Consider the following 72,089-nt stretch of genomic DNA (forward strand, 5'->3'; position numbering starts at 1 on the left):
CTGAGGTCAGGAGTTTGAGACCAGCCTGACCAATATGGTGAAAGCTGTCTCTACTAAAAATACAAAAATTAGCCGGGTGTGGTGGTGTGCACCTGTAGTCCCAGCTACTTGGGAGGCTGAGACAGGACAATTGCTTGAAACCAGGAGGCAGAGGTTGCAGTGAGCCAAGATCTTGCCACTGGACCCCAGCCTGGGTGACAGAGTGAGACTTTGTCTCAGAAAAGAAAAAAAAGAATGGACAGATGGGCTATAAAAACTCTGAATTACCTTTGCAGTTTTTCTGAAAATCTAAGACTGCAAGCATAAAACTATTTATGAAGTTTAAAGTTTATTAAAAATTCTGGAGGTAAGCAGATAGACATTTCATAGTGTAGAACAATTATGAATTTGTTTCATTAGAAACAACAGAAGGCACAAAAAATGGAATGATGTCTTTTAAGTGATAGAAACAAAATATGCTAATCTTGATGTCCACATATGATGAAAATATTCTTTAAAACTAAAGGCAGAATAAAGCTATTTTCAGATGATCAAAAGCGAAAGAATGTGTTGGCAAATTTACCACACTAGAATTGCTAAAGAAGGTTTTTCAGTCTGAAGGGAAATGGAAATTTTGATTTATAAAACTGTTCGAAATTGTAAAAATCTGGATCAGTATAAGTGAGTTTTTTTAACTAAATATCTTTAAAAGCTAACTAATTCTTTAAAGTAATATAATGCATAGTAGGACCTATAATGTATGTTGATTTAAGAGATATAATCTACAGTAACACAAAGGTTGAAAGGAGATAAATGGCATTTTACCATTGGAAGGATTTTACATTATACACAAAGCGATAGATTAGTTCAAGTAAATTTTATTAAATTAGCGATGCATATTTATAAACCCTATAGTAATATTAAAATATAATGTAAAGAGTTATAGTTATACAAACACAGTAGAGGTGTAAATCAAAAAATCCTAAGGCCCCACCAACAATCTGAATGGACTTCCTTCTCAGCCAGGGCACTCTTTTTTTTGAGACAGAGTCTTGCTTTCCTCACCCTGGCTGGAGTCCAATGGCACAATCTTGGCTCACTGCAACCTCCACCTCCTGGGTTCAAGTGATTATCCTGCCTCAGTTTCCCAAGTAGCTGGAACTACAGGCACTTGCCACCATTCCCGGCTATTTTTTGTATTTTTAGTAGAGATGGGGTTTCACCATGTTGGCCAGGCTGGTCTTGAACTCCTGACCTCAGGTGATCTGCCCGCCTCGGCCCCCCAAAGTGCTGGGATTACAGGCATGAGCCACTGTGCTCTCAGCCAGGGCATTCTTAAAATTTAACCTGAAAGGCCAATTCAGGGAAGTGGGGGTCAGACAGCCCTCACTGTACTTCTCTGGCGTTAATGCTGCCGTCTTGCCAATGCACCACAACGTTTCAGTCTTGTTGTCTGAGGTAGTTCTTTGTCTCCTGACCAAGAAAATTAAGGAGCATGGACACAAGGGTGATGTTGGAGAGAAATTTCAATAAGTGAATGAAGAAAGTTCTCCACAGCAGAGAGGGGGCCCGAAAGAGGATTGCTGTTTTTACAGATGAATCCAAAAGCATTTCTAAGAAAAAGCTGCCCTCATCTCTGTAGCTGTTTATGTAACTTCCCTTGTCCGTGCAGTGGTTGTCCACATAACTCTCTTTATCCGTGCAGCTGCGGGTGTGTCTTAGGTAAGCACAAAGTGCAGCTTCTCTTGTTTGTGGAACTGCAAGTATGTTTTAGGTAAGCCCTCCTCCCTGTGCAAGTTCCCATGGACCCCACCATGCACATGCCTGAAAAGGGGAGGAAACTTTCCCAGGAGCCTGTGGATTACCCAAACAACAAAGGCTTCTGTGCTGGGCTTTGCTCCATTATCTGTGCAGCTGCAGCCCAAGTTCTCCCCATGCTGCTCTCTCTGTGCCTGTAGCCGTGCTTTTTCAGCCTGCCTTTCTGTTTGAAACAATTTTACCAGAGACCAGATTTAGCTGTCTGCTTAATTAATTTTTCCTTTTCTCCTCCCTCATTAACATCAACACAGATAAAACACATTTTACAACCTATTCTCTCTGAAGCCTCCCACCCGAAGTCTTCCTTTGCAAATAAGAACTTTGGTTTCCACAATCCTTTATCTTTACCCAGGCATTCCTTTCTATTGAACCTAGGTCTTTAGATAAACTCAACCAATTGTTAACCAGAACATTTTTAAATCTACCTATAAGCTAGAAGCCCCCCTTTAAGTTGTCCCACCTTTCTGGACCAAACCAACGTATTCGAAGTCTTGTGTCTCCCTAAAATGTATAAAACCAAGCTGTACCCCAACCACCTTGGGCACATGTTCTCAGGACCTCCTGAGGGTCATGGGTCATGGTTACTCATATTTGGCCCAGAATAAATATCTTCAAATATTTTACAGAGTTTGGCTCTTCCTTGACAGAGGAGTTAAAATGAAATCTTAAAAAAAAAAAAAAAATCTTAATCCAAAGTAAGACAAAAAAAAAGGAAGCAAGAATAAAAGAACAGAAGATATGGTAGCAGATGATACAAAGACAGTAGACAGAGGAGAGGAATGTGAGGATGGTGAAGGAAGAACGGTGCAGCAGGAGAAAGGTGGCTGCCAAGGAGAAGAGTTTGTAGTAAGAACCATGGACACACAAAAAACATCGAAGTTTGCATTTTTCTTTGTTAGCAAGATAGAGAGGTGCAAAAACCATCCCTGATGCCCACCATCCTTCCTAGACATCCCCCAAGTGGTGCAGCATTCTCAGTTATTAACCCACCAGTTATTTGAAGAAATTGCTCAGATCTCAATGGAAGAATTTCCAGTTAAGGAACAAGAGGAGCGAGACGTTATTTTTAGTAATCATTGGTTTTCAGTTGGCTCAACTGCACCAAGTTCCTATGAGACGTAATCTCTTAGGTCATGAATTGAAACACTGTTTGCAAGCAAGTGAAGCACATGGTCTCAGTTCCCTCATTGAATATAAAAATTCTCAGGCAAGCCATTTGACGTAAAAATAATGACTATTCCAAAAGGCTATTCTTATAAGCTGTAAGACATTTATGACTAAGCTATGTGTGAAAAGATTTCAACTTGAACACAGAGTAAGTGGAATGTGCTATTTCTATCAAGGTATTTTAAGCTGTAGTCATGTTTGACTTAATCATTTTTACATGTTCCATGGCTTTCCAGGGACGCTGCGAGTTCCCCGGGCTGTCTTCTGCATCAATATGCTCAGGATAAAAGTGATTGTGTAGCTTTCCTCAAACAAGCAGAAATAAAAGTAAAAGTTGTCAAAGGCTTAAAGATAACATGCTACCTTTGGAGGTAACTGAAGTTCTTTTGGTTCTAAGGAATTCCTTCCAAACGAGATAAACGAACCCAAAGTTCATGGTGACCCATGTGATTCCCCACTAACTACCTTCACCACGATTGGAACCACTCACACATGTTGAGTCAAAGTTTGATCCCAGAAAGCGTGAGCATAAGGAGCCCCAAGCAGACAATCTTGCTGTACGTCCTCTCACTGGCAACTTGACGCCATGGAAACAGCAAGGATTTGGGAATCACAGATGTGGGTTTCAACCCAGGTCACCTCATGTGTGAAGTTGGGATAATAATGGCCTTAGCAGAAGAATGTGGAGATGAAATGACAGCAACCTTCTAGCACAGGCCTGCTCTGGCAGGTAGCAGTGAATATTGGTTTTGTTGATAAGAGTCAAACTCTGTAAAATATTGGAAGAGATTTATTCTGAGCCAAAGATGAGTGATTGTGGCCTGTGACACAGCCCCTAGGAGGTCCTGAGAACATGTCCCCAAGGTGGTTGGGCACAGCCTAGTTTTATACATTTTAGAAAGACATGAGACTTCAACCAAATACATTTTAAAAATGCATTGGTTCAGTTCAGAAGCATGGGATAGGTTATAGGTAGGTTTTAAAATTTTCTGGTTAACAATTGGTTGAGTTTACTTAAAGACCTGAGATCAATAGAAAGGAAATGTCTGGATTGCCATAAGAGGTGGGGGAGACCAAAGCGTTTTCCTGCAGACAGGCCTCCAGGTAGCAGGTGTCCTGGAGAATGGATTGTAAGTGTTTCTCATTAGACTTTAAGGTCTGTGTTGATGTTAATGCTGGAGGGTTTAAGGAGGCCTGCCTGGCCCCACTTCCCTTCATGGGCTGAACCAGTCTTCCAGGTTACATTTTAGAGCACCCTGGCTGAGGAGGAAGTCCATTGAGATGATTGAGGGACCTTCAAGTTTTATTTTTGGTTTACAGTTTCTTTCTTCTTTCTTCAGCGACTTTGACCATATTTGGACTTACTGAAACTATTCTGAAACATGGATTCTCTCTTGAACCCCAGAGATGTTTTATTAATTTTCTGCTGTGAAAACCAGTTTTCTTAGTGGCTGAGTTCCCAATTCCTAACCACCACAATACCCATGATCCATATTCTGTAACCAGAACTAGACTTCCCATATGCCCAATGACCACGTAGTTATTCAAAGCTTTATTCTTACCTGCAAGCAGAAATTTGAAGATTAAAAAAAAACTTTCAGGTTATCACCCTTTTTTCAGTCATGTAGGATTTTAGGGTTTGGGTAGGGGTCGTCCTCAAAATGTTATTAAAGACAATAAACACACCTTGTGTTTTCCTTCCTTTTTTTTTTCAGTTCTCTGGAATTCAATTTGTTGTTTTGTAAAAATATCTGCTGGAGGCAATTCAAGATGCCTTTTAACTGATAAAGAGGGGACTTTCAAATGCAGATCTTAAAGTCCTGAGTAAATATACAAGACAATAAACTATTATTTGATATTTTTCTCTTCCTTGTTTAGCATAGTTATTTAGGCTTTTCTGGTAAAAATAAATGGATATTTTTGGTAACTACTTATATGTACTTTCCATGCTGGATATACTATAGCCCTTAAATGAATGTTTTAGCCAGCTTTCATTTTGGGTGTAGATGGTAATCAATCTTTCTGATAGCAAAACAGAAAGAAAACAATAAAATCAGATTCAAATGACACATTTCCAAAACAATAAATTTCCCTGGTTATTGCTACAGAATCTGATAAATTTGGTGAGTTAAAACAGTAATTGGAACAAAAGTTCTGTATCTAAGTTTCACTTCATTTGATATTTATCAAGTTTATAAAGTTAATTAGTATATATACTCTTCAGCCTATAGCTTCCCTTGGATGAGGTATAGTTACAATGCCTTCTTCAGTGAGTATTTTATTATAATTAAATGATATGTTGCCATTTTTGTGGAATAAATCTTTTGAAGGAAATAGATATTAAATCACCTTAAGAAGACTGAGGGGTGAAAATATCACTGTGTAACAATTTTCATGTCTTTAAGTGATAATATGGGTAAAATGCCACTTATTTTACCCAATCAAAGTATTACTGTTTAATTTACTATAGATCACATTATAAGTAGAAAAAGCAAAGCTAATTAGCCTTGGATAATGTCACCTCCATACGTAGAGTGGCATGGAACAAGGACAGCTGGTTCGGCATGGGGAGCTGCCGCTATGTCCACGTAATTCCGGCTGGTGGAAGAAGTTAGAGAGAAGGAGAAAACCCTTACTGTTGGGAACCCTGAAAATCTGAGACAGGTCTCAGTTAATTTAGAAAGTTTATTTTACCCAGGTTGAGGATGCACACCCATGACACAGCCTCAGGAGGTCCCAACAGCATGTGCCCAAGGTGGTCAGGTTGCTTTTACGCATTTTAGGGAGACATGAAACATCAATCAACATATGTAAGATGAATACTGCTTCGGTCCAGAAAAGTGGGACAACTCAAAGCAGAGGGAGAACGAAGCAGGGAGGGGGCTTCCAGTCACGGTGGAAAAGAGACAAATGGTTGCATTGTTTTGAGTTTCTGAGTAGCCTCTCCAAAGGAGACAATCAGATATGCATTTATCTCAGTGAGCAGAGGGATGACTTTGAATAGAATGGGAGGCAGGTTGGCCCTAAGCAGTTCCCAGCTTAACTTTTCTCTTTAGCTTAGTGATGTGGGGGCCCCAAGATGTATTTTCCTTTATTTAACCCTGTGGATACCACAGGACTGCAGTGTCACCAACAGTTTTGCTTCCTCAGGGTACCTTATTGTACCTACCATCATCTTCCCCCTAAGCCAGGTGTGTTTCTATTTTTTAAAGTAACTATTGAAGTCTAATTCACGAATAATAAAATATACTTCGTTTATACTTCAGCGAATTCTGGCCAATATAAACTGGTACAGTTGTGACCAGATGGAGGGTCCTGATGATGAGTCGTCTAGGTTCTTGGCACATTGAACAAAGACTTGAACAGCACACATGAACAACGAAAGCATAGATTTACTAAAGCAAAAGACAACAGAAGCATAGACTTAAAAAGGCCAAAGTACACTCCACAGGATCGGGGGTGCTCAAGCAAGGGCACAAGAGCTCTGGTTACAAAATTCTCTGGGGTTTAAGTGCCCTCTAGAGGTTTTCCATTGGGTAAATTTTATGTAAATGAGGGATTGAAGTGAAGGTTTGGCTCATGGCCAATCAGAGGCTGAAATAGATTGGAGCCTTATGCAAATGAAGGATTAGCCCACTCTTGGCCTGTGGCCAATCAGAGGTCAAAGTGAATTGGTACATTATGCAAATGAAGGATTGACCCATGCTTGACCTGTGGCCAATCAGAGGCACTTTCCATTTTTCAGCAGAAGGGGTTGATATAGAGGGAGTAGCCTCTGATCCTTTGTCATTTGGGCATGAAGAGGCGGGGTTTTCCTTTTGATCCAGTTCTAAGAAGTCAGTGCAAATCGGCCTCAGGTTCCCGGCCTCCAGACCCTATTCTTCTGCCTCATAGTCACTACACCAAGACACAGCAGAGTCCCATCCTCCCAGTGGCCTCTTCCCAGTCACCCCCTGTACCAAGCCTGGCCCAAGGCAACCACTTTCTATTACTATAGATTTGGTAAGTCTTTCCTAGATTTCATATAAATTGAAATATACATTATTGCAATTTTTTTGTCTGGCTTCTTTTGCTCAGCACAATGTTTTTGAGCTAACCCACCCTTTTGTTGATATCAATTATTTCTGAATTTTAATTGCTGCCCCATATTGCGTCGTATGGTCACACGGCGCCTTGTGCGTTCATTCACAGTTGATGGGCATAGGGATCATTTCCAGCTGTTGGCCGTTATCAATAAAACCTCCATGATCATCCACATTCACGTCTTTTGTGAGCAGACATTCTCACTTATTTTTTGTAAATACCTAGTTGTGGAATTTCTGGGTCATAAGGAAAGTGCATGTTTAACCCTGAAATCCTGCTCAATTGCTTTTCAAAGTGGTTGTATCATTTCACATCCCCAACAGCAAAGTGTAGGCCTTTCAGCTGCCTAGGATCATATTCAGCGTTGAAAGACTGTTAGCAGCCGCTTAAATTTAGGCCATTTTAATACGCATATTTTGGTCATTATGACTCCAACTTTTATTCATTGATGACTTCAGATGTTCAACATCTTTTCATGTGCTTATGACAGTTTGTCCTGCTGGAAAGTATGTTTTTGAAAATTTTCCTCATTTTTCATGCTTTGTTTATCTCATTGAATTACAAGTGTTCTCTACATGTCTGGACACAGGCTATTGATTTATGTGGCTTGCCTTTTCTTCCTTTTCGTTTTTTCAAGAGCAGAATTTTTTAGTTCTGATAAAGTCCAATTTATCAAATTTTTCTTCTATGATACATTTATATTGTTTTCTATCTAAGAGATAACCACAAAGTCTCAAATATTGTTTTCTACAATTCCCTCAAAAGTTCTTAGTTTGAGCTTTTATGCTTAGGTCTAAAATACATTTTTTTTTTTTTTTTGAGACAGCCTTGATCTGTCACCCAGGCTGGAGTACAGTGGCATGATCTCAGCTCACTGCAATCTCTGCTCCTGGGTTCAAGTGATTCTTGTGCCTCAGTCTCTCGAGTAGCTGGGATTATAGGCGGGTGCCACCATGCCGGGCTATCTTTTTCCATGTTTAGTAGAGACTGGGTTTCACTGTGTTGGCCAGGTTGGTCTTGAACTCCTGGGCTCAAGTGATCCACTCACTTCAGCCTCCCAAAGTGCTGGGATTACAGGCGTGAGCCATAGCATCCAGCCAACAATGTATTTTTAATTAATATTTGTCACTGGTGTGATGTAAGTGTCCAGGTGTTTTTTCCTTGCATTTTAATTCAGTTGTTCCAATATCATTTGTTAGAAACACTGTCATTTCTCGCATTGATTTGTATTGCCAAACTCATCAAAAACTCAATGGCCATATGCGTGTAAGTCCGCTTCTGAATGCTCTGTTGTGTGCTATTGATCAATATGTCTATCTTGCCATATTCCACTCTCTTCATTTTGGTGTCTTTATGCAATTTTTGAAATCGGATTGTGAGACACAATTTTTTAAAGTTGCTTTTGACACTTTAGATCCTTTATATTCCCATGTAATTTTACAATCAGCTTGTCGATTTGAAAAAAAAAAGACTCTTGGGAATGTTGAATAAAATTGTTTCGAGTTTGTCAATATCAAATTGGGCAAAGCTGGCACTATAATAACATTGAGTCTTTTGCTTTATGAACAACATCTATCTCTCCATTTATTCAGGTCTTCGTTAATTTAATTCTGTCAGCAGTGTTTTTGGATGTCAATTTATACATCTTGTTCATATTTTAGGCTTAACTTTAAGTATGTCATATTTTGATGCTGTTGTAAATGGGACTTCAACTATAAACTTCCATTTTTTGATAGTATGTAGGAATAAGTGATATTTAGTTTTTGTTTTTATTTTGAAATGGAGTCTAGCTCTGTTTGCCCAGGCTGGAGTACAGTGGCGCCATCTTGGCTCACTGCAACTGCCCCTCCTGGGTTCAAGCACTTCTCCTGCCTCAGCCTCCTGAGTAGCTGGGACTACAGGCATGTGCCACTGCGCGCAGCCGATATTTACATTTTTATTTGATGCTCAGAAACCTTGCAGAGTACACTAGTTAGTTCTAGTCTCTATTTTGTAGATTCTTTAGGATTTTCCATGTTCATGATCATGCCATTTGTGAATAAAGACAGTTTCACTACTTCTTTTCCAACGTATATGCCCTTTATCCTTTGTTTTTGCCTTATTACATGGGCTACAAGCTGGAATTTTTGGTTAAAAATTTTCCATTTTTTTCTAATATATAAAAGATTTATTAGGTCTTCTATTTTTTCTTAAGACAGCTCTGGCAATTTGTGTCTTTTGAGGAATTTATCCATTTTATTTAACATCAAATTTGTTAGTGTGAAATTTCACATAAAATTTCTTAATTATTCTCTTAAATCTGTAGAATCTTAAGAAAGTGTACCTTTCACTTACCATCTTAGTAGAGTGATTCTTCTCTCATTTACTATTATTCAATCTGGCTGGAGTTTTAGAGATTTTATTGATCTTTTCAAAGGACCAATTTTGGTTCTATTGATTTTTTTCTCTTTCTTTGTCTATTTTCATTTTAATGATTTGTATTGTCTTCCTTTTTTCTTTAATTTTATTTACTTCATTTTCTTTGATCATCCTTTTCAGGTTCTTGAAGACATTTGCATCATTGACCTCCACATGAGCACTTCAAGCACGATAGTATCCTCTAAGCATTTGTTTAATTATATTGCAAATTGTTTGAATTTTGTTTTATTTTTATTAGTTTTTAAAATGTGTTCTAGTTTCCCCTGTGGTTTATTTATTTATTTTTTTTGTCCCATGGGTTACTTTGAAAATTTATAAGATTATTTCCAAATATTTAATGATTTTTCAGATATTTCTGTGATTGATTTCTAATTAATAGCATTATGGTGAATAAATGTACTCTGTACAATTTTAAGCATTTAAAACATGTTTTGAGATTTGTTTTGTGGCTAAAATATATGGCCTTTCCTTTTTTTAAAAAAATAGTGGTATAATATATTATTTTATTTTATTCTTCTTTTTTAAACTTTTATTTCAGGCTCAGGGGTACATGTGCAGATTTGTTATAAGGGAAATTGCTTGTCACAAGGGTTTGGTGTACAGACTGTTTTGTCAGCCAGGTAATGAGCATGGTACCCAATAGGGAGTGTTTTGATCCTCGTATTCCTCTCGGCCTCCACCCTCAAGTAGGCCCCAGTGCCTGTGAGCCCTTCTTTGTGTCTGCATGTACTCAAAGTTTAGTTCCCATTTATGAGTGAGAACATGTGATATTTGGTTTTCTGTTTCTGCATTAATTGGCTTAGAATAATGGCCTCCAGCTTCATCCATGTTGCTGCAAAAACTGTGATCTCATTCTTTTCATGGCTGCATAGTATTCCATGGTGTATATGTATGACATTTTTAAAAATCCAGTCTACCATTGATGGGCATTTGGGTTGATTCCATGTCTGCTATTATGAATAGTGCTGTAATGAACATATGGGTGCATGTGTCTTTGCGGTAGAACGATTTGTATTCCTTTGAGTATATGCTCAATAATGGGATTGCTAGGTGAAATGGTAGTTCTGTTTTAAGTTCTTTGAGAAATCCCCAAACTGCTTTCCACAATGGCTAAACTAATTTACATTTCCAACAGCAGTGTATAAGTGTTCTCTTTTCTCCACAACCTCAGCAGGATCTGTTATTTTTTGGCTTTTTAATAATAGCCATTCTGGCTGGTGTGAGATGGAGTCTCACTGTGGCTTGATTTGCATTGCAGTAATGATTAGTGATATTGAGCATTTTTTCATACACTTATTGGCCCCATATATATGTTCTTTGGAAAAGTGTCTGTTCATGTTATTTGCCCACTTTTTCACAAGCAAAAAACAACCCCATGAAAAAGTTTAATAATAGTCATTCTGGCTGGTGTGATTTTGAATATTAGACTTTTGTCAGATACACAGCTTACAAATATTTTCTCCCATTCTATAGGTTGTCTGTTTACTCTGTTTATAGTTTATTTTGCTGTATGGAAGTTCTTTCATTAGATCCCATTTGTCAATTTTTGTTTTTGTTGCAATTGCCTTTGGCATCTTCATCGTAAACTCTTTGCAAGTCCTATGTCCAGAATGGTATTTCATAGGTTATCTTCCAGGGTTTTTATAGTTTTAGGTTCCATCTTTAAGTCTTTAATCCATCTTGAGTTTATTTTTGTATATGGTGTAAGGAAGGGGTCCAGTTTCAATCTTCTGCATATGGTTAGCCAGTTATTCCAGCACTGTCTATTGAATAGGGAGTTCTTTCCCCATTGCTTGTTTTTGTTTATTTTGTCAGAGGTCAGATGGTTGTAGGTATGTAGCATTATTTCTGGGCTCTCTATTCCATTCCATTGGTCTCTGTGTCTGTTTTTATACCAGTACCCTGTTGCTTTGATCACTATAGCCTTGTAGTATAATTTGAAGTTGGGTAATGTGAAGCCTTCAGTTTTGTTCTTTTTGCTAAGAATTGTCTTGGCTATTCAGGTTCCTATTTGGTTCCATATAAATTTTAAACTAGTTTTTTTTTTCTAATTCCATGAAGAACGCCATTGAAAGTTTGATAGGAATAACATTGACTCTGTAAATTGATTTGGGTGGTATGCCCATTTTATTGATATTGATTCTCCCTATCCTTGAGCTTGGGATGTTTTTCCATTTGTTTGTGTCCTTTCTGATTTCTTTGAGTAGTGTTTTGTAGTTCCCCTTGTAGAGCTCTTTGACCTCCTTGCTTAGCTATATTTCTAATATTTTTATATTTTAATATTTTTGTGTCTATTTTGAATGGGATTGTGTTCTTGATTTGGCTCTCAGCTTGGATGTTGTTGGTGTACAGGAATGCTACTGATTTTTTGTACATTGAATTTTTATCCTGAAACTTTGATCAAGTTATCAGATCCAGGAACTTTTAGGAAGAGATTACAAGGTTTTCTAGGTATAAAATCATGTCATCTGAAAACAGGAACAGTTTGACTTCCCCTCTTCCTATTTGGATGCTTTTTGTTTCTTTCTTTCTCTTGCTTGATTGCTCTAGCTAGGACTTCCAGTACTATGTTGAATAGATGTGGTTTTCCTTGTCTTGTTTCAATTTTCAAGAGGAATGCCTCCAGCTTTTGCCTATTCAGTATGATGTTGGCTGTGGGTTTTTGATAGATGGTGACATGATTTGGCTGTGTCCCTGCCCAAATCTCATCTTGAATTGTAGTTCCCATAATCCCCATGTGTCATGGGAGGGACCCGGTGGGAAGTAATTGAATCATGTGGGCAGTTACCCCCACGCTGTTTTCATGATAGTGAGTGAGTTCTCACAAGATCTGATGGTTTTATAAGGGGCTTTTCCCCCTTTGCTTGGCACTTCTCTCTTCTGCTGCCATGTGAAGAAGGATGTGTTTGCTTCCCCTTCTGCTATGATTGTACGTCTCCTGAGGCCTCCGCAGTCATGCAGAACTGTGAGTGAATTAAACCTCTTTCCTTTATAAATAACCCTGTCTCAGTATGACTTTATTAGCAATGTAAGAATGGACTAATACAGATGGCTTTTATTTTTTTGAGGCATGTTTCTTTAATGCCTAGTTTGTTGAAGGTTTTTTTACATGAAGGGATGTTGAATTTTTCCCAAGGCTTTTTATGCATCCATTGAGAGGATGATGTGGTTTTTGTTCTTAGTTCTTTGTATGTGGTGAATCACATGTATTGATTTGTGTATGTTGAAGCAGCCTTTCTTTTGCATCCCCAGGATAAAGCCTACTTGATTGTGGTGGATTAGCTTTTTGATGTGCTGCTGTATTTGGTTTGCTAGTATTTTGTTTTGCATCTATGTTCATCAAGGATGTTGGCTGAAGTTTTCTTTTTTGGTTGTGTCTCTGCCAGGTTTTGGTATCTGATGCTGGCTTCATAGAATGAGTTAGGGAGGAGTCCCTCCTCCTTGATTTTAAAAAATAATTTGAGTTGGAATCATATTAGCTCTTCCTTATACATCTGGAAAATTTGGCTGTGAATCCACCTGGTCCTGGGATTTTTCTGGTTGGTAGGCTTTTTATTACCGATTCAATTTTAGAACTCATTATTGGTCTCTTTAGGGATTCAATTTTTCTTTGGTTCAATCGTGGGAGGTTGCATGTTTCATGGAATTTATCCATTTCTTCTAGGTTTTCGGCTTGTGGGCATAGAGGTGTTCATAATAGTTTCTGAGGCTTTTTTCTATTTCTGTGGGGTCAATGATAATGTCCCTTTTGTCATTTCTGATTGTGTTTATTTGCATTTCCTCTCTGTTTTTCTTCATTAGTTTAGCTAGTGGTCGATCTTACTAATTCTAAGAAGCAGCACTTGGATTCAATGATCTTTCGTATTTTTTTTTTGCATCTCTATTTTCTTCAGTTCAGCTTTTATTTATTTCTTGTCTTCTTCTATCTTTGGAGTTGGCTTGCTCCTGTTTCTCTAGTTCCAGCATTTATGATGTCAGGTTATTAATTTGAGATCTTTCTAATTTTTGATTTGGGTGTTTAGTGCTATAAACTTTCTTCTTAACACTGCTTTGGCTGCGTCCCAGAAATTCTGGTATGCTGTATCTTTTTTTCTCATTAGTTTCAAAGAATTCCTTGGTTTCTACCTTAATTTCATTATCTATGCAGAAGTCATTCAGGAGCAGGTTGTTTAATTTCCATGTAATTGTATAGTTTTAAGTGATTTTCTTGCATTGATTTTTATTTTTATTGCACTGTGGCCTGAAAGTGTGGTTGGTATGAGTTTAATTTTTTTTAATTTGCTGAGGATTGTTTTATGCCTGGTTGTATGGTTGATTTTAGAATATGTTTTATGTGCAGATGAGAAAAAGGTATATTGTGTTGTTTTTGGGTGGAGAGTTCTGTAGATGTCTATCAGGTCTATTTGGTCAAGTGTTGAGTTCAGATCCCAAATATCTTTGTTAGTTTTCTGCCTTGATTATCTGTTTAATACTGTCAGTGGGGTGTTGAAGTCTCCCACTATTATTGTGTGCATATCTAAGTCTCTTTGTAGGTCTCTAAGAACTTGTTTTATAAAGCTGGGTGCTCTTGTGTTGGGTGCATATATATTTAGGATAGTTAGGTCCTCTTTTTGAATTGGGCCCTTTACCATTATGTAATGCTCCTCTTTGTCTTTTTTGATTTTTGTTGGTTTAAAGTCTGTTTTTGTCTGAAATTAGAATAGCAATCCCTGCCTCTTTATGTTTTCTGTTTGCTTCATAGATTTTTCTCCATCCCTTTGCTTTAAGACTATGGGTGTCATTGCATGTGAGATAGGTCTCTGAAAGACCGCATATAGTAGGGTTTTACTTCTTTATCCAACTGCTACTCTGTCTTTTGATTTGGGCATTAAGCTGGTTCACATTCAAGGTTAGTATTGATATATGCAGATTTGATCCTGTCATCATGTTGTTAGCTGATTATTATACAGACTTGTATGTGTGGCTGCTTTATAGTGCCATGGTCTATATACTTAAGTGTGGTTTTGTAGTGACCTTTAATGGTCTTTCATTTCCATATTTAGCACTCCCTTCAGGACCTCTTGTAAGGCAGGTCTGGTGGCATTTAATTCCCTTAACATTTGCTTGTCTGAAAAGAATCTTATTTCTCCTTCACTTATTCATCTTAGTCTGGCTGGATATAAAATTCTTGGTTGAAAATTCTTTTCTTTAAGAATACTAAATTTAGGCCCCCAATCTCTTCTGGCTTGTATGGTTTCTGCTGACAGGTCTACTATTAGCCTTATGGGGTTCCCTCTGTAGGTGACCTGACCCTTCTCTCTAGCTGCTTTCCACATTTTTTCTTTCATTTCAACCTTGGAGATTCTGATGACTGTGTGTCTTGGGGATGGTCTTCTTGTGTCATATTTTTCAGGGATTCTCTGCATTTCTTGAATTTCAATGTTGGCCTCCCTTGTGAGGTTGGGGAAATTTTCATGGGTGATATTCTGAAATATGTTTGCAAGCTGTTTAGTTTCTCTCTCTGTCTTTCAGAGATGCCAACATGTCATAGGTTTGGGCTCTTTACATAATCCCACAATTCTAAGAGGTTTCGCTCATGAGTATTTATTGTTTTGTCTTCATTTTTGTCTGAATGAGTCATTTTGGAGAGCCAGCCTTCAAGGTCTGAGATTCTTTCCTCAGCTTGGTCGATTCTTCTGTTAATATTTGCAATTGCATTATACAATTCTTGTCATGTGTTTTTCAGCTCTATCAGATCAGTTTTGTTCTTTCTTACAGTGGCCATTTTGTCTATTAGCTCCTGTATTGTTTTATTATAATCCTTAAATTTCTTGGATTGGGTTTCTACTCTCTCCCATATGTTGATGATCTTCATTTTTATCCACATTCTGAATGATATTTCTGACATTTCAGCCATTTCAGCCTGGTAAAGAACCATTGCTGGGCAATTAGTGTGGTGGTTTGAAGGTAAGAAGACTCTCAGGGTTGTTAAATTGCCAGAGTTCTTGCAGTGGTTCTTTCTCATCTTTGTAGGATGATGTTCTTTCAATCTTTGAAGTTGCTGTCCTTTGGGTGGTTTTTTTTTTCTTCTTTTATGCCCTTGGGAGTTGATTATGGTATAAGGTGGGTTCAGTTAACTGACTTTGATTCTAGTTCACTCCTGGGTCTTGGAGGAGCCTCTTCTGATTACCATCTCTATGCTCGTATCTCTTTTGCTGGGTGTTCTCATCCCCAGGGCTCCCTCAGGCAGGGGCTGCAGTTGGCAGACAGGCTGTATCCCTGCCAGGTCAACCCTAATCTACTGTTCATGTGCTTCCTGGGGAAGCACAGGATTGCACCTGCCCACAGACTTCAGGTGGAAGCCAGATCACTGTGTTGGAAGCTGTAGCAGGTGTCACCCATCTGGCTATGGGAGGTATGGATGAATGGAGTTGCCTGCACTGCCATCTGAATGTTTCCAGGGCAATAGGAGGCTGTGTCCCTTGGAAAATTCAGACAGAAGTGGGACCACTGGTCCAGAAGCTCTAGCAGGCATTGCCTGCCTGGTTATTAGCAGCGAGCATGAGTGAGGAAGCCTGCCCTGCCATCCAGATGCTTCCTCAGACAACAGGAAGCTGTGTCCACCAGCTGAGTTCCCACAGAAGCAGGATCATGGGGTCAGAAGCTCTAGCAGGCATTGCACACCTGGCTAAAATGGTGGGGGCAGGTTGCGGGGGTTGCACTTCCTGCCATCTGGGTGATTCCTGGGACAACAGGAGGCTGTTTCCTCCAGCTGAGTTCTCACAAAAGAGGGGCCACTGGGCTGGAAGCTCTAGCAAGTGTTGCCTGCTGGGCTACCAGTGGCAGGGGTGGGTGGAACGGCCAGCTGACTTAGGGCCCAAGTGGGATTGCTGGGCTTGAAGCTGGTGCTGAGCCCTGTCTGGCAAGGGGACATGGAGAAATCCCTCTGCTCCCAACCACTGTCACTGCAGCCGCTACTGGGGCCATGGCACCGGTACTGGCCTGCTTTGGGGCCCAAGGCTTGTAGACTCGAGAATTGCCCCTGCAAAATGTCCAGGTGGCTCTCTGCCTCAGTGTAGAAGCGTGGAGGGGGGTCCACGGGGGCCAGGGGAATTCTCCTGTTCCCAGTCTTGCACAGGTCCTTGTGGAGAGCATGAATCCCCCAGGGTCTCTCACTCTCTCACCCTTTCTTGCGTTAGAGAGGTTCTCCTGGCTCCACAGTGAGCCCAGACAGGCTGGTGACCAGCTTCACTCCTCTCTGCTATCTGTGTCCCCTGCTTCCTTGATGGATCCCATTGTGGTTTCTCAGATGATCAGCTTGCAGGGTCAGTGTTCACCAGCCCTTTTGTTTCCTGTGACAGCACATGAGCTGCTTCTAGTTCGCCATCTGGGCCCCATCCCCAGTCTTTCTTGATAAATGTATTCTGTGTATTTAAAAACAGTATCTACCTTTCAGTTGTTGACTGAAATATTCTATAAACATAAATTAGTTCTAGATAATTAGTAATATTGTTTTAGTCTTCTATAATCTCCCAAAGACACACTTTTAATATTTACTTTAATCTGAAAATACTTTTAAAATTAAAATGCCTGGTGGATTGGTCATAGGGGACACGGAGCTCTGCTTGCTTTTCTGATGAGCCTTGGACCTGAGTAGCCCCAGAGAAGAATTCTGCTGCTTCACCGCAACCATCAGTGGCAGCAGATTTTTGTCATCACCAGCTTAATCTTCAAGCATTTGTTAAGAATCCCACTGGGCTGTATTACCCAAAGACCTAGATTCCATTCTACTATATTGGAAGTCACTGAAAAAAATTAAAGCTTTAGTATTTTTTAAATGGAGCTATGTTGAGTTTTGCCCCTGGACCTTTTCCAGTGATTTCTGCTAAATCTTCAACAGGTTTTCTTTTTATTTTTGGGGAATCTGTGAGCCCCATCTCTAGTTTATGTGTTTGGAGTTTAACTCAAGCTTAGTGCTACAGTTTGAATGTGCTACCCAAAATTCATGTGCTGGGAACTTAATCCTCAATGCAACAGTGTTGAGAAGTGTGAGCTAATAAGAGATGTTGAGGTCGTGAGGGCTCTGCCCTCGGGAAAGGATTAATATTGTTAGTGCAGTAGTGTTATAACAGAGAGTTTGGCCTCCTCTTGCCCTCTCTCGCTCTTGTCCTCTCTTGCCCTCCTGTCTTCTGCCATGAGATGACACAGCCTGAAGGCCCTAGTCAGATTCTGGCACCATGTTCTTGAACTTTCCTGCCTCCAGAATTGTGGGCCAAATAACCTTCTATACTTTATAATAAACTACCCTGTCTGTATTCTGTTATAGCAGCAGCCAACGGACCAAGGCACTTAGCTCATAAGAGATGAGTATGACCCTGTCCGAATCACCTGGGGACGTCCCATGAAGCTGTTAGGAGAGAGAAGTATTTGCTTTTTGCCCCTGGACTTGAATCTGGGAGGATCCAGGGTGTAGCTGCCAATAGGCAAAGTGCAACACAAGGGGTCAGCACTGACTGAACCAGAGGCAAAGCCTGGAGACACTGGAGCCTAGTGAGTCAGGGGACTGTATCCACCTGCAGCTACCAACGTGCCACGTGGGCTTGTAGATGGGCAGCAGCCAATGAAGTTATTCCGTTCTTCCCTATACCAATTTTGAGGTGCTTTTTGCTGTTGTTGTTGTCTTCCCCAGTTGCTTGCAGCTATTAGGGCCCAAAATGATCTAGGTGTTATCAAAAATCCTAGCTTGTGTATGAAAGTGTCAACACGTGTTTTCTGGTGTGTATCTGTCTGGGTGTGCGTTCCCATAAGACAGTGAGTATACTTTGTTCTGATCATATTTGCATCTTTGCTGTTCCAGAGATAGTACCTAATAAATGGCTAATGAGGAAGTGAATTACTGAAATGTCTTTAATGTAGAGTAAGGAAAAGTATGAAATACTTGCCTGAGTCCTATAATTTTCAATAATTTAGGACTGCCAGTTAAATTCTTTTTGTAGAAATTTCTGGTTGAATACAGCAGAAACCGCAACTTAACTATTATCAGTTTTTGTATCCCCCTCACACACATCAGATGATGCCCTTCTTCTGAGACACTTGTGTTGGCTGCACCTTGCAGGACAAGTTTAAACCATAAGCTGTGTGAAAGTAGGGACTCTAGTATCCTCAGTGCCTGGCATGCGATGGCAAGGCATGGTGACAGATGCGTCCTGGCCATTGTACAGGCTCTGCCTTCTGGAAACGCCCCTTCTGGAACTTGCCTATGGTCGAGCACTGTTGCAACATCTGCCTTCCTGGAGGGTACACAGGGGCAAATGCTGTGTCTTCCATGGAACTTATTCCAGCTTCACGGTGGGGTGAGTGCCTGGGACAGGCAGACGCTGGCCCTTCTCACTGCACCCCCACTCCCCAGGTTACTTCTCACCCTTGTTTCTCATAGGTCCCTACGCTTAGAAAACTATTCTACCTTAAAATTTGAACAAGTTGCATTTTGCAATGTGTTCCTGACCACAGAATTTGTCTTTCTTGGCTAAATTCAAGCCCTGTTCCACTGTTTTACAAGTCTTGCTTGAAAAGGAAAGAGAGGCAGGGGCCTGCCTTTTGTGTCGGCTGCCAGCTGTTGGCTTCACGGTCACTCAGCAGTGAAGACCGCTCCCCTTCCACTCCCCAAAACTATACAAACCACTGCAAAACTCTATAGTTCATGTAAGTTTAGAGATTATTATTTCTCTTGTGTTTTTTCTTTGTAAGTGGAAACAAAAAGCAAAACAAGGATAACTACAATATGCATCAAAAAAAGTAGGAAAAGCAGCAAAGTAGCAAACCCAGGCAGGGAACAGTGCAGAATCATTTCAGCATTCTGAAGTGCACCAGCAGCCACAGAGCAAGAGCTTGTTTACGGCTCACGTTTTGCTGGAAAAATCTATGTAAGATCCCAAAGCATCATTTAACACATTTTTCAACGGCAATGGAAGGTTTACATATTTCTATATAGTTGCCTAAGTCAAAATGTGGAGAAAATATATTGGAAGAGTGCTAGCTTCTAATCATGAATAACATGTTATCACTTTTTATGGTCTATACTGATGATGCTTAGATAACAGATATAGCAGGGAAAATATGAAATGATAACCATTGAAATGAAAAGCTGCTTACATCTGAGCCAAGGGAATTAAAATAAAATCCAAGAAGACATCTGCATATATTTTCCACCCTCACCCCTACTCAATTACTTGCATATTTGTTATGTTGGAACTCAACAATGTCACATACCAATATCAAATGTAAAATGTCTATACATATATAGGTCTATCTCTTTACAAATTTCAGTGAGGACAATAGCTTTATTATCATTTCTTTACTTTTGCCAAAAACAAGGATAACGATAAAACAAAAACCTGATGCATGATGCCATTTGGGACTCGGTTGTCACTTGGTAGAGAGGACAGGGTCCTGTGAACGCTGAAGCAACAGACACCAGCCGTTCCAGTGGGCAGGGGGCAGTGTGGCCCTACGTTCAGGTGGCAAGTGAGGAAGCAGGAGCCTCTCTCTAGTTGAGGCCGGGTCTCTCAGAAGCCCCTCATCTCCTGGTGAGTAAAACTGCACCATCCACGCGACCAACGTCCCACTGTGCTGGTTATATGTTTCCTCACGATTTATTGGCTGACTGCTTAGCTACCATTTTTATTTTTACAAATAGAATTTATCTTCAGGGTACAATATTTCATTCTACTTTCAATGCTTCCTCACTCACCATACTTTCCAATTTTTATTTGATGATTTAGACGTCTCCACGCTGTGGGGACCCCAGGCTTGTGCAGACATCTGTGGGAATCCAAAGATGGCGTGATACGGAGAAGTCAGAATGTGGCCAAGCGTCCTAAATCCATCGTCTGCGTCCCCTCTAGTGTGTTTTGTATCAGTGTCAGGAAGCATTAGCACTAACGTTTGGATGTTGATTTTATCCACACCAGGAAGAAAAAGTAGCCAACGAGTAGGTGGAGTCACTTTATCCAAAATATTGTATAAGTTGGTCTTTAAATAGCATGATGAAAACTCGTTCTTATTAGGCACACATGTAGCAGCCCGCAACTCCTGCTTTCAATAATACATGAATCTTTAGCTTGAATAAATTTTTACAATGCCAGAGGTAAAAAAGACATCCAAGGCTTACTGAAAAAAAGGTTTCAAAAACAATCATGTACCCAGGGTTGGTGAAAGAAAAAGCTCAGAAAATGCAACTTTTTTCAAAGCATCCTTCTTTGAACACGTGCTACCTTCACTGGAGTGTGCCTCCATTTTTGCATTTTTGGGTTGACTGAAAACCTTAATTTTCATTCAGGCATAGAAGGTTAGTGGTGAGTGAGCTTTGGGACAGGCCTGCGGGACTCAGCATCGGAGGGGTCCTGCGCTCCACTGGTGTGGCTGGGAAGTCGGTCTAGACATGTGGCTGGCTTTTCAGTGTTGTTTCGTTTCTTGCCCAAATCTCTACCAAATATTCACCATCTCTCCAACACCCACGTCGCCAGACCATGCACTTCTGAACTTCACGTGGCCTGGGCTCAGGACTTCCATTTAGATGTCATTTTCCATGAGTCTCTGGTCCAGATGGATAAAGGCACCCAGGAGAAAAAGCACCGTGGGAAGCCGAGGCAGCGGGTGTCCAGGTCCTTTTAGCAGAGGCCAAGTGGAAGGGACTGTTAAGGGGTTGGTGGGGGAAGTTGTGAGGAATGGGGAAAATGGAAATGAATTATTTTGAGCCTGTTCAGACAATATGCTAGGAATGTTCTGGTTTTTATTTTGTTTTGTTTTGTTTTTTCTCAGCGTTGTGAAGGAGATACTATCATATCCTTTAACAGCCCTGGTGATGTTCGCTGCTCTGCACAGCACACGGTGACTACATCCCAGATCCAGAGCTGCGGAACTCCGGGGCCACGTCTCCAGCGCCGCATTCGGCGGCACACGGAGGCCTGAGAAGGCGGGAGGGGTCAGTCTCTGGCTTCGAGTAGCAGCAATACCAGGACAACCATAGCTGAGTCATGTCAAGATGAACCATATGGCATTACCATTTTTTCACAGGTCAGGGCAAAGAATACTGGTGAATTCATGGGTTTCAGCCTAATTTAAAATGTGTGTATTCTTCAAAGTCTTTTAGGAGCTGTGGGGATTAAATGGCCGGCAGGGGCTCAGAGCTCCGTGGCTGGGTCTGGGGTCCCAGCTCTCATCAGTGACATCGCCCCACAGCCCCAGGGCGGCCGCAGCACCCGAGCTTCCTCGGCTTCACAGGAGGGAAGTGCTCCCTCGGAGACAAAATATTTTTCCCAAAAGGAGCAATTCGTCTACTTGGCTATAAATCAGCAGCAGAAGCAGAGGGGCAGCGGGGAGGGTCGGGGTGGCCGCGGGGAGCTCAGTGCCGGGGGAGGGGTGGCCGCCGGGTGGACAGTGCACGGAGGAGCAGGGGGGCCATGGGCTGAGTCTGGGCCTGGACCCTGTCCAGCAGTCAGCGTGGTCATGAGGTGGGTGAGGACGGGCGGGAGTGGGAGACGCGCCTGCCAGGACAGCTCGGGGCTGCCGCGGGGGTGCCCCGGCCGCGCAGCGGAGCAGGATGGGCTGGAGTGCAGCCGGGGAGCGGGTACCCGGCGTCTCGGGGCTGCCCGGGCACCTGGCAATCGTTTTTCGAGGCCTCCGTCCATCTGCGCCCCCGCCGCACCTTCCCCCACTCGGCGGCGGGTCCCCCGGAGCGATGAGCCGCCCGTGCCTGGTGCGCTCGGATGCCCGGAGGTTTCTAGGACACCGAGGCTACCGGTGGGTATCGAATGCCCTCGAGTTGTTCACGGTCCGGCGTGGGTTCCAAAAACCGCCTTTGGTGAAACAAGGCGCCCTCGGAGCCGCCGCGCATTGGGGTGTGCCCGGGCCTGGTCCCCGCAGGTGGCTCTCGGGGCCGGTTCTCGGTGCCGCCGGTTCTCGGTGCCGCCGGTTCTCGGTGCCGCCGGTTCTCGGTGCTGACGGTTCTCGGTGCCGGTTCTCGGTGCTGACGGTTCTCGGTGCTGCCGGTTCTCGGTGCCGCCGGTTCTCAGTGCCGGTTCTCGGTGCTGCCGGTTCTCGGTGCCGCCGGTTCTCGGTGCCGCCGGTTCTCAGTGCCGGTTCTCGGTGCTGACGGTTCTCGGTGCTGCCGGTTCTCGGTGCTGACGGTTCTCGGTGCCGGTTCTCGGTGCTGCCAGTTCTCGGTGCTGCCGGTTTTCGGTGCCGGTTCTCGGTGCTGCCGGTTCTCGGTGCTGCCGGTTCTCGGTGCTGACGGTTCTCGGTGCTGCCGGTTTTCGGTGCCGGTTCTCGGTGCTGCCGGTTCTCGGTGCTGCCGGTTCTCGGTGCTGCCAGTTCTCGGTGCTGCCGGTTTTCGGTGCCGGTTCTCGGTGCTGCCGGTTCTCGGTGCTGCCGGTTCTCGGTGCTGCCGGTTCTCGGTGCTGACGGTTCTTGGTGCCGGTTCTCGGTGCTGCCAGTTCTCGGTGCTGCCAGTTCTCGGTGCTGACGGTTCTCGGTGCCGCCGGTTCTCGGTGCCGGTTCTCGGTGCTGCCAGTTCTCGGTGCCGCCGGTTCTCGGTGCCGCCGGTTCTCGGTGCCGCCGATTCTCGGTGCCGCCGGTTCTCGGTGCCGCCGGTTCTCGGTGCCGCCGGTTCTCGGTGCTGCCCCCGCCCCCCAGGCAGGACCCACCACCCCCTCTGCTCTGCCGGCAGCGACCCTGTCCCCGCAGGCCCCGTGCCCCAAAGACCAGGGACCTCGCCCATCCAGGTTCCTAAATATGAAGGAAATGGCGGTCAAGGACAGGAAAGAGTAGGTTTTCGTTATCTTAGTGAAATGAATGGGGGCTCAGTAGATGATTCTGGTTTCGAGAACTCTCGCTGCCCCCATCTCCTGGCACTGACTCCTCAGCCGCCAGCGGGGAGCTGTGCAGAGCCCGGGACTCACTGGGGTGGGTGGAGAACGGGTCCTGTCACCCAGAGCCACCAACAAATGCCACTTTCTACGTGTGCTGAGACCTTCGAAATAATCAGGGACGTCTGACGGGAGCTTTAACCATTACTTTCTGAAAAAAAAATCTCTATCTCTATCTGTATCCATATATACACTGAGCTAGTTTACGCGGTGTATAAGAGGGGTTTCTCTCTTGCTTATTGGGGTGTGTTTCTATGGTGTTTATTTCTTCCCTTCACTTATGTTTATTTTATTTAAATATTGACTGTAATATTTTATGGTAACACCAATAAATCATGGGTCTTTTCCCTAAATTCTCCCTGCATGGCTCCAAAAGATAAAGGCTTATTCTCAGGGAGCCACGAAGTCATTACTGAACTCAGCACAATTTTTAAAAGACTTAAAACTATCCAACCCCTACTTCATTTTCAAATGTTCACCTAATGATCCCAGTGAAAGTGAAAGCAGAAGACATTGATTAGGCTTTGCCTCTGATAGAGAGTCTCCCACTTTGGGAGGAAAATTCTGGAAGCTGTTCTAAGCCATAGGGAAGCCTCAGGTCACTGCCTGCTGGGAAAAAACAATGGAAGCAGGAGGACGATTTGTAGGACTTTACAGTGCTGGTCTTGCAGAGGCATCACTTCCAAGGTCAAGGAAGGCAGCTTTGAAAAGGGAGCCTCCCACTTGGAGTCTGGGTGGTGAAAACAAGCGAGAAACACTAAAGATAATGAAATCAATGAACTCACACAACCGAAGCGGGGACGGAAAGAGAATGATTTATTTATTTATTTATTTATTTTTTATTTATTTATTTTTTTTTTTGAGACGGAGTCTCGCTCTGTCGCCCAGGCTGGAGTGCAGTGGTGCGATCTCGGCTCACTGCAAGCTCCGCCTCCCGGGTTCACGCCATTCTCCTGCCTCAGCCTCCCGAGTAGCTGGGACTACAGGCGCCCGCCACCACGCCCGGCTAATTTTTTGTATTTTTAGTAGAGACGGGGTTTCACCGTGTTAGCCAGGATGGTCTCGATCTCCTGACCTCGTGATCCGCCCGCCTCGGCCTCCCAAAGTGCTGGGATTACAGGCGTTAGCCACCGTGCCCGGCCGAGAATGATTTATTTTTAAGAACAGCCCTTCACTATAGCAACAGAAGCATTTGAACTACGAAAGCAAGCAAGCCATCCAAACCCTCTCAACTTACCCAGTTTAGTGACTTTTGTTGCAAATAAACAAAGGAACTCAACATACAAAGGAACTTTCAAAAATGAAAACAGAAAATGAGTATCTAAGTGTTTGAGAAGATTGTTTCTTCTTCATGAATTCAATATAATTGGATAAGAAATTTCAAAGTTAAATGTCATACTGAATAAAAATTTAAACAACTCTGACTAGACATGGGCAAATTTTAGAAAGATGTGACACGGAAAGTAATTTAAGTCCTGAAAGACACCATTAAGAGAGACAAAATCTTAGGATAAATACTTAATTTCTAGGTATCTAAGAGAAAATGGATAAAACTGAAACTATTGTAAGGATCCCAGATGGTAAAAACAGTCCAAAGTTGAGTCAAAAATAAAGAAGAAAAATGAGTGGATATTAAATACTAAATTATGTGGCCCTGAAGAAGAAAAACTAAGCAATGGAACAAAACAAATATGATACATAATTTTATATACTCACGGAGCCCTTTGCATAATTTAAAAAATTGATCCAGAAGAGTGTTTAACTTTAAAAACAGGGGAAAAATGTCTTCAACCTCCAGAAAAATGGTGAAATCTCTTAAATAAAAAATAAAGTCAGTATTGGTCTTTTCAAAAGCACTATACAATGTAAGAGAACAGAAATCTCCAGTAACAAAAGTGAGTCAAGTTTTGTTTTGTTTTGTTTTGTTTTGTTTTGTTTTGAGATGGACTTTCACTCTGTCACCCAGACTGGAGTTCAGTGGAGCGATCTCAGCTCATGCAACCTCTGCCTCCCAGGTTCAAACGATTCTTCTGGCCCAGCCTCCTGAGTAGCTGGGATTACAGGTGTGCACCACCACTCCCAGCTAATTTTTGTATTTTCAGTAGAGACGGGTTTTCACCATGTTGGCCAGACTGGTCTCAAACTCCTGACCTCAAGTGATCCGCCTGCCTTGGCCTCCCAAAGTGCTGGGATTACAGGCATGAGCCACCGCACCAGGTCAATTTATAATTCACCCAAGTTTCTTGCAGGTATCAAATCTTAGGAAACCACGGGTGCTTAGAGCATGTGACTGCTTAGGGCTGCTTCGAGGTACAGCTGCCTCACCCACCTGCTAGGAGAGAAGCACCGAAACCCAGAAAGCACAGAGAAAGGGAAGTAAAAATGCTTATGGTGTGCATGGAATGCATTTTATGGTATATCTTAGATTAAAATACAGGTGGAAATAAGTGAAAAGTAATTAATAGAAGTAATAAAACAGAAGGAGGAAGAGAAGGTGGGGAGAGAAAATTGAGAAAATAGATTTTGGATTTTTAAACACCATTTTCTACAAAAAATCTAGAGCTATTTTAATATGTGGCTAATCCTATTTCTAGTGCATAGAAAGGAGGAAGACACAAAAAACGAAAAGGAAAACATTAAAACTAATAGGGACGACTGAACGTTCACAGACAAGGCTCCTACTGGCAAGAATAATTATGATATAAGCATGCAAGTTATTATAATTAATTGCTACATACTGATTTTTTTTTAAAAAGACTCCATTATTAAATTCAAGAACTAAACAAAAAAGAAATGACTTCTGATTTTGCTACTGTTATAGTGACTATAACTCTTCATTGGGCAACTGAGTAGCTCAAAGGGAAGATTTACATTTTTCTCTTGCCTTTAAAAGAGAGACTCTAGTACTTTCCAAGTTGGTAAAAGGAAGTTTCTTCTTTATAGAAGAATAACAGCTAATAAAATATGGAAAAATGAAGAATTAGAAAATCATAACTTTGCAATCCCTAAAGAGATAATTGATTAGATAAGGTTCACCAATGGATGCTAAAATTATTAAGTCAAAGTTAATAAAAAATAAATACTCACATGAGTTGAGGTATTAACCCACAGATTATTTGCTAATTGCACAAGGGAGAAAAAGGACCATGTCACTGGAAAGATGTGATGGCCAGTGCCTTAACCAAATGCTCAACGGTGAGTATCAGGAGCAGTTGAACATGATGTTCTGAGCCTCCTGGGAGGTGCAGCTGCAAGTGCAAAGTGTCACCTGGGACTTTAGCCTGAATCTAGCCAAGCCAGTTCACACAGGACACAGGGCTCATGAGAACACGCTGTATGACACTCACAGGAGGCGGTTTCTTCTTCTTCAGTTCTTTTGCCTTTCTTCCATTATGCAATAATTATTAGTCAATCTTACTTAACAAGAGTAACATTTGAGGCTGTGAATGTTTTTGGAGGAAAATTTGACTAAATTCAACAGTTTTTGACATATGACATCTTCATTGTTGAATTTGATTTTTAATAGTTTTCACTTAAATTTGTTTTAGTGAGCTGAAATTATTTTTGAGATTTTTTAAAAAATTCTAAATAGTTAGGTTTTTCTTACCTTTTTGAAGTTTTAAACCTGACATTGAAAATTAAGGGCAAACCTCTTAAGTCTACAACTTTATGAGTTTTTATGTTAAACATACTCGTCTATGCCGTTATGATTTTTGCATGTAAATATACTTATGTATATTTAATTATGTAAATATACTTATGTATATTTACCCAAATCAAGACAGAGAACACTCTTGGCACTCCCACTGGCGCCCTTAAGGTAGCTCCCCTTCAGTAGCTCCCCAAAGTAAGCATTAGCTTGAATTCCAAAACTGCAGACTTGTATTGCCTGTTCTTTATATCACATAAGTGGACCATAACCTCTGTATTTTGACTGCCTTGTTTAGCTCAGTATTGTGAGTGAACTCATTCTTCCTGCCCCTTATACAGGCGTGTAGAAGTCCTTATATGAACATCTCGCTTGATGGCTGTGCTCTATCCGTTTAACACGTTGCTTGATGTGAATAGAAAATAATCTGTTTTTAAAGCATTGCATTTTTATTTATAAAAGAGCTAATACACTGCTAGGTTGGTGGGCATTTTTTTTTTGCATCAACTTTACTGTTTTCAGCTGCCGACATTTCTGAGTATTTGGCCGTCAGTTTTCCAGCATCTCCTCTGAGGGTGCCGTGACCTCCCCTCTGGCTATGTTCCAAGCTTCTCCTTGTCTTTAGGTTTTAGCTTCTGACTGGGGCATGCCTATGCCTGGCTCTATTTGCATTTATCCTGCTGAGATTTCTAACAGTTCTTGAGTCTTTGCCTTTGATTATTATTTGTTTTTATCTGGGGGAAATTCTCCGCCATCATCTCTTTGAGCAATGCACCCCTCTCATCTATGTGGTCTTTATGTCATGTGCCAGTATCTCGTGCTCTTTTCTGTCATTTTCCAGCCTTGTTGCTCTCTCTGCCTTTGCCTCTCCTCTACTGTCCAATCTGTTAAATCTATTTATTAATTAAGGTCAGTGTTGGCTTTCTAATATCCATTTGATATTTTAACATAGGTTCTGTTTCTGCAAAAAAAATGCCCCATCTTGTCTTCTATTTTTGTGAACATATGAGTCAGTTATTTTTCAGTCTGTGTCTGCTGCAGCTGATAGCCAGGCCTCTGTCCCTCTGTTTCTGGGCTCTAGTTTTTGCTGTTGTCCCAGATCTCATTAGGGCTGGTAATTTTTCATATAACAATGTTTGACATGTTATGTGATAAGCTTCACTGACTCTGGAAGGTTCCCTCGGAGGGGGCTGGTCCTCTCGTACATGGCCAGGCAGCACTGGGGAAGACCACGTCTGCAGAGCCTCAGAGCAGCCAATGGAGGCAGTCGGCCTCTCTTGAGTCTGATCCCCTGAAGTAACTCTTGGGGTCCCAGATCAGACCCTGAGGGTTTATAAGAGTATTTACTGTTTTAAACGATTTTTAGACTATAATGTTTGTCTTCTCATTATTCATTAAATCTTACTTCTTAAGAAAAACTTTTAAAAGTTCAAGTTGGATTTATATCATCTTTTTCGCTGAACTTCTGAGCCTCTTAGTCTGTACCAGCTGTGGATTCATGAGCACTTCGACGGAGAAGAGAGCAGGACCTCCTGTTTTAACCCTCCTGAGTTATCTGGTTCCTAATCCTGGCTTTCCACACGAATAACGTTTGTGTCCACAGCACCCTGAGGTCCGCAGAAGCTTTGCTTGTCTGCCACCTCCCACTGGGGCTCCCCGCCTTCCGCTCGGATGCTGTCCCATGCCAGGATGCCTAGGGGTGCACCCTGAAAAGAATCATCTGGCCTCTCTGGGGTCCCCCACATCAGGGGTCTGCCCCTTCAGGACTGGCTGCCTGAGCCACCTCACAAATGATTTTAATCCTTTTTAAAATTAGATGTCCCTGTTTTCCTCACTCTCCAGAATGCTGGTCTTCCTCAAGCTATGGCACACCATGGGCCCCAGTTTCTTTAATAAATATTATCCACCCGAGCCAGTGAACGCTTGGTGCCCAGCATCGGTGCTCTGTGCACTCACTCTTGCAGCTTCGAAAAGCGCCAGACTTACTCTTGGAAAAAGTGCAGTTGAAATGTTACGCCTTGATATTTTATTAGCAATCGTGCACCTCAAACCTTCAACTGCCACAGTAAAAGTAAATGAGCATAACTTACCCAGGGTTTCTTGACATAATTATAGCTTTTCAAAAGAGGAAAATTTTGCCTGGAAACTAGCTTTCAAGCAGAAAGGAAGGCAGAAAAAGTCCTGGGACATACACCTGACTGCAAAGACAATCATTAAATTGGCTGGAGAAATCTGCAAATACGGCAAATGCTATTTTTGTCCCAAGCTCGAATAGATCATGGCTTTTCCTAATTTAAACATCTCTGGTAAAATAGCTGAGTTTGAAGTCCGAATGTGGCAGATGTCTAAATAAGTTCTGTGCCTGTGTAAAGAATAAGCTGCCATGCAGGGGAAAATGCCTCTTCTGTTGGCAAAAAGTGGTTTCTGCTTTGGTGCTGTTCCCTGTGTCTGCATGTGCAGGAGTGACTTTGTGCACCTCCCTGGGTTTCTTCACCCTCCTGCCCTGTGGCTGAAGGGAAGTATGCCTGAGCGAATTCATGTTGCCCTCCCCATTTTGTCTCATGGATCATGAGTTCAGACCTAGCACACTGTGCAGCACCCAGAAGCACAGTCCTGCTCAAAATGCTCCTTTCCACTGACACTTATCTCCGCTGCCTCTGACTTCCTCAGCATCACCGCTCCCTGCAACAGAGCCGGAGCTGATTGAAAAACACTTAGGTAAATATTGAGTTCCCCAGTCTGGGGCGATTAGAATTGTCATCTTCCCAATTCTATGAAGAAAGGCATTGGTAGCTTGATGGGGATGGCATTGAATCTGTAAATTACCTTGGGCAGTATGGCCATTTTCGCGATATTGATTCTTCCTACCCATGAGCATGGAATGTTCTTCCATTTGTTTGTATCCTCTTTTATTTCCTTGAGCAGTGGTTTGTAGTTCTCCTTGAAGAGGTCCTTCACGTCCCTTGTAAGTCGGATTCCTAGGTATTTTATTCTCTTTGAAGCAATTGTGAATGGGAGTTCACTCATAATTTGGCTCTCTGTTTGTCTGTTGTTGGTGTATAAGAATGCTTGTGATTTTTGTACATTGATTTTGTATCCTGAGACTTTGCTGAAGTTGCTTATCAGCTTAAGGAGATTTTGGGCTGAGACGATGGGGTTTTCTAGATATACAATCATCTCATCTGCAAACAGGGACAATTTGACTTCCTCTTTTCCTAATTGAATACCCTTTATTTCCTTCTCTTGCCTAATTGCCCTGGCCAGAACTTCCAACACTATGTTGAATAGGAGTGGTGAGAGAGGGCATCCCTGTCTTGTGCCAGTTTTCAAAGGGAATGCTTCCAGTTTTTGCCCATTCAGTATGATATTGGCTGTGGGTTTGTCATAGATAGCTCTTATTATTTTGAGATACGTCCCATCAACACCTAATTTATTGAGAATTTTTAGCATGAAGGTTGTTGAATTTTGTCAAAGGCTTTTTCTGCATCTATTGGAAACTACCATCAGAGTGAACAGGCAACCTACAAAATGGGAGAAAATTTTCGCAACCTACTCATCTGACAAAGGGCTAATATCCAGAATCTACAATGAACTCAAACAAATTTACAAGAAAAAAACAAACAACCCCATCAAAAAGTGGGCGAAGGACATGAACAGACACTTCTCAAAAGAAGACATTTATGCAGCCAAAAAACACATGAAAAAATGCTCATCATCACTGGCCATCAGAGAAATGCAAATCAAAACCACAATGAGATGTGTGGCCATCTCACACCAGTTAGAATGGCAATCATTAAAAAGTCAGGAAACAACAGGTGCTGGAGAGGATGTGGAGAAATAGGAACACTTTTACACTGTTGGTGGGACTGTAAACTAGTTCAACCATTGTGGAAGTCAGTGTGGCGATTCCTCAGGGATCTAGAACTAGAAATACCATTTGACCCAGTCATCCCATTACTGGGTATATACCCAAAGGACTATAAATCATGCTGCTATAAAGACACATGCACACGTATGTTTATTGTGGCATTATTCACAATAGCAAAGACTTGGAACCAACCCAAATGTCCAACAATGATAGACTGGATTAAGAAAATGTGGCACATATACACCATGGAATACTATGCAGCCATAAAAAATGATGAGTTCATGTCCTTTGTAGGGACATGGATGAAATTGGAAATCATCATTCTCAGTGAACTATCACAAGAACAAAAAACCAAACACCGCATATTCTCACTCATAGGTGGGAATTGAACAATGAGATCACATGGACACAGGAAGGGGAATATCACACTCTGGGGACTGTTGTGGGGTGGGGGGAGGGGGGAGGGATAGCATTGGGAGATATACCTAATGCTAGATGACGAGTTAGTGGGTGCAGCGCACCAGCATGGCACATGTATACATATGTAACTGACCTGCACAATGTGCACATGTACCCTAAAACTTAAAGTATAATAATAAATTAATTAATTAAAAAAAAAGAAGTTACTGAAAAATAAAATAAAATAAAATAAAGTACTCTAAAAAAAAAAAAAGAATTGTCATCTTCCAAACCTTAGACATGGCCAGACATCCCCAGTGGGCTGCCAAATCCTGTCACCGTGTGCCTTCCTTAATCCAACCAGGAACTGTGTTTTACCTTTCTACCCCACACTCCTCCCAAGATGCTCAACCTTGGTTTCATCATTGTACAGATGGCTGCAGACTCAGTTGTCCAACATTCCCCTGGGGTGAGCTGATGACCTGAACCCTAAGAACACTCGATTTGAGAACAATGTGATTTAGTGTTGTTTTTAAAGACACTAAGTTTTGCGGTGCTTTATGAAAAGCAATGGCCAGCTTGGAGAGTGAAGTGGCAATGGGGCTCATTGAAGCTCAACTGCTGTGGTCTTCCCATCCTTCAAGGTCAAGGGCACTCATCTGATGTGTAGCCTGGGGGCAGCAACAGAGACTAAAAATCCAGGGAATCAAATGAGGCAGTTCACAGCCAGGGAAGAGGCTTCCATAGGGATGAGGACTAAGGCAGATAACTCCAGGATAAAATAAAAGTGACTGCACTTTCTTGCACTGCTTGGAGTCGGCTACCAAGTATGCTCAAGCGTTGCTGAGAGTATCTTGATGGACGGATGCAAAAAAACAGATGTCTGCTTAGTATGCTGTGGTCAATAAATAATTAACTTGCTTTGTAAGAAGCTGTCTCAGATTGCAAATAGACCGTACCCTAGTAGGAAAGGATCAATAAAGCACAATCACTCTATTGGCCAATTAGCTGCATATTATTTAATCAAACGTGGAAATCCATCTTCTTGATGATCCATGCATTAGCCTGTTATTGCATTGCTGTAAAGAAATACCTGAGGCTGCATAACTTATAAGGAAAAGAGGTTAAATTGGCTCACAGTTCTACAGGCTGTACAGGAAGTATGGTGCTGGCGTCTGCTTCTGGTGAGGACTCAGGAAGCTTCCAATTGTGGTGGTGGGTGAAGGGGGCCAACGCATCACATGGCAAGAGTGGGAGCAGGAGAGGAGGGGGTTCCCAGACGTTTAAACACCCAGAGCTCAGGTGAACTGACTGAGAACTAACTCACATCAAGGGGTTGGTGCTGAACCGTTCGTGACTGATTCACTTCTGTGATCTAGTACCTCCCACCAGGCCTCCCCTCTAACACTGGGGATCACATTTCACATACGTTTTGGAGGGACACACATCCAAACCACATCAGCACACATGGTCTCCAAATGTCATTTAGCCCCTCCTCATGCGATGTCAGAAGGCTGACGCCTGGGGGTGTGCAGCTTTTCAGGACATCCTTCCTGAAGGGTTGCAGCAATACTTTAAGTGTTACATACCCATGTGCTTATGCCAGTGTCAGCTTTAAGGATGTGTAATAGCCCAGGGTTGAGCCATGTGGGACCAAATATCTGCTTTGCATAGACAGTGTCCATGGTGTGGATTAATCTGCTCCTGTCTGCTGCTGGGACTGGGTGCCGGCTGCTGCCGTTTTCATTTCCCGGGAGCCCTTGCTGGCCTCATAGGGTAGCATCACATGAAGGCTGCCTCCCGATGCCCAGCGCTGAGGTGTGAAGACCTCACTGTGTTCGAGACACGAGTTCCACATGGTTGCTGCCTCCTTCACACGTCCTGTGATGGATTTCTTTTTATCAGGTGGTCTCTTGTCTGTGGTTAGCATATACACATAGGACATGAAAGACACAGGGCATGACTACAAGCCATGCATTTTCCCAGGGATCAGGACACACAGAGAGAGTTCTCCCTGCTGCCCTCCACCCACATCATAACAAACACTCAGCTGGAGAGCTAAGAGAGGGGTCAGGGTTGAGAGGTCAAGAGTTCTGGGGTCCCTGATTATCTTCCGTCGTCGGGAGAAAGAGGAATCTGTAAGGCCTAAGCGGATGGCATGGATGCATGTAATGAAGACCGGGAAGCAGATCCTGGGTGGGAGAGCTGCTCTAAGCAGAAAAACAGCCAACTCAAATCTACCTCTGGCTGAGCCTGAGCGTCAGAGCAAGGCAGGGAAGATTGCCCGGAATGCTGAGCCAGCCCAGGCTGCTGCAGGCTGCACTGCATGGACCTTAGCACCAGCAATGTGTGCACAGAAAAGCCGGTCCTTTCCGTTGTCACCGATTGCTTACCAAAGTGAATCTGGGTAGCGTCGACTCTGCGTTGAAAGTATCTGATTTTCTGCTGCATGGATTCCTTCCCTAGGGCCAACTGTGATTGCAGACTCAATCACCGAGAAAACTTGTACCCTATAGGATAATTTTCTTGGTTTCATGCCCATACCAACTGAAACACCAGACAGACTTTTGTAAGTACCACAGGCATGTCTGGTTTTTAAGCTTCAGCAGAGATTTTTTTTTCCATTAACAATATGAAACAGACTTAAAAGAAATACAACAAAGTAATGTTCTCCTGATTTTTTTTGTGCTGATTTTGCATTTCCCTAAACTGACATTAATTTTTAAGCATACTTAATTTTAAGCTTTTTAATAAATAATATATTCATAGAAATCCACTCACATGCTATTCATAATTTGGAGAATTTTTGCTTACGTTGCTTTTGTTGCAATGGGGAGTCACAGTACTTTGACTATAGAAACACACACCAAAATTATGATTAGAATGTAAGTAAAAAAACAATGTGGTATGTAGCTGTCTAACAGCACTGGATGTAAAAGAATTAAACAGCACAATACATAACAATACAAAAGACAACTCCCAAGTATGTGCCAGGTTTCTTCTGATGAATTGCAAAGAAGGGATAACAATATATATTATTATTATTTGCTACTATCCCATTAAAGAAGTCTGGTTCTGGCCTCCAGTGGACAGAGGCACAGACAGGTGGAGCTGTACCTGTGGATGTACACGTATGCACACATACAAGTCCGTATGTCTAGACCGGCAGCCTTGAGCACTCAGGCCAGTTAATATCATCCCATTTTTTATGTTTCAGCTAATACTGTTTTTCAAACTATAAAATAAAATATCTAAACATCAGAAAACAAGCATTCTATGTCTCTCTTGGAGGCAGGAATATCTTTTCATTGGTTGACAAAGTGCACTTCATATCTGAAGTTAGATTTTTATTCTTCCATGATGAGGATTGTGACTCAATACGTCAGTTGGTCCTGGCTCTCTTGATCTAACACACAATATTTCAAGAGTATTTGGACTGCTTAGCTTAACTAAGATGGTTTCAGTATGAATGGGAAATCGGGACATACATATTCAAAATGCATGTTGTTTTATGAATAAATTAATCCATTAAGAATAACTAAAATGATATGACAAAATGCAAAGACATACTTGTCTCTAAGTTTTAAGTAATGCAGTGAATAAATCTATCTTTCTTGATATAAACACACAGAGAGATAAAATCATCTGGAAAGATATATACCAAGGTGTTGTTGGTTTTATTGTGGGTAATTTTTTAAATGTTTCTTTTCCTAAAATTTTGAATTTTCTAAGTGTCCTGTAAGAGATATCTATTTCTTTATTCTTTAAGATCACATTTTTTTTAGTACACAGAATTATAGGTGTAGAAAAACATTGATGCAAACATCCCCATTGAAAAATAACATTTATATAGTTTAGTTTAGAACTTTTGAATGCAAAAGAAATAAACGTAGGCCGGGCGCAGTGGCTCACGCCTATAATCCCAGCACTTTGGGAGGCTGAGGTGGGTGGATCACGAGGTCAGGAGATTGAGATCATACTGGCTAACATGGTGAAACCCCGTCTCTACTAAAAAATACAAAAAATTAGCCGGGCGTGGTGGCAGGCACCTGTAGTCCCAGCTGCTCGGGAGGTTGAGGCAGGAGAATGGCATGAACCCGGGAGGTGGAGCTTGCAGTGAGCCGAGATAGCGCCACTGCACTCCAGCCTGGGCGACGGAGCAAGACTCCATCTCAAAAAAAAAAAAAAAAGAAAGAAATGTAACACATCCGTGAACAGAATTAATAACAAAAACCATCTCAATAGATACAGAAAATGCATTTGATAAAATCCAGCATTGCTCCATGATGAAAACCCTCAACAAACTAGTCAAAGAAGGAACATACCTCAAAATAATAAAGCCCATATACAACAAACCCACAGCCAACATCATACTAAACAGGGAAAAGTTGAAAGCAATCCCTCTAACAACTGGAACAAGGCAAGTGTGGCCGCTTTCACCACCTCTATTCAACATAGTACTAGAAATCCTAGCCAGTGCAATCAGGCATGAGAAAGAAATAAAAGGCATTCAAATTGGAAAGGAGGAAGTCAAATTATCACTGTTTGCTGATGATATGATCTCATACCTAGAAAACCCTAAAGACTCCTCCAAAAAGCTCTTAGATTTGATAAATGAATTCAGTAAAGTTTCAGGATACAAAATCAATGTACAAAAATTGGTAGCATTTCCATACACCAATAATAATCAAACTGAGAACTGAATCAAGAAGGCAATTCCATTTACAATAGCTACACAAAATAAAATACCTAGAAATATATTTATCCAGGGAGGTGAAAGATTTCTACAAGGAAAACTACAAAACAGTGATGAAAGAAATTGTAGTTAACACAAATAAATGGAAACACATCTCATGCTCATGAATTAGAAGAATTAATATTGTTAAAATGACCATACTACAAAAAGCAATCTGTAGATTTAATGTAATTCCTATGAAAATATCAATGCCACTTTTACAGAATTAGAAAAAAACAATTCTAAAATTTATATGGAAACAAAAAGGATCCCAAATAGCCAAAGCAATCCTAAGTAAAAAGAACGATGCTGGGGGCATCACATTACCTAACCTCAAATTATACTGCAAGACTATAGTGACCAAAACAGCATGGCACCATAGTATGAAACAGCAGTATGAAAATGGAGACATATATCAATAAGCAGAATAGAAAACCCAGAAATAAAGCCACATACTTATAGCCAACTTGTGACAATGTCAACAAAAGCATACACTGGTGAAAGAACACTCTTTTCAATAAATGGTGCTGGGAAAATTGGATTGCCATAAGCAGAAGAATAAAACTGGATTGCTATCACTCACCATATATGAAAATCAACTCAAGATGGATTAAGACTCAAATATAAGATCCAAAACTAAAAACAACACTGCAAGAAAACCTAGGGAAACTCTTCTGGACATTGGTCTAGACAAAGACCAATAAAAACAAAAAGCAGTAAAAACAAAAATGGAAAAATGGGACTTAATTAAATAAAAAAGTTTCTGCACTGCAGAAGAAACAATCAACAGAGTAAACAGACAACCTGCAGGAGGGGAGAAAATATTTGCAAACTATGCAAACGACAGGGAACTAATATCAGAATTTACAGAGAACTCAAACAACTCAACCACAACAAAAACAAATAACCCCAGTAAAAGCAGCCAAGGGACATGAATAGATATTTTTCAAAATAAGACATACAGATGGCCAGCAAGCATATGAAAAAAATGCTCAAATCACTACTAATCAGAGAAATGCAAATTAAAACCACAATGAGATACCATCTTATACCAGTCAGAATGGTTATGATTAAAAAGTCAAAAGTAACATATCTTGGTGAGGATGTAAGAGAAAAGGGAACTCTTAGACACCATTGGTGGGAATGTAAATCAGTACAACCTGTATGGAAAACAGTATGGAGATCTCTCAAATAACTAAAAATAGAACTGCTATGGGATCCAGCAATCTCATTAATGGGCATCTACCAAAAGGGAAAAAAAAATCTTTATATAAAAAAGATACCTGCCCTTGTATGTTTATCACAGCACTATTCACAACAGCAAAGTCATGGAATCAACCTAAGTATTCAACAGATGATTCAATAAGGAAAATGTGTTATTGTTCCAAAATGGAATACTACTCAGCCATTAAAGAGAATTACATTATGTCTTATACAGCAACATGGATGGAACTGGAGGCCACTGTCTTAAGTGAAACCACTTAGAAACAGAAAGTCAAATACCACATGTTCCCACTTATAAATGGGGCTAAATAATGTGCACACATGGACATGGTGAGTGGAATAAAAGACACTGGAGACTTGGAGGGTGGAAGGGTGGGAGGGAGGTGAGGAATGAGAAATTACTTAAGGGGTACAATGTATATTATTCAGCTGACGGCTACACTAGAGCCCTGACTTCACCACTACACAATATATCCATGTAACAAAAGTGCACTTGTATCCCTTCCATTTATACTAATAAAAAATACTTAATTTCTTAGCATTATTCCTCAGTAACTTGTAGGCATCCAATCTTCAAATTTAAATGGAATCTTGCTTATTTGCAGCCCCTACTATTTGCAAAGGGAGTTCCATCCTCACGCAGACCCTAACACTCAAGAATACAGCAAAACCATTTAGCATTAATGAGACCCAGACTTTCTGGATGTTACTGTTACTGAGTGTTGTGCTGAGTGCTTTATATATATGATTCTTTCATTGCTTACAGTTACAAGTCTATGAAACAGATATGACTGTTGCATTTCACAAGTGAGAAAGTTCAAGCACAGACAAATTACTTAGGACCCATGAAATGGGTCATAGCTGGGGTTTGGACTTCACAGTCCATCCCTGAGCCCTGGACTCAGCCTCTGTTCTTGCAGCCACCACCTTTTGGTGCCACAGCAAAGGCTGTCTTCCACCAGAAAGGAAATATTTGCAAGTCAAGTATGAGCTTCAAGTAAGAAGGAGTTGCATTAAAATGAAATAAAACAGAATGATAGTGCATTGCTGCAAACTAGTGTAGATAGAAAGTGGGCTGTTGTATAAAGCATCCATGGAAGAGCTGCCCCACCCCGGGCTCCCATGAGGAGCAGCCCCGTGCATGCACTGGGTAGGAAGGGATGGGTGCCCTGCGAGGCCCGGGCCTGAGTCGCCCCAGACACACACAGCAGACTTTGTTTCTCTCTCTGCTGACTGTGCTCTTTCTATGCCCAGAGTAACATTTTAATGCCACTGAGGATAATTTAAATCCTAGGATTGTTAGAAAATCTTCATAGACTCAGAGAGAACCGTTCTGAGAAACCGTATGTTTTCTACGTTTCTCATTTATTTATGTTCTTCTCATATATTTCTCAACTTTGTAGAAGAAACTACAAATTATGAGAGAGAGGGAGAGAAAGTGGAAGAGACAGGGAAGAAGAGAGAGGGAAAAGTGGATGCCAGTGAGGACCATCTTTCAACCCTAATCTGGATTTTCAAGCTCCTGGGGCGCTCATGAGGACCAAAGATGGTAAATGAACTGAAGCAAAGGGAAAAAGGTAAAAATTAGAACTCTTAGTAACAATCCGCAGATGCATGGCATTGGAGACCCACCTGTGGTCTTGGACTCTGTTGTCACACCCTATGTTAATAACTGGATTGGAAAGAAAGAGGATTACAGCCAACTTAGACGGACGCACCCTGCCCACCCTGCGATGGAGACAGGATGTGTTTTCTGAGTTAGACGAGTGATGGGCGAGGGAACTGTCCGCCAATTCCTTAAACTTTAACTTCAGCCACAGCCCTGGTAGCTGTTGGTAGGCACTTAGGCACTGCCTCTGATTTCAGGGGCCTAGGCGGCCGAATCTCAGAAGGAACCTGTGCAATAAATCCCAGTTGAAAGACCTGGCCCAGCCCCTGTTCTCCGGAGTTATCTGGGGGGCTCCCAAACATCATTCCATGAGATTATAAGGGATTAAGGAAGAAACAAGCTCCCAGATCAACCAGCAAATGGAACAGGGAGCAAAGACGCCGAGGCAAATGTGGAGAGAATGTGGAGGAGGTGAAGAAGGGGCAGGAAAGCAGGCCTGGGGCTCGGGGCTAGTGGTGTGTGTGTTTCCCCAGGCTGCTGGGAGTGGCAGAGATGGACCCTCTCACCCTCTCACAGCTCTGGGGCTGAAGCCTGACATTGGATGTCTGCAGGGCCGGGCTCCCTCTCAGCTTCTGGGGACACCAGCCGTCCCCAACATTCCCTAGCTCAGACGCACCCTCCCAGCTCAGCCTCCATCATCACAGGGCCATCCCCTGGCTCTGCCCTTCACAAGGCCTCGTTGTGGGCTCAGTCCTAAACTCTTCCTACACGGGCGCTTGCAACACGGGATCAGGCCCACCCTAGTGAGCTCCTCTGAAATTAATGGCAAAGACCCTGTTTCCAAATAGGGTCCCATTTACAGGCATCAGGAGTGAAGACTTCACCATTCCATTTTTGGGAAATAGTGCAAACCACAGTGGGAGGGGAGGGGGAACATTTTATCAAATCACAGTGATGTGAGCACAGGCCTGGCTGCTGAGAGGACAGCGCCGTGCAGGGAAGAGACCGACCCAGGAGAGCAGGGATGGTCGCCTGGACACGGATTCCGCATGAGGGACGATGATGAGCAGAGATGATCTCACGAGGGAGAACGAGGATCCAGGAGACGCTGACAGCCACCAGCAAAGGCTGACCTGCCATTTGCAGGGCTTGGCCCTGCAGAGGACATGGGGCATGTGGTCACCCCCTCTCCTGTGTTTCCTTTTTCCCCAGGATCAATTGGAGAATTATTCTGTGGCTTCTTCTAAGTTTAGAGTTAACTGCTGTTTTGTGAAAATGGCCCCGAGGGAAGCTCAGAATTCTCCCCACCATGGCTGGTTGAGGGGCTTCCTGGGGAAGCGTTTCTGAAACTCTGCTGTCAGAAAAGCTAACAGCAGGCTGTCCTTGGTAGGACTTGAATAGTTTAATATGAATTTCTTTTTACAAAAAATTATGGTTATAAAGTATTTGCTATACCTTGCTAAGTATGCAATGTTGTGCAAACAGAGTGATTCATGGTGTTTCAGAACTTGAAATCAACAGATTGTAATAAAAATGCCCCCACCTAGGAAGAAAGAGGATGTTGCAGGCAGGTGGTGGAGATGGGCTTGCTGAATCTATGACACTGATTTGCTTTTCTTACATACATAACCCGCTCATATTTAAGGACCCCTGGGCTCAGTATTTCACTTCGAACTCCTGAACTTTCAGCACGCACAACACCGTGTCCAGTGCTACACACAGGAAGAGATCATCTCAGCTGCTGGCAGTGAAGGGAGAAGGATCCACTTGAGCTTAAACTGAGGGCACTCCCAGCATTTAACTAACTCCTTAGAATGAGTATTTATAAAGCTGATTTCCTCCTATACATAGAATGGAATTCAACTTGCTGTATTCCACACGTGAGACCCAACGTGTTAAACAACATGCCTCCAAAATAGGAATTTTAACCAAATCTTTGTTCGGCTTTCTTTAACCCAGAATTAATTAAAGTGCCGATTACTTTAGGGGGCACAACGGGAGGATGTGGTGGACAGGCAGAGAAATAACTAGAATTCTACCAGAAAGCTCAAACTGGTGTAAAACGGAAGCTTGAACATCATAATCATAATACAGCTATGCCAACTCCAAAGAAGTACCGAACTCTACCAAAGAGTGGCCGCTCCTGGATGCTGAAGAAGAGCATTGTTTGGGCAGCGGATAAAGGGAGAAGAGCCTGGGGCAGAAGCCTTGTCCCGGGAACCCAGCACCCTCATGCCTTAGGAGGGTAGCAGCCCTGGCTGTTCCTTCCTGTGCCGCGGGTGTCCCTGGAAGGAGAAGGAGTGGAACCTGCCCAGCTTCAGCTCTGCTTTGTTCTGTGATGAAACAATACCCCCTTTGAAAGCCTATTGATTTCTCTAATGGTTCTTCAGTCTATGGAAGACGTGACCCATGCTGGTCAGGACAGGTTTCAGCGCCCGTGCCTTCTGTGTCCACCATGTGGGCAGGGGCTCCTGCTGAGAGCCAGGGTAGCCAGTTTCACACTGGCCTTGCCTAAGTAGCTGCGGGCCGTGGTAGGCTCACTGCCTACCATCTTTCCCATGCATATATTGAGGTGTTTTTACTGCCACATCCCTGGTTACTCCGAGCTCTGAAATAGAGGAAGCCCTCAGTGCTGCCTCTTCCCCAGCGCCTCTGCGCCAGGCTCAGTGCTGGGCTCTGGGTACCCGTCCACGTCCGTGTTGTGACTCAGCGCCCCCTCCCCCAACCACCCAGGGCCAGTTGATGAGGAGAGTAGGGTTCATCTTGGAAAGACCAAGCTCTGAAGACTGAACAGAACTTGGACTTGCTGCACGTGGAGGCCCTGGGGAAGCTCCCCAAACACAACCCTCTCCAGAGGCTCCTCTTTCTAGTGGATGATTGTCACAACAGCGCTGTGTAAGTTTCACTTGGTGCGTACTTTATAAGGAAGCCATGGATTTGGAGTGATACCTTGAAGGTCATGGATATGGGATGTCTGTCGTGACACTGATGATAAACAGCCAAGTGAAATTTGGTTTCAATGACTGTGCAGCTGTCTTGGCTTTGCAGGGGGGCGCCCTCCAGAACCCCAATGCCAGGAGCACTAAACTTTCCCTTGTCACGGGGCTTTCGTTCCCACAGGACAAAACAAAAGAACACGTTTAGGTGCTCAAAGGATGCAGCATTCATCATTCAAACTGTGCTTCTCGTTTCTTATTTGTAAAATGGGTCTAATCTAAATAATTCCTCAGAGCATTCCTGTGAGAGATAAATTAGCTAATGCAGCAACATTTTTGAAACAGTGTGTAGAATGGAAAGGAGTAGCCTCTGGAGAAGTATTTACATTTTACAGCGTCATTCACGCCATTGCTCATACTCACGTGGGGGCACCTCTGCTGTCTGACGATGCGCTTCTGAATTGTATTTCATATGAGTAGCCTTCTTCCCAAAGCAATGAAAAGGTATTCTGGAGAAATCAGATTATTGAGCTAGTATAAGCAAAGGATTTTCGCGCCAGTCAGGAGAGGTAGACACAAAAGCTCACAGGCTGGTTCTGAGTCTCACTGGCCATGGGCTTGTGCCGTGTGATGGGGAGGACGCCCATCCGTGTTTCTGAGAGCGAGTGAGATCCATTGTTAAGTACATAAGAACAATAAAACTGAGGAAACTGTGTTACAGAAATGCTGTATTAGAAGAAAAAAAAGGTTTCTGAAATTTTCAGGCCTCCAAGGCTGAGCTACTGCAAACCTCCATACCCGTCTGCCTGTCCACCAACCTTCCAGCCTGAGTTTCCTCACTAAGCAGTGGTGTGGTCTCCTAAGGGCCTGAAAAATGAGGCTTGCTCAGTCAGCAAAGTGGAGTCCCAGAGCTGCCTGCAAACACTTTTTCCAGAGTGAGATAGAAAATGCCAAGGTTTTCTGACTCAAGAATGCTAGCAGGATTTCTGGAGCTCTTTTCAGAAGCGCTGGTTCAGGGAATTTTCCACAAAAAGAAAAATAAAAGACTACAAAATAAAAACAGCCCAGAAGCTGCAGAAGAGAGAGGGACATGTAGGAGACAGGCTGCGCTGCTTCTGCCCACATCCAGCTAAGTCTGAAGGGGCTTCACGTGGCCAGGGACCCAGCCGCGCTGGCAAAGGTGGTCAGCACATCTGTGCAGCACCTGGGCACAGCTGTTGACGTTCTTGTCCTCATAATGTCAGCCTCCTATTTAGGCTGTAGAAAAAAGCCACACTGCTTGTGAGAGCGCCCCATGAAACTGTTTGAATTAAACTTAAAAGGATCTTTGTCGACTTTGGTCAAGCACAGGACCTAACTCTCAACGGTGGTTTTACGTTTCTCCTGCGTCAAACACGTTTGCAGCCAACGGTCTGTTAAATAAACCTCCAGCACCAGCTGCACCACAGAAAGGGTGAAGCTTCTCCTATAAAGTGTTAAAAGGCATTGTTTTTGTGTCCTTTTGGAATGACGGCCACAAGTTGCATGCCTGCACTTTTCTTTCCTTGCTCTTTTTGTTTTTGTTTTTGAGATGGAGTCTGGCTCTGTTGCCCAGGCTGGAGTGCAGTGGCGTGATCTCAGCTCACTGCTGCAACCTCAGCCTCCCAGGTTCAAGCAATTCTCCTGCCTCAGCCTCCTGAGTAGCTGGGATTATAGGCATGTGCCACCACCCCTGGCTAATTTTTGTATTTTTAGTAGAGATGGGGTTTCACTATGTTGGCCAGGCTGGTCTCGAACTCCTGACCTCAGGTGATCCACCCACCTCAGCCTCCCAAAGTGCTGGGATTACAGACGTTAGCCACCTCACCCGGCCTCTTGCTTTTTTTGGTGTCCTGTTGCCAGCACTGGCTCATAGCACCCGGCCTCTTTCCTCTTGTTGGTGTCTTGTTGCCAGCACTGGCTCACAGCATGCTGTGCACAGCATTGGCTCAGGTTGTTGGGTTTCTCTTGCCTTTCCGGTCTCACCATGCAGCCCTGAGTGTGCACCTGCCAAATAAAGCTCAGTAGTTTAACCTCCACTACAGGCTCTGCTTTGCAGACAATTTGGGTTCAAACAATCACCTTCTAAAATTGTTACAGGACCATGTCCAAAGTGAGAACACCAGTTCAGAAATACAAACATACATTAGATTTCTATGTTAGTTATGAGTCAATTGATTTTCTTAAATATAACTTTCTTCAAGATTATAATATATCTTACACTACCTTTTATTGAAAAAGTATTATTTCTAGGATACAGAAATGCTTAGAAATAATATTTCATAATGAAACCAGAAGAAACAACTTTATTTTTGTAATCTGTATTTTATTAGGCTTGGCATTTCTTTGCATGTGAAGAAATGAATATTTGGAATATATAAGTTGAATGCCAAGTGACTATTTCCTGCATTGAAGTAAGTGAATTATCCATTGTAACTCAACTGCTGTCTGCGGTTTATATTAAATACTAGGATATGTTTACCCAGCTGATTTTTATAACTACATAATTTTGAAATATCCACAGAAATACATCTAGCAACCAAAACATAGACCTGAATACCTTTTCTTATAACCAAGCCTGAGACTGTCATTCCAGATGTGATTACAGTTCCTAATCAGTTGACTTTAAGGACAGGGGATCACCCGGTGAGTCTGACTGCATTAGTTTGAAGGTCTCGAAGCAGACTGGGACTTCCCAGAGGAGGAGAAGAAATGCGGCTGGAGGACGACCCTTTGGCTGATGCCCGTGGTATTCCCAGTGGATCAGGTTCTTCCCTCCTGCCATCTTGTTCTACATGATTCCAACTTGCTTCACCAGCCCCAGCACTGTGTGAGTCAATTTCTTATAATAAATCTTGGCCTGTACCTCTGTGGCTGAAGTGTGACCAAGATGCCATTCATTTTGATCCAGTTCCACAAAGACGCATGAAGCATTGACTGTGTGCCAGAGACTGAGGCTGGAGAGCCGAGTGAGTCATGGTCTTTGCCCTCAATGCACAAGGGACCAGCAGGAGAGACAAAATGAGACACGAGGCTGCACAGTGTGCTGAGAGCAGCATCTGAAGCAACTCACGGGTACAGGGGCACTGATTTTTTTGGGAGGGCCACAAGGGCCTGCTGAGGACAAGGGCCAAAGAACGTGGGGTGCTCATCCCACAGAACAGAAGCAAGGCAGGGTTGCAAGCAGGGGAGGAACGGCATTCCTGCCACTGACTGAGATCTCTAGTGTATGCAGCAGCTAAGAAAAGGCTAGAGCCATGCAGACAAGAGTGAAACGGCGAGCGCCAGGGCAGGGGAGTGGCGGAATGAGGGGTCGAGGTTTAAGGGCGTGGGTCGCAGTTATGTGGGATCAGTTAGTCTAGACGACCAGTGTGCAGTTTGGGAACTGTAGCTTATAATACCGCCTCATAGATGGGATATTTGCTGAGAGAGTAGATTTTAGGTGCTCTTATCACACAAAAAACTAGCCGTGGGAGGGGATGGCTGCATTATTTGGCTGGCTGTAGTAATCGCTGGGCTGTGAACATGTATCTCAAAGTGTCATGTTGTGCATCGCAATTAAACAGAAGAAAAATAAAATTTCAGAATGAGAAAATAACAACCAATTACTCGATAATGTTGGAGGTGAAATAGGAGGAGGGATGACAAGGACAGTGTTTTCTGGGGGCTCAGGGTGTGATGGGCACTGATTTGGGCAACCATGGGATGTGCCTCCTGTTAGGTCCCATGCGTCTGCACCCTGCAGAGCATGGGCCTGGGTGGGGCTGTTTGCCATTGCGGAAGGGCAGATCCCACGGGGAAAGGAAGGTTCTTATCTCCCTGCCCTGCAGACCCCAAGACAAGGCAGTTTGGAGGGAGCAGTTGCGGGGGACGAGATAAATGGCACTAAAGGAGTTGTAGAGGAGAAATGTGTCGTTTCCAAGGTGCTCCGATCAGAAAAAAAGGTTGTTATTTAAAGAAGAGAAATGTTGCTGGGTGCAGTGGCTCACGTCTGTAATCTCAGCACTCTGGGAGGCTGAGGGGGGAGGATCACTTGAGGTCAGGAGTTCAAGACCAGCCTGGCCAACATGGTGAAACCTCTCCTCTACTAAAAATACAAAAAATTAGCCGGGCATGGTGGCGGGTGCCTGTAATCCCAGCTACTCGGGAGGCAGACGTTGCAGTGAGCCAAGATCATGCCACTGCACTCCATCCTAGTGACAGAACTAGAATCCATCACACACACACACACGCACACACACACACACACACACAGAGACAGAGAAGAGAAATGTTGATGAGTGAATGTGTGTTTTCTCACAGTGTGATGGGCAGCCTCTTCTTCTGCCCCTTGCTTTCCCATGAAGTATATTTTAGATATATATATATGTATCTTATATGAGAGACTTTTAAAAAATGTAATCTGTAAAGTAGGCAGAAAGGATGCAGGAAGTAGTGCTATCGGTTCATGATTGGATTCATTTGAAAAGACAAAAGCCTGAAAACACAGAACAAAGGACACAGCACAAAGACACAGAAGCCCCCAGAGGCCGAGGTCACTGAGAGGTGATTCCCCTCCCCACGCGGAGCCACCCAGATAAACTGCGACGGCTGTAGGGCCCGGCACAGCGGGCGCTGGGAGCCACCTCACCTCAAGTCGCCTGTGCACCTGGACAGGTGGCTCTTTTCTTCTGTGAGCGTAGAGGCCTCGCTTCCAAGGGAGGAGCCTCAGGGCGATTATTCCTCAGGTGTGGCTGGAGGGCAAAAAAGTGTGTTATTTTTCTTGATTAAACAGAACAACATGAATTCTATTTTTTTAAATGTGTATTTTGGTCAGTCTTCCTGTCCAATCCAAGCTGTGAAATTTAAATATTAAAAACAGCAACAACAAGAACAGTCAAAGCCTTCCCATCTCACTGCACGACTTTATCATACAGTGGGCTGAGTCTAACTGGAAAGGCAAGAACCCCGGCGCGAATTCCCCGGGACCCGAAGCGAAGTTCCTCCCTCATTCTGCTGAGCAGAGACCAAGGCTGCCTTCACGTTTTTAACTAAATTCACATAATTTTGAATTCAAACTCAGTATGTTAAGAAGAAAGCTACTTATAATTACATATGATTTTGTGATTTTACGCAGATGTCATAAGGTTTCCATTTACAGTTTTGAAACTTGCTTCCTCTCTTAATCCCCGCCCAGCCCTAGGGTTCCTGAGATCACGGTGAGGCAGCGGCCCCGCCACCCCAGGACAGCTCCTCCCTTGCGCAACCCCAACACAGCAGCAGCCACACGTCCCGTTGTCAACCAGCGTCTTCCATCACTCAGAGTCTCAAATGCTGCTAATCGCAGTTTTCCAAGGAATCATTAGCTAACGTTTTGGACACATTAATTTCTCTGAAACTTTCTTCAGGAGGTTTCATATACATGGCAATTTTAATCCATTAGAGAAATAAATGATGGCATAACAAAATATTCAGTATGGGATCTCAGTAATTATAAAGTCTATTTAAAGTATTCCACGAGCTTCTATTTAAGTCATTTTGGGCTTTTTTTCCCCCATTCTTTGGGAAACACATGTGCACTCTTTGAATATACAGGATAATGGTATTTATTTAGCACTCCACTCCCAATTTTCATTTTTTGTATAAAGCTTACACACCTAGAACTTTAAATTTTTTTCATCTAATTATACAACAAATATATTTATTTAAAAATTTGATAACATATACATTTTGCAATGCCCCATAATCAGAACACACAGTGATAACCAGTGTTAGCATGTTAATACATGCACTTGTATATGGATTTCTCAATTCCTGCAAATATTGTTTAAATGAATCATGTGGTAGGTTTTTAACTTATTTGTTTTGAAAATACAGATACTTACTAAAGCCTAAAACATAATCGCAGAACTTACAATTTTTATATGTAACAAAACCCCACGTGAAGCCTCTTGTGGTTCCCTTGCCCACATCAGGTTACTTCTTTTTTTTTTTTTTTTTTCCTCTGAGACGGAGTCTCGCTCTGTCGCCCAGGCTGGAGTGCAGTGGCGCGATCTCGGCTCACTGCAAGCTCCGCCTCCCAGGTTCACCCCATTCTCCTGCCTCAGCCTCCCGAGTAGCTGGGACTACAGGTGCCCGCCACCACGCCCGGCTAATTTTTTTTTTTTTTTTTTTTTTGTATTTTTGGTAGAGACGGGGTTTCACTGTGTTAGCCAGGATGGTCTTGATCTCCTGACCTCATGATCCACCCGCCTCGGCCTCCCAAAGTGCTGGGATTACAGGCGTGAGCCACCACACCTGGCCCCACATCAGGTTACTTCTAGCCTTATTTTAATGTTAATAAGTTTCTTGCCTTTCTCTGCAATTTTACCCCAAGGATATGAGTCTTTTACCACTGATTCAGTTTTTGTTTTGCTTTGTTTTTGCAGTCTACACAAACAAAGTTTTAACATATGTCAAAATTTACACATTTGCTGCTTTTAAATATCTTTAATGTTATCAATAGAACAAATTAATTAATTTTATCTTCTTAGAGCTGGCAAAAAAGTACATAAATTTTAAAAATTGTCTTTATAGTCAGCAAGATTACTTTTCTTCTTTTTAATATACACTTTTTAGGTATCAATATATTAGAAATACCTTCTGTGTTACAAAATATTATTCTAAGACCTCATAATTCAAACATAACTTATGTAACCAACAACCTACTGGAGAAATGCTAGCTTCTTTCTAATAATTATGCAATTTCAGAGGATAATTTCATAGAATTATAATTGTTGTGTTATTAGCTTTTGTTATGTATCCATCTCAAAAGTTATACTTCCAGCAGTTGTGTATCCAAGAATCAATTTTCCATTATTCTCTAAATATATAATAATATTGTTTCTAGTTTTTATGTTGATGTATTCATTTGTGAGTAATAGTAGGTCACTATTTTAATGAGTGTTTTTGTTTTAAATTTATATTAATTTTTGGACAGTTATATTTTATATTTGGTGAATTGTTCTCAAATTTATTTAACATTCAACTTTTTAATTTTTTTATTTTCAGAAGGTTTGGATATTTATGCAATTAAACCTATTTTACCATAACCACTATTATTTCTGCCATGTCTTACCTTAATAAATGATTATATAAATATCAACTTATCTTTCCTTCTTGTAGCTTTATATGATTTAATTTTTATAGTAGGCTCTTAGATCATTTGAAATACAGTCATGTTTAGTGTCACTTTAAATTTTGCCCAGAATTTGATTGTTTTTCAAGAATAATTCAGTCTTTCTCCATCCTTTTTAAACTTTTTATCTTTTTTGTTAAATATCTTTAGTGAGATATCACTGACACGTAAAAATGTGCATGTATTTGAGGTGTACATCTTGATGTCTTGATATGCATATACATTGTGAAATTATCAGCAAGATTAAAATAATTGGCATAACTATTACCTCTATGTAGTTATTATGTCTGTGTCTGTGTGTGTTCGTGTGTGGTGAGAAGATTTTCTTTAAGAGCTATCCCCTTAGCAAATTTTTAGTATGCAACAAAGTATTGTTGAATATTATCACCTTGTTGTACATTAGATCTCCAGAATTTATTCCTCCTGTCTAACTGAAACTTTGAAAAATTTGGCCATAATCTCCCCGTTTCCTCCTACCCCAGCCCCTGGCAACTACCATCCTACTCTCTGCTTCCTTGAGTTTGACTACTATAGATTCCACATATCAGTAGGATTATGCAGTATTTCTCTTACTGTGTCTTGTTTATTTTGCTTGGCACAATGTCCTCCAGCCCCATCATTGCCTTTATCCATCATAATGGCCATTCTAATTTGCATTCCCACCAATAGTGTGCAAGAGTTTCCTCTTCTCCACATCCTGTCCAACACTTTTCTTTTGGATAATAGCCATTCTAGCAGGTGTTCATTGACACCTTATTGTGGTTTTCATTTGCATTTCCCTGATGATTGGTAATTTTGATCATTTTTCGTATTCCTGCCAGCTATTTGTATGTCTTCTTTTGACAAATGCCTATTGAGGTCTTTTGCTCACTTCGTAATTTAGTTATTTGCTTTCTTGCTATTGAGTTGTTTGAGTTCCTTAGGGTATCAACTCCTTATCAGATACATGGTTTATAAATACTTCCTCCCAGTTTGTAGGTTGCCTCTTCCACTGTTGATTGTTTACTTTACTGTACGGAAGCTTTTCATTTTGATGCAAGTTCATTTGTCTGTTTTTACTTTTGTTACCTGTGCCTTTGGGATCATATCAAAAAAATCAGTGTCTAGACCAATGTCATGGAGATTTTCCCCTATGTTTCTTCTAGTAGTTTTACAGGTTCAGGTCTTACACTTAAGTCTTTATTTTGTTTGGAGTTAATTTTGACTATGGCATAAAATAGAGATTTTGATTTTCTTGTTTCGTGAAGTGTGTCATAATGTTGTTGATTTAAGATAGTTCCCCTGTTTAGATGTAGGTGCTTATCACTGTGAACTTGCCTCTTAGAACTGCTTTGCTGCATCCAGTAAGTTTTGTTATATTGTGCTTCTAGTTTCATTTGTCTAAACGTATTTTTAAATTTTCCATTTTATTTTTTTAACCAGTTGGTTATTTACCAACATGTTGTTCAATATTCACATTTGTAAATTTTTAAAAATTCTATTACTGATTGCTAGTTCTGTGCCATTGTGGTGAGAAGAGATACTTAATATGATCTCAGTCTTTTAAAATACGTTAAGACTTGTTTGTCAAATAATATATCCTGGAGAATGTTTTATGTGTGCTTGAGAAGAAAGTATATTCTGCTGCTGCTGGGTAGAAGTTTTTGTATATGTCTGTCTGGCTCATTTGGTCTAAAGTGTAGTTTACATCAATCAATAAGTAAATGTTTTCTTATTGATTTTCTGTCTACATAATGTAACCTTTGTTGAAAAAGTGTTATTGAAGTTCCCTCCTATAATTTTGTTTTAGTCTCTCTCTCTCTTTTCTGATACATTAAGATTTGCTTTCTATATTTGGGTGCTCTGATATTGGGTACATACATATTTATAATTATTATACTTCCTTACTATACAGACATACCTTAAAGATATTGTGCGTTTGATTTCAGACCACCACAATGAAGCAAATATTGCAATAAAGTGAGTTGCAGAATTTTTTTTTACTTCCCAGTACATATAAAACTTATTTTACATTATACTGTAGTATATTAGGTTTACAATGATTTATGTCCAAAAATATATAAATATCTTAATTAAAAATACTTTATTGGTTATAAATAATAACAATCATCTGAGCCTTCAGTGAGTCATAATGTTTTTGCTGGTAGAGAGTCTTGCCTCACTGTTGATGGCTGCTGACTGATTAGGGTGGTGGTTCCTGAAGGTTGAGGAGGCTGTGGCCATTTCATAAAATAAGATGACAATAAAGTTATTCACATGGAATGACTTCTCACAAAAGATTTATCTGTAATGTGTGACACCATTTAATAGCATTTTATCCATAGTACAACTTCTTCCAAATTGGAGTCAATCCTCTCTAACCTTTTTACTGCTTTATCAACTAAGTTTGTGTAATATTCCACATTTTTGCTGTTATTTCAGCAATGTTCACAGCATCTCCTAGATTCCATCTCAATAACGCATATTTTTGTTGCTCATTCATAAGAAACAACTCCTTTTCTGTTAAAATTTTATCATGAGATGACAGCAACTTAGTCACGTCTTCAGGCTCCATGTCTAATTCTAGCTATTTCCACCACATCTGCAGCCAGTTCCTCCCTCAAGGTCTTCCGGGAGGGTTGGAATCCACTTCTTCCAAACTCCTGATCTTGTTGATATTTTGATCTCCTCTCCTCGAGCGTGAATATTCTTAATAGCATCAAGAGTGTTAAATTATTTCCAGGTTTTCAATGTACTTTGCCCAAGGCCCCCAGAGAAATCACTCTCTATGACAGCTATAAGCTTATGAAATGTATTTTTTTTAATAATAAGGCTTGAAGGTCAAATTTATTTCTTGACCTATGGGCTGCACAATGGATGTTGCATTAGTAAGCATGAAAATAACATTCATCTCCTTGTACATCTCCAGCAGAGCTCTTGGGTGACCAGGTGCACTGACAAAGAACAGTAATATTTTGAAAGGGATTTTTTTTCTGAGCAGTAGGTCTGAATAGTGGGCTTAAAACATTCAGTAAACCATGCTGTAAACAGATGTGCTGTCATTAAGGCTTTGTCGTTTCATTTATAAGGGACAGGCAGAGTCTGTTTGGCATAATTAAGCGTCCTATGATTTTCAGAATGAAAAATGAGCATTGGCTTGAAGTTAAAGTCACCTGCTGCATTAACCCCAACAAGAGAATTAGACTGCCCTTTGGTGATTTGAAGCCAGGCGTTGACTTCTTTTCTCTAGCTATAAAAGTCCTAGATGGCATCCTCTTGCAGTATAAGGCTGTTTTGTCTACGTTGAACACCTGTTGTTTGGCGTAGCTACTTTTACCAATTATCTTAGCTAGATCTTCTGGATAACTTACCACAGCTTGTACATGAGCACTTTCTGCTTCACCTTGCACTTTTATGTTATGAAGATGACATCTTTTCTTAAATCCCATGAACCAGTCTCTGCTGGCTTCTAATTTTCTTCTGCAGCTTCCTCACCTCTCTCAGCCTTCACTGATTTGGAGAATTGAGGGCCTGGATCTGTATGTGGCTTTGGCTCAAGGGAATGTTGTAGCTGTTTTGTTCTTCTATCCAGATCACTAAAACTTTCTCCATACCAGCAGCAAGGCTGCCTCACCTTCTTACCATTCACGTGTTCCAGAAGCAGCACTTTTTAATATTCTTTGAATTCATAACTTGGCTGTTTGGTAGGAGAGGCCTAGCTTTCTGCCTAGCTCAGTTTTTGACATACCTTCCTCACTAAGCTGAGTCATTTCTAGCTTTTGATTTAAACTGACAAATGTATGACTCTTCCTTTTACTTGAAAACTTAGAGGCCATTATAGGGTTATTAACTGGCCTAATGTCAATGTTATTGTTTCTTAGAGAATAGAGACCTGAGGAGATGGAAAGAGATACAGGAATGTCCATTTGATCAAAACACACATATGTTGTCATATGGGCATGATTTGTGATGCCCCAAAACAATTACAACATTAACACTGAAAATCACTGATTATAGATCATAATAACAGATACAATAATAATGACAAAATTTAAAATATTTCTAGAAATAACAAAATGTGACACAGAGACATGAATTAAGCATGTGCTTTCTGGAAAAATGGCACTGATAAACTTGCTTAATGCAGGGTTACCACAAACTTTCAATTTGTAAAACAATGCAATATCTGTGGAGTGCAGGAAAGTGAAGTGCAAGAAAATGAATTATGCCAGTTTACCCCCTTTCTTTGCCTCTTTTTTTACAATTTTGCATTTAATGTCTACTTTATCTGATGTAAGTATTGCTACCCCTGCTCTCCTTCAGTTTCCAATTGTATGAAATACCTTTTTCCATTTCTTCACTTTCTATTTGTGTTATTACCAGGGAAGTGAGTCTCTTGTAGGAAGCCTTTAGTTGGGTCTTTAAAAAAAATTCCATTCATCTATCCTATATATTTTTATTGTATAATTTAATCTATTTATATTCAAAGTAATTATTGATAGGTGAGGACTTGCTAATGCCATTTGTAATTTATTTTCTGGTTGTTTTTTCTGTAGATTCTTTGTTCCTTCCTCTCTTGCTGTGTTATTTTCTGATGAGATCATTTTTTTCTAGTGGTATGCATTAATTGCTTGCTTTTTAGCTTCTCTGTATGTACATGGATTTTTGCTTTGTGTTTACCAAGAAGCTTATATAAAACATCTGATAATTATAACAGACAATTATAAGCCATAACTTAACTTTGATCGCATTTTTAAAATTTAACTTCTATTCATTCCCTTCCACATTGTATGTCTTTGATGTCACCATTTCTATCTTTTTATATTGTGTATATCTTAAGAAATAATTATAGCTGTGATTATTTTAATTGTCTTTTAATCTGTATACTAAAAATTGAAATGGCTTACACACCACCATTACATTATTAGAATATTCTGAATTTGACAGTGCACTTACTTTTGTCAGTGAGTGTTTGTCTCTCATATGTCTTCACTTGATCTTAGCCAAAAGGCCAAGAAGTGATTTCTCAAACGTTTCCATTTTATCAATTAGTATCTTTTTCTTTCAGCTTGAAGAACTTCCTTTAGCATTTCTTAGAAGGCAGATCTATTGATAATAAGATTTCTCAACTCTTTTTTGCTGTTTTTTCTGGGAAAGTCTTTCTCCTTTATTTCTGCAGTGTAGCTTTGCCAGCCAAAGTATTCTTGGTTGGCAGATATTTTTCCTTGAGCACGTTGAATATATTATCTCAGTTTCTCCTGGCCTCTAAAGTTTCTGTTGAGAAAGTCATAGCAAACCTTATTGAAACTTCTTTATATGCAATATATTTCTTTCTTTTGCTGCTTTTAGAATCTTTTCTTTGTCATTTATTTTTGACAGTTTGATTTTATGTCCTAGTGTAGTCTTGCTTGGATTGTATCTGAAGAACTTTTATCTTCCTATACCTGAATATTTATGTTTCCCAGATGTGGGAAGTTTTAAGCTATTCTTTCTTTAACTAAAGTTTCTGTCCCTTTGCCTCTTTTCTTTTTTAATTCATATAATTCAAATATTTTCTGTCTTGATTCTATTCTATAATTTCTGAAATCTTTCTTAATTCCTATTCATTCTTTTTTCCCTCTGACTGCATATTTTCAAATAACTTGTCTTCAAGTTCACAAAATTTTTCTTCTCCTTGATCACTTCTGCTGTTGATGTTCATTGCATTCATTGTATTATTCAGCTCCAAAATTTTTACATTTTTTATGATTTAAATATCTCTGTTAAATTTCTTGCTTTGTAAAAATTAAAAAGTGGGACCTAATTAAGCTTAAGAGCATCTGTTCAGCCTAGGAAACTCTCAATAGAGTAAATAGTGGCTGACCCATAGAATGGGAGGAAATATTTGCAAACTATGAATTCAACAAAGGTCTAATATCCAGAATCTATAAGAAACTTAAACAGATCAAAAAGCATAAAACAAGTAACTCCATTTAAAAATTCACAAAGGACATGACCAGACACTTCTCAAATGAAGACATACCAGCAGCCAACAAACATGAAAAAAATTATCATTATTACTAAGGATCAGAAAAATGCAAATAAAAACCACAATGAGATACCATCTCACACCAGTCAGAATTGTTATTATTAAAAAGCCAAAAAAACAGATGCTGGCAAGGCTGTGGGGAACAGGTAACAGTTATACGCTATTGTTGGGAATGTAAATTAGCTCAGCCACTGTGGAAAGCAGTTTGGAGATTTCTCAAGGAACTGAAAGCTACCATCAGACCCAGCAATTCCATAATGGGCATATACCCAAAGGAAACTAGATGATTATAACAAAAAGACACATGCACTTACATGTTTATCACCACACTCTTCTCAGTAGCAGAGACATGGAATCAACCTAGGTGCCTATCAAAGGTGGACTGGCTAAAGAAAATGTGGTACATATATACCATAGGATACTATGCAGCCATACAAAGAATGAAATCATGTCCTTTGCAGCAACATGGGTGGAGCTGGAGGCCATAATCCTAAACAAATCAACACAGGAACAAAAATCCCAAAACTGCATTCTCTCAGAAGAGGGAGTTAAACAATAAGCACCCATGGATATGAACATGGCAAAAACAGACACTGCAAACTACTGGATGGGGGAGAGAGGGAGGTGGAAGAGGTTAAAAAACTACCCGTTAGGTACCATGCTCACTACCTAGGTGTAATACACCCATGTAACAAACCTGCACATGCACCCCCTGTATCTAAAATAAAAGTCGAAAAAATTATTGTTTTGTTAATGTACTGTTTTTATGATTTTGTTGAATTGCTTCTCTGTATTTTCTTGAAGTTTACTGAGCTTCCTTAAAACAATTATCTTTAGTTTTTTAGTGTTTTCTTTTTTCGGTCAGGCACTTTGTATAGCTCAATTTTTTAAGGATGCATTACGGGGAAGTTACTGTGGTTATTATCTCAATGCTGATATGCCTCCTGTTTTTCATGTTTCTTCTCCCCTTCTGTTGATGTGTGAACATTTGGTAGAGGAGTCCCCCACTGCAGACTTCACAGGCTACATTTGGTGTGAAAAACCTTCTCCTACTTGGGGAGTGGGTGTGAGAGCGCTGGTTGGGTGGAGCGAGCAGTTATGGTGCCAGCGCAATGCAATGGTGTGTTCTTTATTCCGCTTTCTCTGTTTAGGTTGGTGTTGTCAAAGATTGCAGGGACACTCAGCGGCCAACACCGTGGATATCTCCTATGGCAACAAGGGTTGCTGGGATTTTGGTGGTGATGGCTGCTGTGGTTCTTCTGATCTTTCTTCTCCCACTGGAGAAGTTGTGCCTGAGAAGGTCCCTAAGCACAGGGTCTGGCTTATAGGCCTACTTGTGTTGGCAATGGCACCAGTCTGACAAGTGTGACAAGTCAGACAAATGTCTAACAAGTGGCACCCATGGAGCAGCAACAAAGCAGAGGCCTAAATCCGGGACGTGGATGGAGAACTATGGCTCGGTGGTCCTGGATGGTGACATAACTTGTGCCTAGAGCATAGGCACGCTTGCTGCCTTGTTGGTGACAGTACATGAGGTGTAGATGCTTGTGAAACAGGCTAATTGATGAGAACAGGAGCACAGGCATGCGTAGAGCAACAGTGATTCCGGGGTTTGGACAGGGCAGGCTTTTTATGGAGTCTAGCCCGTTGCCCAGAGCGTGGGAACATGCCGAGAGACCTTGGCTCTGCTGCTTAGTATGGAAATTCGCTCATCGTTGTGGTGGCTTGATGTTTAACATGTGGGTACGCACCATGCAGCCTCATCAGGGTCTGGAAGGTGCACACTTGCAGGGTGGCCGCAGCTCAAGCATCCGGGCGAATGCAGGACTGGGAGAGGCGGCAGCCGTGGTCCCGAAGTAGCATCACAGAGGCTGCTTCTTGACAAGAGCTGTGCAGCCACATCCCCCTCTCTGCAGTTCCCCAGTAGAAGTGGCTGTTGGTTACCTCAGTAGCAAAAGATGCTGGTGTTCTCCGTGGAGCACCACTGGGGACCATGATGGGTCCTGCCACGTGTCTAATCCTCCACCTTTCTTCTTTGTTCTATGTTGTCTCCTGACATTCCAGGTTTGCCAGTCTCACCAGCAATCCTTTCTGTGTGGATATTCTCTGCTATTTTGTTTCACTGTGTTGTTGCTAAAGATTGTTTAATGGGCCCTTGAGCTTTCCCAGGACTATTTTGGTTTGTGAACAGGTGTTCATATTTGTTTTTTTGTGGAGGGATGAAGGTTGGTATCTCCTGTTCCTGGTGACATCCCAGACTCTCTTAATCAGACTTCCTACCTAGATCCACATGCATTTCTGTTAAATGGAAGAGAAAACATACAATAAATTACTGTGGTTAAGTAGGTTGTGATTGTTCAAAGAAAGGAAGTGGGATTTTGTTCCACTCTCAATTTCTACCATCTTGGTCCAGCTCTCATAATTTATCTGAAATATTGTCATGATTTCTTCTCTACTATTGCTTTTCATTGTAATTCAAAGTCAGGAAATGTGATCAGTTCAGCTTTATGCTTCTTAATCAAGATTGCTTTGATTATTTGGGGTACTTAGTGTTTCTATACAAATTTTAGAATTGTTTTGCTATTTCTTTAAAAAAATGACTGGAATTTTAATACAGATTGCATTGAATCTGCTTATTATGTTGATATTTTAACAAAATCATTCATCCCAATTCATAAACATAGAATGTATTTACATTTATTAGTATCTTTAAAATTTTTTAATCAAAGTTTTATAATTTTTAGTATAGAAGTGTTTTACCTCTTTAGTTAAATTCATTTTTAAGTATTTTATTATTTTTGTGGCTAATGTAAATCGGAATTTTTTAAAAAATTATTTTAGTCCTATGTAAGGGAAGTTCACTTTACATTTAAAGTGAGTCTCTTATAGAGCTCATATCTCTTGATTTAGTCAACAGTCTATTTAGTCACTCTCTGTCTTTTGATTGGGGCTCTAATCCACTTACATTTAAAGTGAGCACTAATAGGTAAGGACTAACTAGTGCCATTTGGTTTTTGTGTGTGTGTTTTAAAATTCTTTTGATCTCTTTCTCTTGCTGTTTTATTTTGTTGTTTTATTATTCTTATAGTAGTTTGGTTTGACTTTTTCTCTTTATTTTTTGTGTATCTACTATATATTTTATCTTTCTTTTTTTGTGTTTTTTTGTTTTTTGTTTGAGATGGAGTCTTGCTCTGTTGCCCAGGCTGGAGTACAGTGGCACAATCTCATCTCACTGCAAACTCTGCCTCCCGGGTTCAAGCAATTCTGCCGCCTCAGTCTCCTGAGTAGCTGGGATTACAGGCACTTGCCATCATGCCTGGCTAATTTTTGTATTTTTGTAGATATGAAGTTTCACTATGTTGGCCAGGCTGGTTTTGAACTCCTGACCTCAAGTGATCCACCCACCTCAGCCTCCCAATATGCTGGGATTACAGGCATGAGCCACTGTGCCCAGCCTCTACTATATATTTTCTTTTTGGTAATCATGAGGCCTGTTTAAATCTTGTATTTATTATCCTCTAATTTAATTTGGTAACAACTTAAGTTCAATTATACACATAAATTTTATACTCTTATACCCACTCCCCCAATTTGTTTCCTTGATGTCAGAGTTTACTTATTTTTACATTGTAAATTTATTATCAAATTTTGGTGGTTATTATTCTTAATAATTTTGTATTTTAATTTTTACTTTAGGATTATGTGCATGTTGCACACACCACTACAGTGTTATATGATTCTGTACTTTACTATGTATTTACCTCTATAGTGAGCTTTATAGTTTCATATGCTCTCCTGCTGCAGGCTAGCACGTTTTCAGCTCCATTTAAGGACTCCCTTAAGCATTTCCTGTAAGGCAAGTGTAATGGGAAACAAAAACAAACAAACAAAAAACCTCTTTTTCATTCTTTCTTTGTCTGGGAAAGACTTTTTATCTCCTTCATTTTTAAAGAGTATCTTTGCAGCATATGTATTCTTAGTTGTCCTTTTTTTTTCTTTCAGTACTTGGAATACATCACCTCACTCTCTCCGGGCCTGTAAAGTTTCTGTTGAGGAACCCATTAATAAACTTACTGAGGTTCCCTTGTATGTGACAAGCAGGTCACTTTTTTTTTTCTGCTTTTAAAATTCTTTCTGACTTTGACCTCTGGCAGTTTAGCTATAATGTGTTTTACTGTAGTCCACTTTATATTCTACACTCTGGGATCCTGTAGGCTTCTTGAGCCTGGATGTCTATTTCCTCACTGGATTTGCAGTGTGTAATATTATTATTATTATTATTATTATTTTATTTTATTTTATTTTATTTTATCTTTTGAGATGGTGTCTCGCTCTGTCACTCAGGCTGGAGTGCAGTGGCGCGATCTCAGCTTACTGGCTCACTGCAAGCTCCGCCTTCCGGGTTCACGCCATTCTTCTGCCTCAGCCTCCCGAGTAGTTGGGACTACAGGCGCCGGCTGCCAGCACGCCTGGCTAATTTTTTTTGCATTTTTAGTAGAGATGGGGTTTCACTGTGTTAGCCAGGATGGTCTCGATCCTCCTGCCTTGGCCTCCCAAAGTGCTGGGATTACAGGCATGAGCCACCATGCCCGGCTATTATTATTTTTTAAATAAGTTTTATGCTCCTTTCTCTTCTCCTCCTGAGACTCTCAAAATGTGTGCATTAGTTCACCTGATGATGTCCTGTAAGTCCTTAGGCTTTCTGAGTTTTTTAAACAGTTTTTACTTCCTTTCCCATCTGAGTGATTTCAAATAGCCTGTCTTTGAGTTAGCTGTTCTTTTATTCCGCTTGATTTAGTTAATATCTGCTGTTGAAGATCCTATTGAATTTTTTGTTCAGTCATTTTATGCTTCAGTGCCACTTTTTGTGTTTGGTCCTTTTTTATGTTTTCTATTTGTTTGTTAACTTCTGACTTTGTTCTTGTATTGTTTTTCTAATTTTTGTTAAATCATTTATCTGTGTTCTCTTGCATTTTTCTAAGCTTCTTTGTAACAATTACTTTAATTTTTTATAAATTGTAGATCTCCATTTTTAAAAATAATTTCTGGAAGTGTATCGTGTCCCTTTGCCAGTGTTATGCATCTGTATTTTTTGTGTTGTTTATATTCTTGCACTGGTGTCTGCACATGTGAATAAGCAGTCACCTCTTCTAGACCTTATGGGCTACTTCAGTAAGGAAAGGCTTTCACCTGAGGGGAGAGGCGTGGGCATGTCTACTGAGAAGGGCGTGCAGAAGCACTTTATGGCACTGGGTCTGGTGGTGTGCAGGGCACTGGGTGGCTCTGTGTCACGCAGTGGCTCTAGCTCCAGAGGGTCAGGTGGCAGCTCAGCGACTCAGGCAGCTGGGATCTATGACACTGGCCATTGCGTGGCCCTCAGTGCCAAAAGCTGTTGGGGAAATCCATGGTGGCTGTGAGGGCTGTGGGGGCTTCAGCATCACGTCTAGGTCTAGTTGTCTAGTTGTGATTGCCTCCAGGAAAGCAAGGGCAAGGGCTGGCGGTGGGAGCTGTATGAGCCTGAGCATGCATGTGATAGTGGTGCAGGGGCTGCTGGTGGGAGGGACATTTGTGGGCATGGACAGTGGCTGTCCTGGGTTTGGAGCCACAGCACCAACCATCACACTGGCTAGGGCAGCACCAACCGTCACACTGGCTAGGGCAGCACCAACCGTCACACTGGCTAGGGCAGCACCAACCGTCACACTGGCTAGGGCAGCACCAACCGTCACACTGGCTAGGGCAGCACCAGCCGTCACACTGGCTAGGGCAGCACCAGCCGTCACACTGGCTAGGGCAGCACCAGCCGTCACACTGGCTAGGGCAGCACCAGCCGTCACACTGGCTAGGGCAGCACCAGCCGTCACACTGGCTAGGGCAGCACCAGCCGTCACACTGGCTAGGGCAGCACCAGCCGTCACACTGGCTAAGGCAGCACCAGCCGTCACACTGGCTAGGGCAGCTCCAGCAGTAGGGGAAGGGGAGTGGTGGCTTAGGCATCTGGGGTCTGTAAAGGCAAAAATGTGAGGGCCCTTGGTGGTGAAATCTGTGGGGAGTCTTTGTCAGCTGCAATGGCTGTTGGCTTTCCCAGGGAGAAATTTGCTGGAGTTCCTATGGAGCAGTCCACTGGGGTCCACAGTGGTGAACACTACGGGGTCTTCGGCAGTGAACATGATGGGAGGTCCATGGTGCTTGCGAGGGCTGTTGCAATTCTAGTGGCAAAGGCTACTGGGTCCCCTGCAGAGCAGGCCATGAGGCACTGCCCTGGTACCCACTGCATTGCTGATACCAACAGGCACTTTTCTTCTTTATTCCTAGCTGTATTCAGATGTGTCAATGATGTGGATTTCCCCAGTTATCTAGGTGGGTTGAAACAGAAGCAGGTGCTTCAGGCAGTGCCTCAGGAAGCTGGTCACTCACCCTGCTGCCTTTTTGCCTCATGAGGAAACTCACAGGCCAAGGAACTTCCTCCCAGTACTGAGCTGTGCCAGCCTGGGGATGGGGTGATGCAGGCAAAATTACACTGGTCCCCCTACCCTTTCTGTGAAGTTATTCTCTCTCTCCTCTCTCTCTCTGTCTCTGTCTCTCTGTCTCTCTGTCTCTCTCTCTCTCTCTCTCTCTCTCTCTCGTTCCACTGTGGTGCTGCAACTTCTTGACTTCTGAACGTTCCCAGGGTTATGTTAGCTTGTGAATAGCTAATTGCTGTTTTCTGTTTGGAGGTGCAAATGATAGGGTCTTCTACTCTGCCATCTTTCTGATGTCAGCTTCTGCTCTTTTTATTGTTAACCTTAATAAAATCAGTTTCTAGTAAATGCTTGTGTTCGTTTCTGGAATGATGCATCTGCCTGTTTATGCCACTACACCATATCTGTAAAATTATTCTCTTTAAAACATATTATAATATCAAAAACAGATAAGCCAAAACTTTATTATAATTTTTTGACGTTGTTTTCCATAGCTACCACCTGTCTATTAACTTTTGGTCAAATTAATGGAGCACTCTAGGCTTCAGTTTGTATATTTGTGTAATAAAAGGACTAAACTACAGCACCTCCAAGTCTCATTTCAAGTTTATTCTTCTGCAGTTCTTTGAATCTACTCTTTCTACCCTGGAAAAAAATTATTACTTTTTAAAAATTGATATACAAAAGGGAGTATATTCATAAAGCCTGTACCTTGGGGCCTGGGACACTTTATGTGAGTCTCCATTTTGCCTTTTAACAACTCAAGGCTTTGCTTGCTGGGCAAGTTTCCACTTCAAGAAGAAAAGAAAATGATAAATGATGGAAAAAATCTAATTTAATTTTCTTTAAATAAATGATTTGCCTGTTGATTCTGTATTCAAGGTATAAAGTTGGGGATAAAGTTTAAAAGGTTTTATTTTCCTCTAAAATACAACCAAATTTTGAAACTATTTCCTGTTGAAACACATGTGTACTTTTAAAAATAATCGTCACGGCTGGACACCAAAGATTGATAGCGGTGTTCTTAAAGACTCGTTTGAAAGAAAGTGAATGAAGTCAGTCTCCCAGCCCATGGGATTTCCCTAAATGTAGAGCAACCTGGCTAAGGAATATCCTCACCAGATTGTATTGTTTTGCTTCCTGGAAGTTGAAGCACAAGCTACTGTATTGCACGGAGATGTGAGTTTTAGAGTTTTTAGTGTCTGGAAAGGTGGACGGATTTAAATCAGCGGTAAGAATGTCTTGGAGCTCAGGCATTTATCAGGATTAAAGTAATCCAAATGGGTTTGATTTGTGCTTAATAGGCTGGATCCTGGTTTAAACTGCAGATGTTCAAAGGGGAAAAAAAGACTCATTTTTCTTATAGTTTATGTTTCATTAAATTTATTGAAGAACCAACTGTAAAATAATTCCACCTTCAGTGGAATTCAAGTTCTGGAGCAGTCAATGGACAAAATGTGGTAATCTTGGGGTTTGTTAATTTATACAAAACGGTTAGAAAAAGCTTCCCGATAACACAGCTGGTCTGAGCCTCAGACCTCACTTGTGAGCCCCAGAGCCCTTGTTCATCTCCATTATAGCGGTTCAACATTTTATCTATCGTTTTTGCTAGCTCCTCTTTGAAGTTAGGGCCATAATTTACAACAGAAATGGAAAGCTCACAGACACAGAGTGAGTAACGTCTCTGAATTTGATTTGGGGCGCTGGCGACACACGCCTTGATGACGGGAACGTTTTGGTAGAATGTGAAGAAGGCAGCGCATTGCGCGTTTCCCAGCTGGGCTGTGCCTCTGATTTGCGGGTGTCGCCTGTAGACCCACAGGCCTCCAGCCTGGCGCTCCCTAGAACTCGTCCTCAGAGCGTGCAGAGGCCGTTTCCACCCAGTCCCCTCTACTCCAGGCCTTCTCACGAGCATCAGACCTGCTCCCGTTCTGTTCCTCCCCCGCCTGCTCCCACCCTTTCTTCCCTTCATTTTTCAGGTATTAGGTTCAAATCCGTCTCCGCTTGCCATCTGTTTCCCAGAGGATGCTGACAAACAGGATATGAATTCAATAAATGTCCATTTTTCTAAGCTAAATTCTCTGTTTTGATGATTATTCCCCTGAATTTTATATAAGGTGATAAACAGTAAAAAAACTGTTTACTTTCCAGACACTGTGATTAGATACATTGTATGTCATTAAGGTTTAGCAATTTTTCCATTTCAAACGCTTACATATGATATTACTATAAAATCTTTGGTTACCTTAATTCTTGAAGAAATATTCAGTAGCCTGGAATCACGTATTTACCAATTTGAAGAGCTGTTGAGTAACGTTAACCATAGAAAAGTCGATGTGGGGCCAACATGCACAGAACCTCGGGGTCTCCCCAAAGAATTGAAGTGGAGTGAAGACAGTTGGTGAAGAAAGAAAGAAAGAAAGAAAGAGAAAAAGAAAAGAAAAGAGAAAAGAAAGAAAAAGAGAGCCCAAGGTTTAGCGTGAACTTAACTTGGGTTTCATTGTTCAACGTCTGGTAGAAAAATGTTCGAAACATGTGTTCCTTTACTGTTTAAAAAGGGGTGCAACTCATTTTAACAAATATAATTTCTATGGCAACGTCTTGATTATCCACCCTAACATTTAAACTCTAAAATTGCCTTATTGTTTAAGACGAAGAATATGAAATGACTCACCTTATTTAATAATATTATTGATTCTGCATGTTGACTTCAAAGAATATTTGATCATGTTTTTGGAAAAGAGAACTCAAGATACTTTGGGACAGAATTTTTATTTCTTTTTTATGCATCTTTATTCTTGGCTGAACTCACAACCTTAAAAATAATACTTATATGCCTGTGGTTGCCCTTTATGCAGTATTTTTTTAATATAAATCAACTTTAGCCCACTCGTTACCCTCCTCCAAAATTCGTTTCCACTTGACTTTTCCAAGTCATCCTTTCCAAAGTGGCCACTTTCCCCGCTCACACCTTTCTAAATTGTGGTTCCATTATTTAAACTGGGTAATGTTTTCTTAGCTAAAGACTCATTTGTGCAAAATACATTTACCAAAAATAAGTCCTTAAGAAAGCAAAAAGGCTTCAACTCACACTTTTTCCAGGATGTCTATAATTTTTTTAGGGTCTATCAATTTTACAACTAATATATTTTACTCCATAATCTCTTCCAGATATTTTTCATTAAACTTTTACTCACAGTGATTCCATGTCAATTTCTGTTTTCAAAACTTCATGTGAAATTCATAATTCTCTCGTATACAACCCAACACAATGCAGGGTGAATTGCAAAAGCAAATTTCCTTTTGACTTGTTTTGGTTAGTGTTATAGTTTCTCAAATGCTGAAATAACAGTTGAAGTATCTCTCCATTCTGGTATTTTCAGTAAAATGAGCATTTATTAGTCAGGAAGTCTCCTAGATAGTCACATCTTCTGATGCCGATGTAGTAAGAAAATTTTATGTTTGCATTATCTGGATCTAAGATGTGTAATGGAAGAAAAAAATTCGTATTTAAAGCAGTGCTTATTTTATCAGTATTTCCATCATCTCAAAGTTTTGGTTTAATACTAGGCACCTAGAAAACGCTTTAAGATGACCTTTCACATTTTTGTATCTTCCCTGATCACATGGCGTAAAAGGCATAACTGGCACAGGAAGAGAGCAGACGTGGGGCCTGGTTAGTGCTGATTATCAGCAAGTGCAATGTTATTAGGACATGGCCAGTCTAAGACGAAGAAGCTGGTTGATATTTATTCAATAACTTTTATTTGGGTATGTGCTGTGTGCATGGCTCCCTTGCAAGTCCTTGTCTCCTAATATGGAGTTTAAGGCAGTAACATTTCATTTTAAAATGTAGAATGAATTTCTAGTATAAAATTTAACCATCGAATGCCATCAAATATATGCACCCCCCCCCCCCACACACACACACACACACAGGCAGGAGTGGTTACGGATCGAATCTCTGCACTGTTCCGGTGTCAGGACAAAGTGGGACACAGCATGAAGCCTGTGCGCTTAATTGCCATCTGCTTCATAAATGAACGAACAAAGGAATCCATGAGCGTGTTAGCAAAAGTATTTTTCCAAGTGATGTTAATGTGGCATCTGTTGCCAACAAATATTTTGCATATGATACAATCTATGCAATCACAATGGGAGGGATCAAGAGGAGCCAATCACAATGGGAGGGATCAAGAGGAGCCAATCACAATGGGAGGGATAAAGAGGAGTCAATCACAATGGGAGGGATAAAGAGGAGCCAGTCACAATGAGAGGGATAAAGAGGAGCCAATCACAATGGGCGGGATAAAGAGAAGCAGACATGGAGCCCTGCAAACTTGGCTTAAACGTTGCTCTCGGTGGTCTAGCATCATAATGGGACTTTTCTTTTTAACCACAGTTTGTTGTTAATTTATAAAGTTACACTAACTTCCACCTCCGTTACAGAGCTTCTAAAAGAATCAAAGTATAAAATATATGTGGTTGTAAAAAAGTGCCTTGTAAATTTTAAAGCACTAGAGAGTAAGTGATATTCTCTTTTTTTTTTTTATGACTGCTAGAGGTCTTCATTGGTACCGAGTTGCTATTGCTCTGAAATCTTTCAATGGAGTATGTTAAAACATACATTAGAATATAGAAATATAAAAACATACATTAGAATATAGAAATACAGAAACAGATTCCTTTGCTCAATTTGGTTCACATATGAGATTTCTATTCTTTCATTAAAAGCTCATTTCCTACACAAAATTAACATAATTACTTATATTTTTTTATCCTACAATGATATTCTGAATTGATTTTGCAAAATACTTAAGACCTGTCTTCTACCTTGGTAAGTAAAAAAAAAAAAAAGTTTGTGTTGTTTCAGCATAATCTGTAGGTATCTACGCAAAACCTACTCACGAGGCTAACTTCAGAAGGCTCATTTTCACCTCCCTATAAATCTGATTTCCTTTGTCCACTGACGCAGGCAGTTCCCACCCCCATTTTATAAGACACTTTCACCAAAGAACCAAAATGTCAGACCAAGTAAACAGCACCACGGATCACTTGCTTGTCATAAACGCAGCCAAAATGGCATTGCTGCTACAATGGCTATTTAAATCTGCTGTTTTTCTTCCCTAGATAAATCTAGAAAAATCACCATGTTCTTTGAGGGAAGCTGAGAGGGAAAACCAAAAAAGTACAAAACCAGATTCAGAAGAGAAAGGAAAGATTATCTTGAGTGAGGTTGTCCTCCAAAGACAACTCTTGGCAGAGGCTGGTGGTACGGGGAGACGTCAAAGGCTCCATGTTCAGGCGTCCAGGGTCCCAGCCTCTAAAACGGCTTCTGCCATCCATGGCCGCCACACATTATTTTTGACTAAATTCCATACTTTTTAATCTGAATTGGCTTTTGCACATGAGACAGGCAAAGGGTTTAAAAATAGTTACACCGTAGTCCATTGACTTCTCATTTTTACCACTTACACGGATAAGTCATTTTTAAAAATCAAGGGTATCTTTTTGATGTGCACCTAGCATTTGCGTGAGGGTGTTGTGTTAACACTGGAAAATAGGGCTAATTCAGACTTCCTTGTTACCGGGCCCCAGTTTTTAAGTGATCTGGAAGTCCTGAGTGGATTGTGTATCCATTGAGCTACTGCCCATTGTCTGGTAGTTCTCAGAGGACCGTGCAGAAACTGATAGGAAGTGAAATACTATTTGTGTTCGCTTGTGTAGGTGAATACATCTCCAGGATGAGGCCACCCATTTTGGCTTCCACTAACCCGGAGGAACCTGGAGCAAGGAAACCAAAGGAAGTATTCAGGAAGCTTCAGATTTGACTGCTGGCATTATAGGCAAGAATTACACACACGACTTACTGTTCACTATTGATGAGAACTCGTGTTCTCATTTCAGGCAATGTTTAGAATGAAGCTCCATTAAACATGCTTGCTCCGAGGAATATCCTTAGAATGGCCATGCTTCTTATTGTGATTGTTATGTTATTTTAAGGTAATTCTTGCCTTTGGCTGGTTGATTGCATTCTTTAGTTTGAGGCTATGCTTCTGACCTCATTACTCCAATGTCCATCTGCGTCAGCGTCACCTTGACAACAAGAGCAGGGGATGCGTCTTGCATGAGTGGGTGGCCAAAGAGACCAACCTCTGGCTTTCTGGGAGCTCCTAGTGTTCTCCTTGAAACCCTTAACACATACGTGTTTTCTCTGCTCTACATTAGATCTCTAGACGTATCCTACAAAGCTGAAACTGTACTGTTTGACCTACAACCTCCCATTTCCCAGGTGTTCATTCCTGCTCCTTACACTGGTAATTTGCCAAGAGAGTAAATTTTAGGTTACCTTACTGTGATGGTTAATACTGAGTGTCAACTTGATTGGATTGAAGGATACAAAGTATTGATACTGGGTTTGTCTGTGAGGGTGTTGCCAAGGGAGATCCACATTTGAGTCAGTTGTCTGGGAAAGGCAGACCCACCCTCAATCTGAGTGGGCACCATCTAATCAGCTGCCAGTGAATATAAAGCAGGCAGAAAAACTTGAAACGAGAGGCTGGCCTAGCCTCCCAGCCTACATCTTTCTTCTGTGCTGGATGCTTCTTGCCCTTGAACATCGGAATCCAAATTCTTCAGTTTTGGAACTTGGCCTGGCTCTCCTTGCTCCTCAGCCTGCAGACTGCCTATTGTGGGACCCTGTGATTGGGTGAGTTAATACTTAATAAACTCCCCTTCATATACATCTATTGCATTAGCTCTGTACCTCTAGAGAACCCTGACTGATACACTTACCATGCCCGCACACACACAGCAACTGTGTGAAATGACGTCCGCATTAATTGGCTTGACTGTAGTCCTTGCTTCCCTATGAGTGTGCATGACCAGATCACTGGATCCAAACAGCGTGTCGCACACCTTAAACACATACAATACAGTAAATTAAAACTATGACGTTCCCATCTGTTCTTAGCATGATGAAAAACAAATGCCAGATTCACAGTGTGTTTTCTGGGGAGAGCAAAGTGGGGAAATTTATGTGCCAAACTGGAGTCCCTTAAAAGAAAATGAATTTCAGATATTTCAGCCTGCTCTCACCAGGAGGGGTTCTCTGCTACTAATTGTGAAGGAACGCGATAGTCAGAGGCACAGAGGGCCTGAGTGCAGCTTTAATAACTTTGGACAGGACCTGGGTCCTGAGCGTGAGTCACGCTGAGGTCGCTGTGGACGGCCGAGCCCTGGGCTGTGAGTCAGCCCCTCGAGGCGCATGATACAGCTTCAGGCTACACCAACAGTAGGTGCTTAGAGACTCATGGGCTGCTGGGTTATGACCGAATGAATCAGCCCGAGGGAGAAGATGGTTTTACGACAGAAAGTGGGACTGTGGTGCCAATTTTCTGTTTGAGTTTTGTGTGTCTACACAGTTTGACAAAAATGGCATTTTATTTAAGCATTGTGCACATTTCTTAGAGAATCCGAGGTGACCTATCCTGAGAAAAGGAATTCAAGCTGGACCGACCACAGACCTCGTGCTAAGCATTGGAATCATTGCCCTGCCAGATAGCATTTCAACATCTATTTCCATCCTTCTTCACAATATTACTTTTAACTGATGTCAAAATAAACAAGCCTAGGAATATCCAAGCAATTTGTTCTCTGAGCGCCTGGTGTCCAGTTCAGTGCCTGGACTGAGTCAACAACACTGTGAGTGATAACATTCTTTATACTGTTAACCAAAAAAAAAGATAGGTTCCATGATTTTTTGTGCCCCACGTATTAATACATGGTTGTAGCAATTATTTTCATGCACAAGGACTGTGCACCTACCTGTGTTTTTGATTTTGCATTAAGGAACCATTAATATCAAATGTTATAAACCAGGGAGCTGGGTTTATAGTTAACATACAACATGCACACAAAATAACTGTCAACATTTAAGCAAGTTGCTTACAGATTAAAACTATGTTGACAATAATCGCAAATAGAGTACTATTGACACCTCAGAAGGACTTCTGCTGCCCTCCTCACCCTCCCTCCCTTCCTTCCAGAAGGTGACCGCTAATCTGAGGGCCAACGCTGCAAAGCAGCTCTGTCTGTTTCAAAGCTGAGCACACGTGGTGTCACGTGACACATGGTCTTTTGCGTCTGACCCCTTCTAGTCTGCATGATGTTTGTGGCATTCATCCATGTCCTATGCAGTAGAGAAGATGCCATTCCTGTAAAGTAACTCATTGTAAAAAGAGACACCGTTACTTATTGATACATGCTACTGCTGATAGACATTTGATCTGTTCTCAGTTTGAGGTCATAATGAATAAGACTTCTGTGAACATACTTGATATGGCTTGGCTCTGTGTCCCCACCCAAATCTCATCGCAAATTGTGATCCCCATGTATCGAGGGTGGGACCTGGTAGGAGGTGATTGGATCGTGGGTGCGGTTTCCCCCAGGCTGTTGTGATAGTGAGGAAGTCTCATGAGAGCTGATGGTTTAAAGGTGGCGCTTCTCACTTGGTTCTTGGTTCTCTCTCTCTCCTGCTGCCTTGTGATGAAGGCATTTGCTTCTCCTTCACCTTCCTCCATGATTGTAAGTTTCCTGAGGCCTCCCCCGCCATGCTGAACTGTGAGTCAATTAAACCTCTTTCCTCTATAAATGACCCAGTTTCAGGCAGTTCCTTACAGCAGTGTGAAAATGGATGAATACAACACCATGCGCTTCCTTGGTGCTCATATGCATGTTTATGATGTCTGATGTCGCGGCAATGAATATGTCTTCACAGGACGCCAGCTGCAACCATCTGAAATCCACTGCTGCCTGAGTGTGAAGGCTGCACTGCCTGGGAGCTGTTCCTCAGCAACACTGAAGTGGATAGGAAGGCATAGCGGAGCCAGTCCTTGGGGAGGCGCTGGGCTTCTCTGACCGCTGGCTTTGGCCTTGGGCTCTGCAGCAGCAGTGGCAGTCTCTCAGTCTACAAAGAGGTCCAAGATGCATCCTCCAAGCCTCCTTTCTCTCTGTCCTCCTCTGGGGTAGAACTCGAGTCCCAGCCTGGCCACTCTCCCACCTTGTTTCCCTTGCACAGGCATTCCTCCTGGTAAAATCCTCACCCAGTTAATGTCAGTGTGGCCTCTGCTCCCCGGAGCCCCAGACCACCCAGGGTCCTGCCCAGATCCCCTTAGATTCCATGCACAGCAGTGCATCTGTGGGTTTGCTGCTCGGGGTCCACACCACAGACCTCATGAGAGTATCCAGAGACTGTGGAACAGGGTGTCCCATCGGGAGGGAGGAGTGCTTAGGAATCCAAAGCCCCAGATGAGTCTGTGGCCTGGGAATGACCGGGCAAAAGCCCCTTGCACTCGCCTCAAGGCAGGACATATCCCGAGATGCAGTTTCTACTTCAGTGCCCTTTGACAGATCCGGCTGAGGCTGGGACTTCACCTGAAATCCAAGGTTTGAAGAGAATGGCAGGAGTTTGAAGTTGTTCCTGAGAATTAGGGAGTGAATTTTGACCAGGGAATCACAGCTAGGGAGAGGCCGGAGCTAAGGACCCACTTGGCGCTGTAACTGGGGGCATCCTGAGAGCCGCACTCACCCGAATTGAACCAAACGCATCGGGACCACAGTGTGTCTACGTTTCAAAAGTACCTTATTCTTATTGACACAGCAGATTTGTACACAAGAATAAACAATATGAACCAACACTTTATGGTTTTTATTTAAAAGTGTGCCTTTGAGAAGTGATGAAAAAGCAGAATTTTCTGGAGAAAAACTTGGGAATCAGATGATGAAATCACTTTCCAAAATATGACTTTACATTAGAATGTCTGCTAGAGAAGCCTGGAATCTGGATAAGACCGACAACAGGAGGCTGCAGCTCCTACACCGGCCCCACCCTGATGTTCTGGGTGGCCTGGAGCAAGGAATGGGACTCCTGGGTTTCCTGACTCCACATCCTGAGAGGCTGCACCAGCCCCAGAGCAGCCCAGTTGAACGGACGGAGCAGCAGGGGCTGGGGTCAAGTGGAATGCTCCCAACCCCTGCTAGGAATGCTGACCATCACCATGGGTCTTCATAAATACCCTGTGGCTATAGAAGTATTTGGGAATTCACCAAGATATCCCAGCTGCCTCTCCTACTGAATTCTTCATCTTGACCCTAGATAATTACTGCATTGCAAATTCAGAAAACTATGTGACCAGCTTCATGCCAGAGAGCCACTCGGGGCTGTGAAAGAGTTTAGCCATGACACACAGTGCGTTGCAGGAGAACGGCCTTCTCTGTGTAATGAGACCACTACGGCTGCAAACCTCGGTGCTTTCATTACAGTTCCATCTTAGCAAAATTATTTCACTCCTTGAAGCCTCAGTTCCCATATGTGTAAAATGGGGAAATAGCTCAACCTCCCAGGAGCACAGGCAGGTATTCCAAAGACATGGACAATTACTAGTGTAAACTGGGATCCATTTCTTGAAAGTAAGCATTTTGATAAGAGAGAAAAATAAAGTATATTTTTAAAGGCCAAAATAGTTTGTTTTGTTTTGTTTTGTTTCTTTGAGATGGAGTCTCACTCTGTCACCCAGGCTGGATGGAGTGCAGTGGCACGATCTCGGCTCACTGCAACCTCCACCTCCCGGGTTCAAGTAATTCTCCTGTCTCAACCT

Source organism: Pan paniscus, chromosome 5, assembly GCF_029289425.2.
Source record: "Pan paniscus chromosome 5, NHGRI_mPanPan1-v2.0_pri, whole genome shotgun sequence".
Lineage (NCBI taxonomy): Eukaryota > Metazoa > Chordata > Mammalia > Primates > Hominidae > Pan > Pan paniscus.